This window comes from Spea bombifrons, chromosome 12, assembly GCF_027358695.1.
Source record: "Spea bombifrons isolate aSpeBom1 chromosome 12, aSpeBom1.2.pri, whole genome shotgun sequence".
NCBI lineage: Eukaryota > Metazoa > Chordata > Amphibia > Anura > Pelobatidae > Spea > Spea bombifrons.
The window spans coordinates 29,057,589-29,121,243 of NC_071098.1; the positions used below are offsets into that span (position 1 = coordinate 29,057,589).

The 63,655-nt window shown below is 45.8% G+C and overlaps 4 protein-coding genes across 7 annotated transcripts in view; 1 reads left to right on the plus strand and 3 right to left on the minus strand.

The window, feature by feature from the left end:
- Positions 1–4,401, plus strand: part of AP2A1 (adaptor related protein complex 2 subunit alpha 1) — a 10,737-nt gene extending 6,336 nt beyond the window's left edge. Inside the window, exons 12-24 of one of the 3 annotated variants that reach the window (XM_053452332.1) lie at positions 221–318; positions 497–728; positions 898–1,062; positions 1,231–1,385; positions 1,697–1,759; positions 2,280–2,345; positions 2,557–2,639; positions 2,786–2,874; positions 3,123–3,247; positions 3,342–3,458; positions 3,609–3,678; positions 3,831–3,965; positions 4,106–4,401. In XM_053452332.1, the coding sequence (XP_053308307.1) occupies positions 221–318; positions 497–728; positions 898–1,062; positions 1,231–1,385; positions 1,697–1,759; positions 2,280–2,345; positions 2,557–2,639; positions 2,786–2,874; positions 3,123–3,247; positions 3,342–3,458; positions 3,609–3,678; positions 3,831–3,965; positions 4,106–4,183 (1,476 nt within the window). In that variant the 3' untranslated portion in view covers positions 4,184–4,401. The remainder of the gene's footprint in view (positions 1–220; positions 319–496; positions 729–897; positions 1,063–1,230; positions 1,386–1,696; positions 1,760–2,279; positions 2,346–2,556; positions 2,640–2,785; positions 2,875–3,122; positions 3,248–3,341; positions 3,459–3,608; positions 3,679–3,830; positions 3,966–4,105) is intronic. The other 2 variants (XM_053452333.1, XM_053452334.1) reach the window with 2 other exon arrangements.
- A 4,415-nt stretch (positions 4,402–8,816) lies between these two features.
- LOC128470303 (transcription factor Spi-B-like) lies at positions 8,817–18,315 on the minus strand. Its single transcript, XM_053452168.1, has 6 exons — positions 18,200–18,315; positions 14,562–14,589; positions 14,097–14,184; positions 11,584–11,798; positions 10,282–10,441; positions 8,817–9,410 (listed from the first exon to the last, which is right to left on the minus strand). Exons 1-6 carry the CDS (start codon positions 18,220–18,222, stop codon positions 9,094–9,096), a joined length of 831 nt encoding a protein of 276 aa, XP_053308143.1. The 5' UTR covers positions 18,223–18,315; the 3' UTR covers positions 8,817–9,093.
- A 6,223-nt stretch (positions 18,316–24,538) lies between these two features.
- POLD1 (DNA polymerase delta 1, catalytic subunit) lies at positions 24,539–47,043 on the minus strand. The gene is made up of 27 exons (XM_053451793.1): positions 46,974–47,043; positions 45,584–45,777; positions 45,190–45,303; positions 41,831–41,971; positions 41,307–41,432; positions 41,049–41,217; positions 40,522–40,636; positions 40,304–40,433; positions 40,038–40,204; positions 39,777–39,881; positions 39,399–39,539; positions 39,185–39,295; positions 38,792–38,983; positions 38,600–38,688; positions 38,403–38,519; positions 38,020–38,133; positions 37,636–37,783; positions 34,657–34,752; positions 34,387–34,524; positions 34,110–34,285; positions 33,877–34,029; positions 31,867–31,969; positions 29,936–30,068; positions 29,610–29,723; positions 26,577–26,629; positions 26,329–26,426; positions 24,539–24,668 (listed from the first exon to the last, which is right to left on the minus strand). Exons 2-27 carry the CDS (start codon positions 45,765–45,767, stop codon positions 24,572–24,574), a joined length of 3,324 nt encoding a protein of 1,107 aa, XP_053307768.1. The 5' UTR covers positions 45,768–45,777; positions 46,974–47,043; the 3' UTR covers positions 24,539–24,571.
- Positions 47,044–50,067: 3,024 nt separating this feature from the next.
- NR1H2 (nuclear receptor subfamily 1 group H member 2) lies at positions 50,068–60,740 on the minus strand. 2 transcript variants are annotated; one of them, XM_053452142.1, is made up of 10 exons: positions 60,646–60,740; positions 55,360–55,463; positions 54,856–54,934; positions 54,232–54,396; positions 53,836–54,105; positions 53,025–53,245; positions 52,646–52,825; positions 52,310–52,409; positions 51,875–52,083; positions 50,068–51,299 (listed from the first exon to the last, which is right to left on the minus strand). In XM_053452142.1, the coding sequence occupies exons 3-10, from the start codon at positions 54,893–54,895 to the stop codon at positions 51,153–51,155; spliced, it is 1,332 nt and encodes a 443-aa protein (XP_053308117.1). In that variant the 5' UTR covers positions 54,896–54,934; positions 55,360–55,463; positions 60,646–60,740; the 3' UTR covers positions 50,068–51,152. The 2 variants fall into 2 exon arrangements, with proteins under 2 accessions (XP_053308117.1, XP_053308118.1); XM_053452143.1 differs by lacking the exon at positions 60,646–60,740 and adding an exon at positions 60,583–60,603.
- Positions 60,741–63,655: the final 2,915 nt, after the last annotated feature.

Below are 63,655 nucleotides of genomic sequence, written 5' to 3' on the forward strand. Positions count from 1 at the left end.
GCTTATTCTGTATCCAGAACCCCTGCTGAGAGCCACTCGTTCATCAAACAGAACAGATATTCAGCCGTGGCTTGACGCGCTGTTTGCTGGCGTAATTTATATGCTAAATAATTTCTCCGCCACGCAGGGATAAAGCTAACAACTCTCTCTAAAAGCACGACGTCTGTTAATAACACCTTCTTGTAATTAGCCGCTGACTCAGTCCTGTGCCTCTCTCCAGGCTTTGCAGGCCCCTGCGTGCCACGAAAACATGGTGAAGGTGGGGGGCTACATTTTGGGCGAGTTCGGCAACCTTATCGCAGGAGACCCCAGGTCAAGGTAGGATTCGATAAAAGTCTGCGTCAGCAAATCTAAAAGAAAAAAAAATATATATATCTAGCGTGTTGGCGCTAGTGTCGCTAACCTCGTGAGGATTCCTCTTGCTCGGATAACGTGGCGCGAGGCGTTCTCATTCCGGTAGGTCCCCGGTCTAATAACGGCCCTCTTCTACTTGCAGCCCCTTGGTACAGTTCAACCTGCTTCATTCCAAGTTCCATTTGTGCAGCGTGTCCACCAGGGCGCTCCTCCTCTCGACCTACATCAAGTTCATTAACCTCTTTCCCGAGACCAAGACGACCATCCAAGACGTTCTCCGCTCCGACAGCCAGATCAGGAACGCGGACGTCGAGCTGCAGCAGAGGGCGGTGGAATACCTGAAGCTCAGCTCCATCGCCAGCACGGATGTCCTGGTGAGCGCTTCATGAGCTCATTTGATCCACCGAGGAGCGAGCGAGGATTTCCCATGGAATGAGCCCCACGGAAGCCCCCGAAGAGACGGGTTGTGGGCCGTTTTTTGTCGTAACTCTTTGTTAAGGTGGTGTGTGATTTACAGCCTCTCGTGGGTTTGTCGTTGGGCAGGCTACGGTCCTGGAGGAGATGCCTCCGTTCCCTGAGCGCGAGTCCTCCATCCTGGCCAAGTTGAAGAAGAAGAAGGGACCGGGGGCGGTCAGCGAGCTCGACGACACAAAGAAAGATCAGAACGCTGAAGTCAACGGAGGGGTTGAGCCTACAGCCAGCTCCGCGGTAAGGATACGGCAGCTTTACCTCAGCTTTACCTCGCTGTAACGGCTCTGTGCCGGTCTACGTAGAACATGCAGAGGTTACGGTTAGGAGTGATGAAGGTGTAGGGTGTGCTCATTAGACATACCGGTTAAGGAATATGGACCGTAACCGCTCTTCATATGTTCACAGTCCACACCTTCGCCGTCGGCGGACCTCCTCGGCCTGCGAAGCGCCCCCGTGACCGCGTCCGCCGCGCCCGGTTCCACTAACCTGCTGGTTGATGTATTTGACACCCCGCCTGCTTCCGTGTCTGTAGCCCCCGGTGCCGAGGATCACTTCCTAAGGTAACGTGACAAAGCGCTTTAACCGGGAAGCAAGGTGGAAACGTGTGTGTAAATACTACGAAATACGCGGCTTTTGTGATCGCCGGCCGTATTATTAAGTCGGTGTTATGTTTGTGTTCAGCTCTCTGCGGTGCTTTTGTGTGCGCGTTGCTGTCTTTTTTGTGATTTTTGTGCCAACTGTCTAATTGCATGTAGGTTCTTTGTCTCTCTCGGTCTTTTGTCTTCTGTCTCTTCTACGCTGTCTCGCTGCTCGTGGACTGTCTTGTCTTTGTCTGTCTTGGTGTGCCTACCTGTGATTGGATGGCGCGCAGCGACTTGGACCCGCCCCCTGAGAGTCCTGCTTCTCTATTGGCCGATGCAGCCCAGCCTTCAGAGTAAGGGGCTGACTCCGTCACACTTTTATAGAAGAGGTAGCACGTTGCCTTCTCGTACCCGGTACAATTAGCGAGCGACGCCGGGCCGTTGTTACCTCCCCAACCGGCAGCGAAGCGGTTAATCTATGCATTTGGCTTTTAATATAAATACAGCGCTTTCCTATATCTGCCAGGAAAGATAACTGCACGGAAAGCAACTTATTGGGAAGAGAAAGAGAATAAAATTAATTTTTCTATTAGATTAGATTCCATTTATTTAGAGTACCGGCAGATTCCGTAGCGCTGTTACCTTCGCCCTGCTCTTGTGAGCTTGCAATCTATTAAATATCCCGTTAGGGGCTGTAGGCGTTGCCGCTTCGGATCAGCGTTGCTTGTTGATGTCTGTGTCTGGTGGGCTTCGGATGTCGGCACTAACACCGTTTACCAGCCTAACAGACCCGTTTTTGTGTTTTCTCTCTCTCGCTCCCGTGTTCTGCTCCATTTCCATATCTTTTTTCTCCTGGTCCGCTTCCGCTCTTAGTTCTGGTTCCGCTGTCTCTGAGGATCCTGCTTTGCCGATCGCCGAGGCCGACGAACTCCTAAACAAGTAAGAGAGGCTGCTGTGACCCCGCGCCCTCCTCCTGTCCGTGCCGTGTAAACCCTCTCTGGTTGCTTGCGTGTAGCGCCCGTGTTGTCCGTCAGTTACTGTCCCTCACGACATGTATGATCTCTTGCGTAACATACTTGTCTGAATGTTCTGGAAGTCCACGGATAGATGGGGTTCATGTGAAGACGTTTAATCGTTCCTCTGGATCTAGGTTCGTCTGCAAGAACAACGGAGTCCTGTTTGAGAATCAGCTTTTACAAATCGGCGTCAAGTCAGAATTCCGCCAGAACTTGGGTACGTCGTGAAGCGGGGGCCGTCGTGGCATTTTCTATATTATTAGATATATGTTACTTGGCACCCCTCGGTGTCGGGGGGGGGGTGTCTGAGCTTCCAAGCGTCCGGACTTGTTTTAACGTTGCTAAAAATGACATCTTTTACAGGACGGATGTACTTGTTTTATGGAAACAAAACGTCGGTGCAGTTCCAGAGCTTTACCCCGACTGTCTCCTGTCCGGAGGATCTGCAGAATCATATCCTTTGGGAGCGAGCGATTATGGGGGGCGAGCGCTCATCGGGGGCGAGCTCAGAACCCCTCCTTTGCTTTCAGGGTTTTGCCTTTTATCAATCAAGTCGGGGGGGGGGTGATTACCCCCTTGATCCTGTCCTCTGCGGAGGTCTTAATGCCCAGGGGTGATAATTCTGCCCAGACCAATGTGCCCTTCAGGGGGGTAGCTTCAGACCCATTTGCACGCTTCTGGTCCTTAACCTGCATGCGCACAGCTCAACATCCAGACAAAGCCCGTCACTCCGGTCATAGAAGGAGGTGCTCAGGTCCAGCAAATGCTGAACATTGAATGCTTGGCCGACTTTGACGACTCCCCTCTCATCAACATTAAGTTCAGGTACAGGCAGCTCCGCGATCCGTTCAGAGCGTGATTGGTAAGAGTAAGGAGTGTAAAGCCGTGCGTTTGACTCATTTTCTTGGTCGTCGTTTAGGTACGGAGGGACGTTACAAAATATCACCCTGAAGCTGCCCATCACCATGAACAAGTTCTTCCAGGCCACCGAGATGCCGTCGCAGGACTTCTTCCAGCGCTGGAAGCAGCTCAGTCTGTAGGTTCATTATCTGTAGACGTTTGCCCTCCTGAAAATAAAAAGGGGTTCTTGTGGGTTATTCCCCAACTTATTTGACATGGCAGTTGAGTTGGGAGTGAAATATTTGAATAATTTTGGTAAATTATACTTATGTTTGACTTTTGACAGCCCCCAGCAAGAGGCACAGAAGATCTTCAAAGCCAACCACCCCATGGACTCTGAAGTGACGAAAGCTAAGGTGAGACATGCCTGTGGAATCGTTGCACGCGGTTCCGTGAATCGGCCTGGAGGTTCTAGACCACCGCATGGCTGCCTCTGGTTTAAAGGGAAAGGGAGGACAGTGCGTGGAGCGGGTGTGCGGCTTCACGGTAACCTGTTTGTCTGTTTCAGCTGCTGGGCTTCGGCTCGGCCCTGCTAGACAAGGTGGATCCCAACCCAGATAATTATGTCGGAGCCGGGATCATCCAGACCAAGTCTGTCCAAGTGGGCTGCCTGTTGCGCCTAGAACCAAACATCCAAGCTCAGGTAACTTTACTTAGAAATGCTTCCTCCGTTAACCAAACCTGCCCCTCGCTGCGCGTCCGACCTGCCCCTTACCCAGCGCTTCTCGCACAGACCTCGTTAGATTCCGGGTCGTCTGTAATAATTCTCTTTCTCTGCTTTAGATGTACCGGCTCACCCTGAGAACCAGCAAGGAAGCCGTTTCCAAACACTTGTGCGAGTTGTTATCGATGCAGTTTTAAGCCAACGAGGACGCGTCCGCCGACGGCAGGGAAGCAGCAAAAACACTAAACGGAGGGTTCAGCGTGCGTCGGGCAAACATGCGCCTGCGTGTGTGATGGGGTCCTGCAGATCGTCTTATTGTGTGTGAGTGTGAGTGTGAGTCTGTGTACGTGTTCACTAAAGACCGTGAGACTTTTTGGAAGAGACGGCAAACTATTAATATTCTTATCTTTTAAAAGATGTGTGGTGGTTCTTCTAGGTTTCGTCGTGCTTGCCGTGACTTCTATAAATGACCCGGGAGCGCCTTCTAAAATCCGGGGTGATGGGGGGGTCGCTCCCCAAATTCTGCCCCCCGGGCTGGCCTGTGGATAAGGGAGCACCTTTCTGCGCACGCTAACCCGAACGCGTATCCGTTATCCGTTTCTTACCAACAAAAGCTCTACCGAGGGGGGGGGGTCTTTTAAAGCCGGATACTCTCTGCTGTCGGATTCTAAGCAAACGAGTAGCACGCCGGCAGTCATTCTTCTCGCCCTCTTATCTCCATCTCATCGTGTTCTTCATCGATGGTTCTCGGAGCAGCCGTCGATCACCCCGTTAATCGTTGCATGCCATTTCAGCTTCAAACACGGGCAGGCGGGGGGGGGTCTCTGATGGTTTGAGGCCAAAGCACACGTTTTTAATCATCGGCAATGTTTGCGTATTGATTGATTGTTTCTGGAAGAACATAGTATAAGTCCAGCCTGCGGACGGCAAAGGGTCTATACCGGAGCCGTTTTAACTCGTCTCGGACTCGTATTTTTTTAGGGTGGGAAGAAAAAAAAAAATGACGGGCGTCCCTGGCATGCGGGACACCTTTCGGTCTTTTTATTTTTGCCGGTTTTCTAGTATTTTGGCGTAACTAGTGGTTTTTGGTTCTGGTTGGTCCCAGAGACGTTTGAAGTGGTGATTATTGCTGTATTGGAGGTTCTAGCCGCCTAACGTCTCTCCATCTCCTCCCGGGGAGGTCTTCTCGTGTCAGGGTGACAATGTATCTGTTGTATTTTTATTTTTTTTTGTTCTTTTTGCTTTGTTTTAAGCATTCCATCACTCAATCGTTTTATCCGGTGCTTTATTTGTTTCTTGCACCGGCTTTGTTCATTCCATTTTGTGTATCATCTCCTCCGCTCTCACTGCTTCTCCTCGGGTCATTAGACGGACCGTCTTCTCCTGCATCCATACAAACGATTGTGCCGGTGGGGATTTTCTTTTACCGTACGAGATCCCCGGCCGTTGTGAAGCTTCAGTTCTCGTGAAGTCTTTGGATTGTGGGGATTGTCGTCTATCGCTGCTCTAAAATAGTGTCTGTCACATTCCGGGTCACCTCCAGTCCCAAATCAGAACCCCCTCCCCCATCGCATATCACGTTTTCTTTTTAATGCGTCGTGGATATAAAGATGTCCGTGAAAATCTAATAATTAACCCAAGCGCCGGATGGTTTCCAACCATGGTTTCAAAATATACTTTTTTTATTTTGGATGTGACCGTTCCTCCATGAATTGAGCCCGGTTTCCGGGCTGAAGCAGAGGCTCGTATTACCTCCTTTTTTAGTTTTCTTAACCTGTTTTTTTTTTTTTTTTTTCTATACGGCCTATAGTTGGCCTATTTTTTTTTTCTTACGAAGGGTAGGTGGCGTCACCTGCCTCTGTACATAGGTATATATAAATATATAAGATATTATATAAATGTTAATACATAATCGAGAGGTACATCGATACGTCGCCGTTCCATCCCTTCCAACCGTTTCCCGGAGCGCCGTTGCTCAAAAGGACCTCTCCTACCTAAGCAGCCCCCGCCGCGCATTCGCTCCTATTTACATCTCATTTAACCCTTTGTGGATTCTCCTGCGCTTCTCACTCCCCTCCTCCGGGGGGCAGTAGATCCCTCATTTTGTTTTTCTCCCGCATTGTTTTTTTTTTTTTTTACTTTTTATTCTAAATGACTCTTGTATCCGTAAAAGGAAGTGAAATCTTAACATCTTACAAATGAAGAGCGAACTAAACAGCTTTGTTTTGGTTTTTTTTCTTCTACCTTTTGGCACCCAAAGGGTTAAAGCTACAGAGACAGCCCCTTGATCACAAAGCTTGTTGTTTGTGTGTTTTTTTGGGGGTAATTCTCCACGTTATTAAACATAGGCTTGTGAAGGGGGGTGATTTTAAATTTTTTTTTTTATTTTTATATATATTTTAAAAACTTTTTTATTATTTTTTTTTGTTTGTTCCGGAGCGCAGTCCTCGCCGGTGCCGGTCCTTTATCTCGTGTAGTGTTCCGCTAGAGTCCGTGCGTGAGAGTTTTGCGTGTATAACTGCACATGAATGTACCGCCGCCGCTTCGTAAGTCCTGTATCATATTAGACGCCCATATTTTCTATCCGTGTATTTTATAAACTGTATCATTCCCACCCAAAGCCCTGGAATAAAAGATTGAGCCGTGCGTTCCTTGTTATTGTACGCGCCGCTAACGAGAGTACGACAGCCGGGCGCTTCGAAGAGCGGACATGGCCCGTTCCTGCGCTAAGGTATAGATCAAATGCCATGTATGTGAATAGACTTTCATATGGGTGACCCAAGTGGGTTTGCAGCTTAACAACTTCTATCCCTTGGCTAGCCAGATGATAAAATAATTGCTTCAATCAGCCAATCAGTGATGAGAATCGTTGGACGGCAGAAAAGCGGAGCTGCAGCTTCTCCTAAGGGAAGTAATTTTTTTTTTCCTCCCCACTTTTAATGAATGCTTATTAAGTGTATTCAATGTATTGTCCCTTTTAACAAGCAAAAGACCCTCGGCACCCCACTTAACCGCGCTTCATGTTTCAGCGATAATATTTGCTCTATATAATGTTAACCTTGTGTATAAGCGGTTTCTATGGTTACCGTTTTAGAACTCACCGTTAATATAGATATCTATAGCTATGAGTAAATTTCCATAGGCAGCCATTATTCACTTGCTTTATTTTTGCAAAACAAGGGGAAAAAACATAAATTTACAGCTTTTTATATATATTAACAAACATCTCGCAAACAAACATATTTACAACGAACGGGAGCTCCGCTCGGGCGTCAGCGAGGGAGTCAAACCTTTGGTGCCGGAGGCGGCTCGTTGGGCCGATTAGTCGTATTTAACCGTTTCAGTGTCCATAAAAGATGAAGCAGCGGGATGCCACGCAATGCCTGCGCTATTACCCCTGTGCCGTGGCAGTGATGCAGGTAGGGGGCTATTATATTGCCTAATACACCTTATTTATTTACTGGCTGTATGGTACAGAACGTTGTTCCCTGTGTACGCTAGTGGAGTTCATGCTAAAGCGCTGTGGCCGTCATACTTCTGTTAGTGGGGTAACTTCCAGGAAATCTCACCGATTGAACTATACATTATTTGGGGCCAACTAGCCCTTGTTGCAGGGGTTGGCCCCTTTTAACGCGTATTTCAAGCAAAATCCCAGTCTATTGAATACGCCTCGGGATAAGGAGGTCCCTAGGGTACAGGGAGCACGTTGCCCCCGCTTACTTTGTACACAGCTATCTAAAGGTCCCCCCTTTCTTTGCTCCATGTAGACCTTACATAGATGTCCCAGCATTAAGGCCAAGTCTAGTCATCCCCGCCCAGGATTATTGACGGGGGTCTTCAATCCATCCGGACATTGTTACCCCCCCCATGTTTTGACCCCTTCTCTTGCATTATAACCTTTCTGTGCTCCATGACGCTTATGTCTAAATCCTATTAATCAAGGTAAAATTGGCACATAAGTGATTTCATTTTTTTTCTATTTTATAAACAGTATTTTTTTATAGATATATCGAAAGAATAGGATCATTTACAACGGATGATGTCATAGAAATAATCAAATAAATACAGATAGCGTCGATTGACTTATTTTATATGCATTTTGAGTATTTTGAAAGCTGGAGGAATGCGCTATACGGAATGATTATAAACGATCATTATTTTTCTCTAGAGCAGAAAAAAAAACCAAAGTTTCTTCTTATAAAGAAGGGCCGAGGCTTTGAGCCGCCTCCTATCTCGTAGCCGACATGAGAAAAAGCTCCACTCGTAATCACCGATTTATGCCCCAATCTATCCAATATGGAAGAAAACCAAAACCAAAAAGCAAAATGGTAAAAAGAGTAGAGAGAGATTTAATCTAACAGGCGATACGGTATCTGGAACTTTACGTCACGGTCCATCCTTCCAGAAAAACATCAAAAAAATCAGATTTATCGGACCTTCCTGAGTCCCACCAGCTGGAGAAGACTTTAACCTGGGCATTGGAGAGGATCTCCTTACTCTGAAGTCAACACAGATGGATTTTCTTTTAGACTATGGGTTGAAGTCGCTTAAGGGCTATGATGTTTCTCCCTTCTTCAACCAGGAAGACCTCCTTAAAGGGACCGTAAAGGACACCGGGTTCTGAAAGCTCCCGGTACGTTTCTTCTCCAGGAAGGGGGGAGTTATTGGCCCTCAATTCAATATAATTTTAAGAGATTAAAGCTTTCCCATGGCTACAACTCAACGCGTATTGAACGGCCATGGTCAAGAAATATGACAGCCTAAAATCTTGAGGGAAGCGCGAGGACTTAGTGGAGTTACGGACATTCCCGCAAAAAAAAGTGACCTTAATCCGCTTCCCTTCTCACAGGCTCCTCTCTTATTTCACTTATGAAGGACTAAATGCCACAGGAGTGTGTTGTCCATGTGTAATGGCTACTTGTCTTTGGTCACAATGTCGAAGGTGATTGTCTTCTCTGTGGCATGATTCTTAAGGCATGGCTCTTACCGGTCAAAGAGTCGCCAACATACAACCCCCTCCCTTTCCACAATAGGAATAAGAATAAAAGAAACACCTCGAGAGATTGGAGCATCAACCGCCCATCGTCCATGGCACCCGCAGAATGCTCTAACAGACTGGGTGCAGCGTTGGCTCCATTTTTCCTCCCAACAACACGCTGTCGAACTGGTACGTCAACTTCTTCTTGACTTTTCGGATCTCGCCGGTCTTGCCGTAGTTGCGCAGGGCGCGAGCCATCTTCTGGTAGGTCATCTTCTTGCGGTTCCCTTTCTGTTGACCCCATCGGTGGGCAAGCAACTCTTTATACTTTGATGAGAACTGGAAGGTTCCTCTCTCCCGATCGAGCCACCAGATGCAATCTCTCATGTCCCCGTTCTGCAGAAGCTCCAGGAGGAACTTGTATAGCCGAACCTTTTTCCGCACGCCTTTTAAGAGGAAGAAACATAAATAATGAGAACGCTGGTAAGAAAAGTTCTTATTCCATCCATTCCACCAACGAGAGGAAATCATCTCCTTATTGGTTCTATCAGCGTCCGTTCCTCCACTGCTTTACATCTTAAGACCACCCCACAGATTTTATCTCCTTGGACCACGTTGATGTTTCTATGTTCTACCAAACCATAACAGGCTTCCCTTGTGGACTCCACCTGATAAACTTACTATGCATTTTTTTTTTTATATTTTCTTTAAATAATATATAAAGGAAAAAAAAATCCATTGAGTTTCTCAACATCTCATGGGTAATCTCCCCCGTAACGCAGGGTTGCCAGGCTACAATGTATCATTACAGAGGGTTGTTTGGTGGAACGTCCATGAGATGTATCAGCAGATCCATAAATTGTTTTTCTTTTCTTTATTGCCCATACGAGCAATAAAACATTTTCGATTATAACTTGGACACGCTCAGGCTGGCCTTGTAGAGCTGAACGTCTTTATGGCTCCAATATATAACGCTGATTTATGACCGGTTTTATAATGCGTATTAATCCCTATGATTTATGTCATCATCGTATAAGGATCGCTTTTGCCACTGATGGTTAACGGCTCTGCGGACATTATTTCACGTTAGCCAATCAGTTAAGAATAAAGGCCGTCACCCAAAGTCTTAGTTCCTCTTCTGCCCGGATGTATTAATCCTATAGTATTAATCGTTAAATGAGAGATATTCCTTTCACCCCTTTGCTCTGGTTCTGTAAGTAACTGAAACTTAGGGGTTTTTTTAACTAGAAAAAAAATAAATTAAAGCATTATGTATATCTACCCCAGAGCCGCATCCCTTACTCTTTGAAATAATACCTGGGTCGTAGCCACGGGACTCTCCTTGGGAAAAGTTGTCGTCCGATTCGCTGTCTGACACCTCCAGATCCGGGCTGTGTTCGTTATGGTATTCCTCTTCCTCAGATATAGACGGGCTTGGGACGTTACAGGGCATCGGGTACGTGGGATATTGGGTAAACTGTAAGAAGAAGAGCAGGATGAGTTCTAAAACCAGCTGGCCTGCGAACGTTAAGATAACAAACATCCTGGACCATGGCTTGGATATCCAAGCGTCCACCTGAAGACAAGTTCAAACACTTTGGGCCATAGCCTAGGTATTCAAGAGTCCACCAGACATTGTGGTTCTTTTGTTGTCGAGTATCTGGAACGTTCATGACTTATCTTTTACGTTTTTCTAGTCCTTCTATTACTAGTTATAGGGGAACCCCTGGCGAGTGTCCCCGAAGACCTCTCGCACCTTGGGAAGAGCTGAAGATGACCCATTCATTCCACCATATTTAATGGGACTGCCATCATTGCTACTCAATCTATAGCCTCCTTCCATGGTGCCATCATAAAGGTGACCACCTCAGGTACTTAAGATGTTCCTCAGTGTGGAAACCTTAGAGATGGACCCTACAATCCAGCCTCGGTGGACAGATTTGATACAGCAAAGGACTTGAACTTAAACTAGAAACTAACATGAAAACGAGAAGAAATATATTGCCTCCAATGGTCAAAACTACCAACAAAAAAATGGGACCATCAACGAGAACCCAACAGGAACAATAGCTTTGAAGACAATGCTTGCCTAAGGTGATAGCAACAAAATAAACCCCACGTTGCCTTCATCCCCTGGTTATTTGATGGAACGTCGTTCTAAGCGTTAACCGTCTTTCAAATAGATGGGTCTTGTGCCAAGTTATATAGTTTTCCAAGAATTTTGCTCATGGATATTATGCAAATGTGCCGTAATCAGCCTACCCCGTGGAGCGCGGATACCGCCATCGAAATGACAGCGGCCGAAGGTTATCGTTCAAAAACTAAGAGGGATTGTTAAATGACAAATAATGCAGAAATAATTAGGAAACGGCACAAAAACCAAAAATATGAAATGATGCTGATACAGTTAAGGCGCACGAACGACCAACAATGTATTTATAGAGCCTTTAAAATAATACTCCTGGTTCCATCGCTACTCTGTATTCTAGATTATTAGATAAATTAAAGGATTATTAATAAACTTGCACTTTCTGTAAGGTTGCGCGGTTTGTCCACTCGTGACAAATGACAATTCACATAGAGGACAGCATTGTAGATGCCGCATGGTGGCCTCCTCACCTCCGTCCCGTACATCTCCTCTGGAAGCGGGCACGGTGCGGAGTAGGGGGCTGTGTTGTCCATCGGCTGGATGGTGGTGGCAGTGGCGTCCGGGCAGTAGTTGGAATAGTTTCCCGGCAGGTAGGACACCTGGACGTTCTGAAGAGGCGTTAGCTGCCCGTTTCCATAAACGTCGTAACACGGATCCTGGGGCTCCATCCAATTCCAGTAAAGATCTAAACAGAAAAGAAGCCCAACATTCTGTGAGACAGCTCTGGATTAAGGGAGAAGTGTCTGGAGCCAAAGCGTTAATTAGGAAAATATATCAAAAGGCCATCTTTTAGAAAAATAGGTAATTTAGGCTATTTTATCGCTAAACACACTTTATACATATACACACTATCACTTACTCTATCCTTTTATTTATAATCACAAGAGAGGGGCAGACATAAGAAGGAACGTCTCGGTCTCAGGGGGGTCTTTTTGCCTTCTTCTGGATAAACTAATACGGTTTGCGGAACGGCTGAGCTTGATGAGCTCTATGTCTTTTTTTCAACCTCATTAACTATAGTGGGGTGTAAAGACTGCTCACTTCTACACAGGGACACATGGGAGCTATGCCCTTTTGATCGTAACCTAGAACAAAATGTTAAGCTCGCCCTGCGCATTAACCTTCCCCTGAACCGACACTAAGGCTGGATGACAGAGGAACGAGGATGCGCATGAGCCGACACCACCATGGAGTTACTCGGAGAACAAGAGAGGAGCTGATAACCGGCAGACAATAACCATTTCAGTTACGGATTTCCTAAGCAAAAATGCGACGAGATAACGAGACCCGGGGAGGGCCGAGGAAAGGGTTAAATACGGGGCAGGACACAGAAAGCATTGTGCTGAGCAGGTAGTAGAGACCCGGACCTGCTTTCCATGCGGCCACCTTGCAAATTTCCTGTGAATCATTTGCATGAAATCTAACTGTCCCAACAAGGCCTTTGTGTTCGGGGGCTGCTACTCACAAATCGGAGGCAAAAACAGCTGATTTCTTTTTTTTAATAATAATTATAAATAACATTTTATATCTGAACTTTTTAAATAATAATAAATAAATAAAATTCTGAGCTCTGAGTGTTTTTTTAATTAAATAATAATTTCTGAGCTGTGTTTTTTTTAAATAATAATACAATTACATGTTATTTCTGAGCTCAGTGTTTTGGTTTTTTAAAATAATAAAACAAATAATAAATTGCATTTTGTTTCTGTGCTCTGAGCGTTTAATTATAATTATATATGCATATTATCATACATGTATATTATATTATCATACATGTATATTATATATTCATATTATATATTATATATATATATATATATATACACATATTATCATATATGTATATTATATTATTATACATGTATATTATTATATATGTATATTATATTATATATGTATATTATATCATATATATATATATATCATATATTATATTATTATACATGTATATTATATATTATATTATTATACATGTATATTATATATTATATTATACATATTATATATGTATATTATATTATTATACATATTATATATGTATATTATATTATATATGTATATTATTATATTATTATGTGTATTATATTATATATGTATATTTTTATGTTTATTATTATATGGTCATAAAACCAATTTCAACCGATACTCTAGGAATTTTAACAGTTTTTTCCAGAATTGTTGGTTTTGTTTTTTTACTTAAAACAATAATAAAATTACAAGAAATAAAATTTAAAAGAAAATAGTTGGTAACCTACACCTTAAAGCGAGATTAAGAAAATGTAGCAAAGTTCAGGAGTGAATTAGGAAAGCAAAACAATTCTTTATATCTGTTACCCCATCCCCCACATACACGAGCGATGAGTAACAGTTACATCGTTCTCAGTCACATGCCCGCCGGAGATTCCCACCCCTTCAATTGTGTTCAGTTTCTCATTTTTTGTGTGAAAATCTCCACCGCTGGGCGGCCCCCACAGGGAGCAGTTTTTTAAATTTCCCCCCGAGTAAAGCTGCTGTTCCACCTACTCGTCTAACCTGGGACTGCTGAAGCCCACCTCCTTCCCGGAGATAATTATTAGTTCATGATAAATTTGCTCATACATTTTTCAGGGAATACTTAAATGTCATGTGACACAAAAGCAGGCGCTGATTGGTTGTAGTCATGGAAACTGAAAAAGTGTCTTAAAAACTTTATTTTTATGCTATTAAACTTAATGTTTAAATTCCCTTATTGTATTAGCCTCTACCATTTCCGCTGGGAGGCCATTCCACTTATCTATCACCCTCTCAATAAAGTTTCAGAAAGCACCTTAAAGAGGCGATAGAAAGATTTTAATCCTTCGGTGTACCTCTACTAAACGGCGTACCTCTACAAATACCTCTGCGCAGCAGAAAATAAGAGTTTTTGTTTATAATTTTTTTTTAAAAAATTGTCGTTTTACATTCAGATCGTTCATCGCATCAGATAATGAAGAATAAAAGTTACCTGCGTGAGTTTCGGTCTCATTTGTCGGAGCGAAGCTGTTGGGATGTTTGGCGAAGGAGTCCAAATCCTGGAGCATCGTGTCGGGATACTGCGAGGGTTAAAATGTTTAAAATAAATACAAATAAATACAAATAATTTCAATATTATTTAAAAACAAATATTTCCCCCAAAAAAACCTTTCTAATAATAATAAATAATAATAAAAATCTATATTTTATTTAAATCAGAAGTCATTTATCATACAAATAATTTCAATATTATTTAAAAACAAATATTTCCCCCCAAAAAACCTTGCTACTAATAATAAATAATAATAAAAATCTATATTTTATTTAAATCAGAAGTCATTTATCATACAAATAATTTCATTATTTAAAAACAAATATTTCCCCTAAAAACCTTGCTAATAATAATAATAATAATAACAACAATTTATATATTATTTAAAAAAAAAAGTGTACTCACCGGTAAATTAAATGGTGAATTATCAAACCTGGGGAGGAAAAAAAATATGGATATTAGCGCAGGAACCGTTATTGCATAATACATAGGGTTATTTGCAATGGATTTAGGGATCCTAACCCCAAAAGATAATCAATGCCTCAGAGGTCTCTTCTTCGACCCGTATCCCACCCCCAGCTCCCTACTATTTCAAAGGGGCTCTGCGGGTCGGCACAGAAGTAACCAGACTACTATCAAAAAACGATTCCCATCATCCAGCAGGAATTGTGGCGAGCCAGGGGTCGTCATCCCCAACAAGATTCCACGAGGAAGGCGCCCAGGAGTTAGGTTGCCCTTTACAGCATTCATAGTTTATTCCTCCCCGGGGCGTCCGAAGCTCCAGTTCCACTTTTAGGTTCCTTTTTCTGAGAATTCATAATATTTACAGCTGCAGCCAATCACAGGTCTGCGTTGTGACTTTGGATAGTTCAGTAATAAGGAGACGGGTCACAGGATATAACGCCCCCCCCTCCCCACCGCAGCCAGGGTCACGGGATATAACACCCCCCACCCACGCCAGGTCTGCAGATACCCGGCTCCCGGGGGACCCTCTGTTTGCGTGACACGGAAAATTAAACAGAAAAAGAACCGCAAAGACATTCAACCGACACAGAGCAAAACCACCGGGTGCATGCGCGACGGGGGCCCCCACACTACTAACACCCCATCCAACCACCGGGGCCCCCCACACTACTAACACCCCATCCAATCACCGGAGCCCCCCACACTACTAACACCCCATCCAATCACCGGAGCCCCCCACACTACTAACACCCCATCCAACCACCGGGGACCCCCACACTACTAACACCCCATCCAACCACCGGGGACACACACTACCAACACCCCATCCAACCACCGGGGGCCCCCACACTACTAACACCTCATCCAACCACCGGGGACCCCCACACTACCAACACCCCATCCAACCACTGGGGCCCCCCACACTACTAACACCTCATCCAACCACCGGGGAACCCCACACTACTAACACCCCATCCAACCACCGGGGCCCCCACACTACTAACACCCCATCCAATCACCGGGGCCCCCCACACTACTAACACCCCATCCAACCACTGGGTGCATGCGTAATGGGGGCCCCTACACTACTAACACCCCATCCAACCACCGGGGACCCCCACACTACTAACACCCCATCCAACCACCGGGGAACCCCACACTACTAACACCCCATCCAACCACCGGGGCCCCCACACTACTAACACCCCATCCAATCACCGGGGCCCCCCACACTACTAACACCCCATCCAACCACTGGATGCATGCGTAATGGGGGCCCCTACACTACTAACACCCCATCCAACCACCGGGGACCCCCACACTACTAACACCCCATCCAACCACCGGGGAACCCCACACTACTAACACCCCATCCAACCACCGGGGCCCCCACACTACTAACACCCCATCCAATCACCGGGGCCCCCACACTACTAACACCCCATCCAATCACCGGGGCCCCCCACACTACTAACACCCCATCCAATCACCGGGGCCCCCCACACTACTAACACCCCATCCAATCACCGGGGCCCCCCACACTACTAACACCCCATCCATCCACCACGTGCATGCCCAACTGGGGCCCCCACACTACTAACACCCCATCCAAAAGTGGTAAATTTAGAGAGTTTGCCAAAGAAACCAACAGAAGGCTGACTATTCTAATAAAAAAAATACAGCATTTTAGACCAGACCTGAATCATACATTTTTCAACTTAGACTTGTTACCGTGGGAACCAACAGAACCGTCCAATAAGGTGGAACGTTCAACTGGTTCACCGGTTACAGAACGGAAGGAACCAAGACACGTCAGGGTCTAAAACATTCTGGGGCAAAACATTTGGGGCAAATTACATGAGACGGGGCAGAAGCGATCCTTCCAGTCACCCTTTTGTCCCGCTGAGTGATGAGAGTTTGCAATCTGCCAACATTTAAAGCGTTATCACCAGTTTTCAGTTACAGACAAAAGCCGAGCCTTTCCGGGATCAGATAAACCGAAATAAATAAAAAGAGAAAATCCCTTCTTTGTACCCCAAAATTTTGACTTTGCCCCTCTGAGGGGTAATTAATGCATTTCTCCCGTATCACCCAATCGTCAAAATCTTACGGCCGGAACCACATTTATTTCTCTTATTATTTTAAATAAATCTCATAAAAGGCAATTCTGTTCTGGATGTAAAAAAAAAAAATAATAATTTTACCGTTCTGGTAAAAAAGAAAAAAACGTGTCATACGAACAGACGTGAGAAAGGGGGCTCTGTCTGCTAAATGAGTGTTGCTTAAATTTATTGTTAGTCGAATAAATAAATATAACCCACATAGTTACATACATTTATATATATATACACATCATTCAAAAGTTTGGGGTCACTCAGCTGTTTCCATGGAAAACAAGGACATTTTTGGCTGTAAAATAATCACAAAAGGGTTTTCTAACCATCAATTAGCCTTTTAAACTTAAACTTGGATCAGCGAACTCAACGTGCCATTGGAACACAGGAGTGATGAGAGTGATGGCCATTGGAACACAGGAGTGATGGGAGTGATAAAGGGCCATTGGAACACAGGAGTGATGGGAGTGATAAAGGCCCATTGGAACACAGGAGTGATGGGAGTGATAAAGGGCCATTGGAACACAGGAGTGATGGGAGTGATAAAGGGCCGCTGGAACACAGGAGTGATGGGAGTGAACAGGAGTGATGAACGTCTATGAAGATATTCCATTAAAAATCGTTTCCGGCTACAATAGTCATTTACAGCATTAACCCCGTCTGCGCTGGATTTCTGATCCATTTTAGGTTATTTTAATGGACAAAATCTGCTTTTCTTTCCAAAACAAGGAAATTTCTAAGTGACCCCAAACTATTGAGCAGTAGTGTATTAAATATATGTGTGTGAGAGTGTGTATGCATGATTGTATGTATGAGTGTGTGTGTGTGTATGATTGTATGTATGAGTGTGTGTGTATGTATGATTGTATGTATGAGTGTGTTTGTGTGAGTGTGTATGTATGATTGTATGTGCGAGTGAGTGAGTGAGTGAGTGTGAGTGAATGCATAAATAAATATATAAAGATATATATCAAATCCACAATATGCTTTTTGTGTTGGGATCAATATTTTGGGAATGATTAATGGGCGTCCGAATACTTCTATCATCTCCTGAACCCCAGACCATGCAAAGTCTGATCCGCTTCCCACCGACAGATATTTGAAAATCCGTTCCGGTTAAGTCTTTAAACTACAAAGAATTTTACAGAGAAACCCAGAGCATAACGGCAGATCGGCCCCATCCGGCCCCGGCCTGGTCGCCCTGAACCTTAATCAGTCGCTGGTTCAGGAGACGTATTCCTATCCCATTAAATTCCTTCACTGTATTAACTTCTACCACTTCTGCTGGGAAGCTGTGCCACTTATCTACCACCCTCTGAGTAACGTAAAACTTCCTTGCATTCCATCTAAGCCTCTGACCGTCTGCCTTTTGAAATTGAGGCTAAAAGAAGACATAACGGATGTTTCTAAAAAGTAAAATAAAAGTAAAAAAGTTAAATAAAAATGTATAGAAATAAGACTTACTGTAGCGAGTCCAAGGTGAGCATTTTTTGACCCGTTTGAGACAGCCCCCCAAAAAACAAAAGTGATCGACGCAGCGCTCCGGGGACCGGCTGGATGGGACTCCTCTTAACGACACCAAGTTCTGATACTTGTGATCAATGCTACCAGCTGTCCCGGGGTTTTAAGGTTTTTTAAGGGGCGGAGACTATGAGCTCATTTCAAAATTTCCCTATCCTGCTGCTTGAAGAGAGTTGTGGGGGGGGGGAGAGCGGAGAGATTTCACAACCTTGATGTGAATGCGGGGCACGAACCTGTGCTGCAACCTATACCTGGAGCTTATTCGCAGGGAGCCCCGGGGAGGAAAAACCCATCCTATTCGATATACTCAATTCACGCTCCAGCCAGGAACATGAGAGTGTTAATTTGTGGCCCTATGGGGGCCAGGTATAGGGGGTCAGGTATATGGGGGCTCTATAAGGTCAGGTATATGGGGGCTCTATAAGGTCAGGTATATGGGGGCTCTATAATGTCAGGTATATGGGGGCTCTATAATGTCAGGTATATGGGGGCTCTATAGGGTCAGTTTTTTCCTATTAATATAGTTTTATTACATTCTATTTATTATTATTATTATTATATTTGTCGTCGGGTTGTCGTCGGGACATGTTTTGGTTATCTGGCAGTAGGAGGTAAAAGGATAGAGGATTTCTGGTTGGCTGAGCAATGTGAGAGTTGCAATCCCCAGATGTTACGGCGACAGAAATAGCAACAAATTTTGTTGTCATAAAGAGGTTAAAAAAATGTTGCAATTCCTAGATGATGATGAAAAATGTTGCGTTACTTAAGGATACAAACAAATGGCAAATACAGGGTTAATAACCTCGAAACGGGCCCCGTCCTTTATGCAAAACGGGTTATCATTTAAATTATCCGTCCACATAAAGCATGAATTAACCCTTTATTGTTTTTATTTTTTTCTGCATTTTTGTGTAAGGAAGATTTTGTCAACTTTTATCTTTCTGCAAAAATATATTAATTTATTTGGGGGGGGGGGAATTTCTGCTTCATAGCTGATATTTTCCATTCCTTAATTTTTTTAGTAGCCCTTCTCTGAGGATATATATATTTTTTTTAAATTGCAAATAAAATATTTAATAAATAATTTAAAAAATAGGTAACTTTTTTTTTTTTTTTAACCCTAGAGCCCCTACTCTGGAGACCCCTTTTGAAGTTAAGGTGGGAACGATTAAGGAGAAGACTTGCTGATGTTTTTAGCCCAAAATCTCGATCCTTAATTTGTCCCATTCTAACAAATTTATGACAATTGCATAAATCAAATATTTTGGAAAAGGATATAAAAGTGACCTCCCCCCAAGGGCTCCCTACACGTCATCGCTGGATACCCCATCCATTGGTGCGCTTCCGCAAAATGGCGGAGTTACGTGGACAGCCTCTCCATTGTTCCTCCAATCGGGGAGAGGGTGTGCCCGGACGCTCCACCCATTTGGAGAAGCGCGCCGGGAGGTCTGGCTCATGGAGAGGCGGACGAAGACAGAAGACACGGGAAGAAGACAGAAGACAGGGGAAGAAGACAGAAGACACGGGAAGAAGACAGAAAACAGGGGAAGAAGACAGAAGACAGGGGAAGAAGACAGAAGACACGGGAAGAAGACAGAAGACACGGGAAGAAGAAAGAAGACACGGGAAGAAGAAAGAAGACACGGGAAGAAGAAAGAAGACAGGGGAAGAAGAAAGAAGACAGGGGAAGAAGACACGGGAAGAAGACAGAAGACAGGGGAAGAAGACAGAAGAACAAGAAGGAAAAGACAGGGTAACAGAGAGTGGGGAGACATTGAGGGAGAGTGCGAGAGCGTACAGGAGAGAGTGAGACAGCTGCGAGCGAGAGTAAGAAAAAAAGAACGAAATATAAAAGAAAATTCATCGCTCTTTGCTTCATTTATCATTGGGTCTCTCCTCGTTTTTTGGGCATTTGGGTGAATTTGCAGAGTTTCCGTTAGAATCGGGCCGCGCAGGTCTGTGATAATAAGGTTGGCGTGGAGCTGCTCCCGTGGTACACATAAAACACTGGCTTTCTGACGGAATATGTTGTCACTTTTAGTTCACGGGAGGTTTTTTTGGTGTAATTAATGACGGGCCGCTTTAAATGTCTTCAGAGATACGTTTTTCCACCCCCTGCCTTTCGTAAAAGCGAAGACCCCAATTTCCTGTCTTTGCAGAAACGAATGGCACTTTGTGAAACGTTGTGTAACGCGACTGCAGTAACGGGAGATAAGGGCCGACACATTGCTGCCCCCCCCCCCCGACATCTAAAACATCACTAATCCCATCACTAAACCCCGGGACGCCTCGCTGTGACACAACATACAGGTTACATTTATTTACATTGCACCAGTAGCTGTGACTGAGATGGTGGTAGATAAGTGGCATGGCCTTCCTGATAACGTGGTAACGGTTAATTAAGCTGCAGAATATAAATGAATAATTATAATTTCTATTTGCAGGGAGATCTCGTTAGGTCTGGACCTAATTGTGTGACTCTGAGAATAAGTATCAACTTCTTCTAAACCTAGAGGGTCCGAGGAAGTTTTACTTTACTGAGAGGGTGGTAGATAAGTGGAACAGCCTCCCAGCAGAAGTGGTAGCGAGTTCTCTTGACATGTGGGAACTTGGTAAATGCGCTGATCGTGGGACCTCCTCAAATACAGAAATACTCTGAAGAGAGTGAAGATACCCTCCAGGTGACCCGCGTTTAAACAGAGGTCTCATACAAGCCAGAATTCTAACGACAAAGGGCAGAATTCCTACACAATTACCCCAATCTGCCCCATAATGGTCTTTTGTGCCCCGGTGGGGTCTTGCCCGGGTCCTGCTACGCAGCACCGAGCGCATAACACGGAGGTCTGAGCTCCGAGGGTCCTGCCATCACCAGAGATCAAAGTCAGAGGTTTGGTAGAGCGAGCGAGGCGGCCGTGATTTACAACACATGCTGGAAAAACGTAAATAAATACAAATCCAAGTTTATGACAGAATTATCTCCAGTGTAACCCGGGCCTCTCAACAATGTTTGCTTGGAACAGATTATGGAGCATATGGACACCTGGTCCTAAATACCTCCTGGGGAACTCGTATTTAAAGTGCCATCGTCTACCGCCAGGCGTAGAAAGAGGTTACCCTGCCAGGGAACCGGGATAGAAGAACCTAGAACTCAACCGAGTTTAAACGTGAACCTGCGCTAGAAAACGTATAGGAGACAACCCAGAGGAGGTAGAAGAGGGATGACCCACCAGGACACCACGTCCATGTTCCTTCTCTATATATCGGGGGTCCCAGTTGGCGAGATCCACCACCAACGTCAACCGCTCCATTTGGACGCATCTACAAGGCTACGCACCCTTCTCATGGATCCTAGTCTAGAACGTTACTTGGCAGGAGAAGACTGGTCGCTTTGCCCGCACCAAGGAGCGAGAGAGCAGAAGACAATGGCAGCCGCCGCGGAATCCGACAGAACATTCTTGCAAATTCCGCGCTAGGGGAATGCAAATTCTATTTGCGTTATAACAGTTTTTGGCAAAAATAATCAGTCATTCATTCGCACAAAAGAAAACGCTCATTCAGCTTCATTTACATCCGAGGAAATCATTTGCTTAACAACATTCTCCGAGCACGTTTCTGCAGCTCCGTGGATTCCGACCACGCAGGACCCAAAAATGGCGGCTTTTGGGGTAAACGGCTAACTGGATTTACGTTAAGAGTCTGGTGTGACTACGGGGGGCTAATAGTAGATCTAAGACCCCAAAATAAAGAGGACATTAATTATCGGAGAATATAAGGCACCGATACGCCGCGCGATGGTCTGTTTGTAATAAAGTAATACGTCTTACCTGTTGGCCATTCTGGGCATTGATATAAGACGCCCCCCGTTTCCTGCACCAACTAAAAGGAAGGTCAAAAGGAAGGTCATCTATTTTTGCTTATTCTGAGCATTTTAGACCCCCTTGTTTTAAACATTTTTACTTTTAAACATTTATTAATGCTTTTAGGATACGTTAGAAGTCGGCCCCCCGGAGTATCCCAGGAGCTTTATACAGAGTTTATCCGCTCTTTAGTAAGACGAGACCCTCTGACATTTCAGTGCATTAAGGAAACGGCTCTTAGCGGCCAAAGTGCTTCAAGGAGGCAGAAAGCGCCCAGCGGGCGAGATAACATCTGTAAGGAAACAGATTCAAACTTATCTAACACTTCATACGGAAGACCCCCCTCCTCCCCCCGATCCAAGCAGCCTGACGCAACTCGGGGGGCCGCAACTCCAATGCAATTAAGAAATAGAAGAAAAAAATATTCAAAAATAATTCAAAAAAAATAAATAAAATTATATATATATATACACACCCCCCCCAAATCTGTTTAGTTTAAGTACATGTGCGGGAATGTATATTACACACACCATGGGATTAAACAGATATATATATATTTTATACGTTATACGTGGGAGCCAAATATTACATTAGAATTGCTAGCATTTGAATTAAACATTGAGTTTGTCATAATTATTTTAATGCAAAAGGAGGATTAATGTTTTAACAAGTAAAACAATAAAAAATATATATATATATGTGTATAGAATTAAAAAAAATGAAGTTAATACAGCCTTTGGTTTTAATATATGAATTGTAAAAGTAAAAAAAGCACACACACACACCTGTTCAAAAGTTTGGGGTCACTTAGAAATATGTCTTTTTTTTTTTTTTAAGAAAAGCAGATTTTTTTTTCCGATTAAAAACATGAAAGGGATAAGAAATCCAGCACAGACGGTGTTAATGTAAATGATTATTGTAGCTGGAAACGGCTGATTTTTAATAGGCGCACAGAGGCCCTCTATCACTCCCATCACTCCTGTGTTCCAATGGCCCTTTATCACTCCCATCACTCCTGTGTTCCAATGGCCCTTTATCACTCCCATCACTCCTGTGTTCCAATGGCCCTTTATCACTCCCATCACTCCTGTGTTCCAATGGCCCTTTAATCACTCCCATCACTCCTGTTTTCCAATGGCCCTTTAATCACTCCCATCACTCCTGTGTCCCAATGGCCCTTTATCACTCCCATCACTCCTGTGTCCCAATGGCCCTTTATCACTCCCATCACTCCTATGTCCCAATGGCCCTTTATCACTCCCATCACTCCTGTGTTCCAATGGCCCTTTATCACTCCCATCACTCCTGTGTTCCAATGGCCCTTTATCACTCCCATCACTCCTGTGTTCCAATGGCCCTTTATCACTCCCATCACTCCTGTGTTCCAATGGCCCTTTATCACTCCCATCACTCCTGTGCTCCAATGGCCCTTTATCACTCCCATCACTCCTGTGTTCCAATGGCCCTTTATCACTCCCATCACTCCTGTGTTCCAATGGCCCTTTATCACTCCCATCACTCCTGTGTTCCAATGGCCCTTTATCACTCCCATCACTCCTGTGTTCCAATGGCCCTTTATCACTCCCATCACTCCTGTGTTCCAATGGCCCTTTATCACTCCCATCACTCCTGTGCTCCAATGGCACGTTGCATTCGCTGATCCAAGTTTAAGTTTAAAAGGCTAATTGATGGTTAGAAAACCCTTTTGCGATTATATTACAGCCAGAAATTTCCATGTTTTCCATGAAAACAGCTGAGTGACCCCAAACATTTGTTCGGTGGTGTAAGTATATATATATATATATATATATATATATATATATATATATATATATATATATATATATATATATATATATATACACACACACATACACACACACATATATACACTGTATGTAAGGCATATTAGAGAAATGATTACGCTACCCAAAATGTTTTTTTTTTCCTTTTTATTATGATTCATAAAAAAACATTACAAAAATATCCTGTTGAGCAGAAAAATCTCAACTCCAACGCAGAAGCTATGAAGACATTTACACGGGCGACGGTGGCATCAGGCGAGGAACACCTGAGTACAGGTAACAGCAGACGGGGAAACGCTGAATTTATTTCCTAGAGGTTCCTTTCTTGCAGGATTAACCCCGACGTCCACGTCTGTTACAAACTCTCTTCAGGAGAAGAACTCCAGGTGGCGGTTTTGGGTTTTCCAACGGGGTCTTGAAGGATACGGAAGCCCGAGTTCTAATCTCTTCTTCAAATAATGTGTTATTCATCAAAAGGCCGCTCGATCGGGGTCGTTGAGTCCAATAAGTCCGGGGGTCCGAAGTCCTCATGAAGAGCTGATGCCAAACAGACCCAAAGAAAACGGCCGCCCCAACTCTTCATAAGGAAAACGTCCGGAGAACGTCAGGGTCTTGCTGGTTTTTCCCCCCCCCAGATAAACAAGTAATCGGCGTTACCATACCGGGGGTCCAAAGCGACGGACCAACTTCTCTTGGTCGTCCAGATCTTTCTGGACTTTCTTCCTCATGTAGAATATGGGGCAGTCGCGGCTGTAAGAGCAAGCAGAGGGTTTAACAATCACCAGACGAAAAGAAGACAGGTGGAGGACCCCCTTCAACCGGTATCCCCCCGCTCAACGGATCCGTATTATCACAAGCAGGGCGAACGGCTAACCACGGAACGATGAACAAAACTCCATAATGTTACTTTTAAAAGGAAAAGCAACTCATTTGGAACTTTAATGAATAACGGGCTGGATATATTATGGAACTTCTAAAGCGCGGGGGGCTTTGGACTCGGGAAAGGGGCAGCGGGTAACCCTCCCGCTAGGGTTTAAATGAAAATGATGGACATGGTCTCACGTTGAATTATACATCGTCCTGACCGGGTTACAGTACAGGACGACGCATTCACGTTTGATTCTACTTTGTCTGCCGAAGCTCCGTAACCCGAGAGGTCCGCATTCAGCTTGAGGGGTCTGGACAAGACGCTCGCGTGCAAATAACCCCCCCCCGGCCGATGCCCGACACACGGACGCTCTGACCGAAGACGTAACGGCGAGCGGGCAGCAACTGAAATTCCTCCGCTGCGTTAGAACAAATAAAAAATCCCAACGCCCGGCCCGACTTCTCTCATCTGAATTTATGAATGTTGTAAAAACGAATGCACAAAAAAAAAAAAACCCGGCCATAAAGCATCCCAGCTGTCAGGAGCGTTCTCACGGACCTTTGCCCCCGAAGCGCCCTCGGAAGGGGGGTGTCTCCAAACGGCCGTCTCGATGGAGCACCTGCCTCGCACGGGATGATATGGCTGCCTTACTTTCTATTGCCCCAGCGGTGCAATCGCCGGCAGTGATAAGAGATCTCAGACACGCAGGCACGTGGACGCGGGGAGATTTATCACGCCCCCGGCAGCTGGCGAGCGGCGGCGGCTCGGACGCCTATCTGTTTGCTGGACTTCGTTTGCTTTTCCCTTGGGAACCCTGTCGGAGGCGGCAGATAACGGGGCGATACAGACGGGAACGTATGGCCCGAACGGACTGCTGGATGCAGAACGCCGGTCCAAGCGGGCCGCGCCGTTATCTGCCGGTGACAGACGAGATATACGCGCCTGTTTTTGCACACAAGGTTGACAGCTCCGTAAACGATAAATCACGGGCTTTACTGCTGTAAGTGACCCGCGGGGTGCGGCCGCCGGCGTCTTACACGGGGAGACAAGATCTGCCTGAAGTAGGCAGTGATGTCATAACGCACAATAAAAAGAGGAGAGATTCAGCTATTCTGGGACATCTCCATCAGGGGGCTTCATGTACAGTTGCGGAGCGACAATGGGGCGTTCTTATTAGAGTCGGGGGTCACAATACTACATCATAGAGGCTATGTTACCTATATGCCACAGAAAATAGCAAAAAATGCCCCCCCCAAAAAAAACTTAAAAAGGGCACAATTGGACATGATTTACAAACCCTTAAGGCTGCCTGAACCAATAAACAGCAATCAGTAACTTCACAGGGGAGGGATAACTCAATGGGGGGGGGGGATTACTGGGAATAAGTTAGGATGGGTGCTAAAGTTGGGTTTTTAAGCCATTTATCCATAAATTTCAGACAATCCCAGGGGGGGGGGCATGCTCAGAACTATAGGAATCTTCGACCTCAAGCAGGAATACGCGGCTCCCGGAAACTCCACCAACCGCACCGCATGCCCTCACCTCGTGCATAAGACGTCCTCGTGTAAACTTCCCTGACAGCGCTGGCACTGAGTCCACAGCCGGGAGAACTTTTCCTCCAAGGAGCCGAGATACAAAATCTAGAAAGAAAGAAAAAAAAAGAAAACGTCGGATGGTGAGAAGAACTAGAAAGTCTTAAACGGAAGATTGTGTACCAAACACACACATCTCTATGACTATGCATACAGCTTCCGTGAAGACCCCGCACCCACCCATATAATCGTTCTCACCTCCTTCTGGTGGAGCTCCGATTCCTTCGGCTTACAATAATTACAGACAGCCCCTGTGAAATAAACAAATTTGGATTTAAAATTAAATCGCCATGGCGTCGCCATGGAGATAAAGAAGTTAAAAAAAATAAAAAAGGAGGATTCTATAAACGTTCAGACGCGCTTTTACAAAAAACAACTTTCGATTTCTATAGAAATGGAACTTGAAACCAGCTGCGGGCGACGTTTGTCTCCGTTATCCACTTCGGACGCTATGGATCAAACCATGCTCCAGGGGGGGGGGTAACCTCTTAACTGCACATCGTTCTCAAAATTAAAAAAAAAAACACATAGCTGCGTAACATTACACTTTTCTACGTGTTACTTTTCTTGCTGAATGGAGATTTTTGTGTTTCTATACGCTGCCCAAAGTATTGAAGAAGAGCAGACTTGCTGGACTAAGACCCCTTATGTATGGCGGACGAAGCCCCCGGGTTTGGTGCCCGAAGCCCCCCCAGACAGAAGACGGGGGATGTCAGTAACAGATCTCTGAACACGAAGCACGGCGGGCTGTCTCTTTCCATAGCTCCGCGCTGCTTTTAGTTCTGCTTTGTTGGGTAATTGTGAAACCGGGGGCTAAATTAGCCATTTTCACACTCAGCGTTTTCCTGGATTGGGGTCCTAACCATGAACTCTATGGTTTCCTGACTTTTTGCAGATGCAACCGTTAGCAGGACAGCCTCGGTTAGCTTACTGTAAATATAAACAGAATACGGCCCTTCTGTCTTACGGCGAGCCCAGGAAACACAAGGCGGGGGCCGACGGCAACATTTAAATACCCCGTGTTACTTTATCTAGTGTGTAAAGGGACACTCCGGCCGTTATATGCACTGTAATGCATACGATAGCCATGCGGCCCCTTTAAACTCTCATGGTGTCCCCTTCAGGCAGCCAATCAGTGGCAACCGATGTCGGGCAGTTGCAGCAGCAGGGCTGCAGCTTCTAGATCAGAGAAGTGCTTTATTTTTTATGTTGAAAAAAGTCCTATTAAGGTATTCAGAGGGTTGGGGTAACTCAGAGGACTTCTCTAGGGGGGGGGTGTTGGAGACATTAGAGGGTCCCTTTAAACAACATCTGAAAAAGCCGGCAGCGAAACGCTTTGTACAAGAAAAAGAATTGCGTTCCAGATATTTGTGTTGGGGGGGGGCTCACAAGCTGAAAATCTAAAGTGTTCTGCATGGGGGGGGCGTTATTTGCATGTCAATAAATAATAAGGAAGTTCAGAAATCGCTGGAGTTTGTTTTACGTTCGCGGCAACAATTTGTCTTTCACCAAAAATACAAAAGGGATTTAGTAAAACAAGAGGAAGTAGCCTCAGAAATCTCGGAACGGCGGGCAGGATTTAGGAAGAAGTTACAGCGCGCCAGCTGAATCAAAGCGATCTTACCAGATATCGGAAATATAAAAACCTATGTTACTTTTTTTTTTTTAAAAGCCATTTTTAATGCAATTTTAAAAAAAATGTGGGCTGGCGGGTTTGGGAGCAAAAGAAAAAAAAAAAATATATATATAATTTTGGTTTTCTTAATATAAAAATAAAAAGTGAAAACTTTCTCCTAATAATGCTGCAAATGGGGGCAACGCGTTCTCCTCCATCAGACAGGATATGATCAGGGGTTTAAAGGAAATGCCCGCAATATTTACTCAAAATAATAAAATTATAATAATAATAATGTCCGTAGCTTTGACTGTTTTTTAGATGTCCTCTCCTGTAACCAACGCACCGAACGGAGGGATCAGCGTCTGTCTATCTAATCGTTTCACTTCCATATAACTAGAGAGGATCTTGTGATTGGCTGTTGCCAAATAACCTAAAAAGGCTCCTGAACCAATCAGTGACTTAACCAGTGGGGAGGAATAATTGTGCAGATAAAGTTATGGTATTTTGTGCCTGGGATCGTGCGCTAAATGGTTAAAATGTAATATTATGACGGCTCTGTGTGCAGGCAGGACGTGATTATTTATGCGTACGCCGATCGCCAAACCGCGTTACAAAGTACAACGGCGCAATAAATCATACTCTGGACATCGAGAATTCCTGCCAATAAATCTTAATTAAGGCATTGCGGGGTCTGAATCTACACCCCGACATCACACCAACGTAGGGGACCCCCCACCACGACACGGCCCCCCAACGTGCGCACCACTGCTCTCCCTTATCATACGAAGCTGCAGCTACGACGCTAGGCTGCAAAGTGAAACTCGGGATCTTTTTTCATGGCTGGATTTTCGGGCGTTACATCAGCTGCTAAACGTTGCATTTCTTCCTCTGGTCAGCAAAATGGTTGAGTAAAAAAAAAAAAAAAAAAAAAAAAGGAACTTGCATTTGGCAAGAAATGGCGATGGATTCCGGTAACGAACGCCCACGCTCGCCATTTAAGGCGCGACGCAAGAAATTATTTTTATTAATGAATTAATTCATTTTTAAGAGGTCCTATTTATTTTTATTATTCTAGAATTTATGTTTATGTTATAAAAAAAATAAATAAAAACTTTAAAGAGAACTAAAAAGGATTCCCCCCCGAAAGACACACAAGCCGTGGGTACCGGGCGATGCGACAGGGAACCCATCTAACTCCCAGGGCGCTAAGGCCGAAATCTAGAACGTGCCAGACGGCCCTCATTGTTCTAACTCGTTTGACGGACGTAACCTCGCCCCAGGTACAAAATTCATAAAAATACCGTTTTTGGCTGTGTGAAGGTCACGTGGGTCACCGAGCTGGCATGAAACGCCGCGGCCCGGTCTCGCGCCTCATCGCAGCTCAATGAATGGCGGAGGGCAGAGAAGTCCCGGGCTCGTTCCCGGACAGGCGGTCTGTGAAGGTCACCTCTGCGATTTCATCATTTTCGGGAACGGTTAAATTTCTTCACGGGGGCCGCGGCGTCCGGACCCACGCTCGGTGCAGTCAGTGACTCCTGAGCTCTTGGCATAAGTGACAATCACAGAGCGAACGCGGGGGGGGGGGTTAGAAAGGCAACCTGCCCCGGACTTACCGTCGTGAGTCAGCATGGCCTTGCAGCCGATGCAGGTGCTGCGCTTCTTGGCGAACGCCATCAGGCCCCCGACCTTTGCGGTTAGCACGGTCTTGCACCGCGTGTGTTCTCCCTCTGAAACAAAACAGTCGGTTCTTTCCATTAAAAGCATTTAATCCCCGGGACGTCTGTTTTTTTATTAAGTTCTCCCCAATTTCTTTTGTGTCTCTTCCTCGATATTCAGTCCCACTTTTCTATTTTACCGGCGCAGCGAAGGCTAAACAGAAAAGAGTCTATTATATGAAAAAGCCTTCCCGGGTACATGCTATGAACAGGCCGGTACTCACTCAGAAGCACGCTCTCCGCCTTGGTCTCCCCCAAAATGGGTTCGAAGATCCTCAGAAGAGGTTTCGCCAGCTGCTGCTCCAAATAATACTGAGTGTCGATCGGGATGTTGTTTTCAAGAACGTAGATTGGATCCTACAAAAAAAACAACAACGATGGGGTTAACGTTCTCAACCCGGTGGAAACTCATCGATGATCCAAGGAGATCAGAAAACATTGACTTAGGGAGATGAGGACATCCAAAAACATCTGAAGGAATGCATCCACCTAACACACAAGCGTCCTTAGCTGCGATACTCCATGTTGGTCAAGCGGTCCATTTTAGGGCCAGGTTGACGGGAGCAGCAGCTGAAGGACATCGTTGCTTTCCATGGGTACGGTACCGGAGGAACGTCACACCATGTCGGCGTAACATGCCAGAAGGTGACAGTCCAGTCTGAGGTGAGACAACCAGGACAAGCGAGTCCACCAACCCAGCGTATAGGCAAGAAGCCCTACGGAACGCCGGCAGACTTCCAACCCTGTCTTATTCCACCATCGGCAGAAACTGTCACCTTTTGGCCACGCGAGGGTTCAGAGAATGGAGGTCACATGACAAGAAACCCCCCCCCCTCGGAAAACACTGAAAATGTGGATTTCGCCCCAACAGGGTCAATTGGATTTCCATTCACCGAGGCATCAAAGGAGGTATTGAAATAATAAACCTTATCTTATGGTTATTGACCAAAGCAATGAATACGATTATATTCGTTAAAACGCCTTTGTTATACGGTTCAGTAACAAAGACGTCTATTTAAAGAGAATCGAGAAGAGCCGGCCAGGGGCTCCGTGCTTCCTCCGCGCCATCGAACGGGTGGAATCGCACACAATACCTAAAGATTAACGAGCAGGCAGATTGCAGAAGTTGGATGAGCGAGAGGTGAGAGGGAAGCACTTTCATTGCCAGAGCATCATCTGAAAGGGAATTAATAATAGACCAACAAAAGCAGAAGTGCAACCTGTCTCCAAAACACACACTTTCACCCAAGGTGTATGAAATCTGCGCTTCACCAGTCGGCTTCACTTCTTATTCGGAAGACACTGGCCGTGTTTTCACGTGGCTCCCCGTATGGGGTTAATCGTCTCGTAGCTTTAATTATTATTATCCGGGCTTTTTTAAAATTGAATTTATTTTATTCTAGAGCAGCAGCGATGGGACCAACGCATAGATGTTTAATTTATGATCTCTTTGGAGACCGCATGCAAATGAACGAAGAGCATCTGGCGGGTGGCGGGGGAGATTAAAGCTTCAGAGTCTTATGATCGGCGGCTGAATATTCTGCTCAAATCTGGAAGCTCCGAGTCGGGATTCCAATCGGAATTTATATACAGTTTGGTTTCTGGAGCGACAAAGACATCGGCGAAATCAGAACGGCTTACCTGCGGATCGCGAAAAAACACGGATCCAGAAAGAACGGGCCCTTTAGAACCCCGTAGGATCTCGTTACGGGGCCCCGACATATTCACGAGAGACCCCAGACGCCCCGAAAGCCGTTACTCTACGGATACGTCTGCCGCTAAAAGAGATCGCTGCTGGAATGCGTTAAAAACACACACCGAGTGCTACTGCCGGGCTACCTCCCTCTGAATCGTACTTAAAAAAGGTTAAAGAATAAAAGGATAGTGCGAGTAATTAACCCTGCGAGATCCAACGCATAGAAAAAAACAGTTACAATGTATTTATATTGAACACCCCTCATTTCTCAAAGGGTTAAACGATGGTCACAAGGAGTCCCTGAACATCCGCAGGTACTGCTAGGTGTAATTAGGTCCCGTTACCCCTCACTTATCGCTAGATCTCATAGCACCCCCCTGGCCCGCAGCTTGCCGAGGGTGGCAAGAGATCCATTAACCAGAAGGGGGGGGGCGCTGCCGACCCGCACCGGTCACTCACCTCGGATTTCATATACGCCGCTACTCCCTTGGCAGCGCCAATGATCACGTAGGGAACCCGGTCACCTAAATTGGGGGCACTGCCCGGGTCCCTCTTCCTCATTCTGCGCAAAGAAACAAAAGGCACAGAATGTTAAAAAACAAAAACACTCATTCCTGCGCTCACCGTTACTTCATTACAGGGAGACGTCCCAAGACCCTTCGCCACGTTAACTAAATTCGCACCGGGTTCCGAGAATCCGCTACGAGGTCAATTTACCAAGTCAGCACTAAGGAAAGTATTTTCACCTAATGTCACAGCGAATGATTAACGTATAACAAAAAAAAGGTTTTATTTTTTAATTTTTTTTTATAGAATATACAATTCCTTTAAAATATTACAAAAAATAGATAAAAAAAAAATAAAAAAAACACTTATTAGAAGTTGAGATGTTTCTTTATTTAATTATTAGGAGATTTGGAATCGGCCAACGCTCCGGCTTTCTTCCATTCACTAAATTCGTTCTAAAGCCGGCGAACCTACAGTAACCTATGGCAACCGTTACAACGAATTCAGGAGTTTGGCGATACATTTGGGATGTAGAAGAATACCCGTGGCCCTACGTGGGGTTAGTACAGGGCCACCCTGGAACGTTACATCCCCTCCGGCGTGTCGGTAGATGCTCGGTTTTGCTTTTCTAGCTTTGGAAGAAATTCTATTAAAAAGAGCTAAAAAATAAATTGAAAAGAAAAAAAACAAACACTTTTTTGTGGCCTGTACAGCATCGACGATACCCAGGGGAATCCGCAAACGCAAAGCCAGCAGCGCGGAACGTCAGTCCTGCCCGGCCCCCCACCCACACGAAAAAACCGAGGGGGGCGGAAAGCAAAGGTGCGCAAGGTGCTGATCCCACCGCAGAAGGGAGGGGGGAATCGGGGCAGAAACACCTGGTCCGACCAGCAACGTGTAAAGGAATAAATAACGACGCTGCGACCCCCGATATAATAAATATCGTGATCATCCACCCCGGTATTTGCAGAAGGAGGGGGAAAAATGCTTATTCACTCTTATTCACAACAAGACTTATTTCAAATACAGGTTACAAGACCCTCCAGCCGAGATTTAAGATCGGGACCCGCCGTCAGGGCACACGCTGGACAGATCTGTTCTGGGGCCACCTTAATATTCAGACTGTGAACGTGTCTCAAAGATGCCGGCGGCGGAGTTATAGGATAACATAACGTAGCAGATAAGACCCAAAGAGTCCTACCATGGATATGACCTAAAAAAAAGGGGGCAAACAGAAAATGACCCCCCCCCAAAGGGGACGGAGACTTTGAAAAGGTCCCGTCTGGTTTTACGTATTTTGGTTTTAGCTTTTTACCCCCAGCTCTCAGATTTCCCTGGAGCCAAAAAATGCAGAATAAATTTTATTAAAAAAAAAAAAAAAAAAAAATTACGAGCAAAAAATAAATAAAAAAAGAATATATATTTGAAGAAGTGCAATATAAATGAGGTGACTAAGCATTAAGCAATGCTAGGCGGCCTTTATTTGTTACAGGAAGCCGATGCAATTTTATCTCCGGCCCTGCTGTGTTTTTTTTTTCCACATTGTTCTATCCCCCCCCACCTTCTTCTTCCAAAACAAGACGGTTACAGACACAGCTGCGGCCCCTGGGTGGGACGAGCTACCTCTGCGTTTCCCCTCGGTCACACACCGCTGCTCGCAGGCCCTGCCGAGGTTACGCATTGCCTGCTGCATAGCGGGGTGAAAAAAAATATAAAAAAATAAAAATTAAAAATTAAAAAAAGGGTGCTAAACCCATGATGCGTTTCACCCGCCTCGCCAAAATTCTCCAACAAGGGGTTAATATTTCAGTAGCTGAAATTATGAAGCAGTAATTATGAAAATATATTGGTGATATTGAGCCGGACCACAATACCGGACTTAAGATTCATAAAAATTGCATATATATATTTTTTTTTTAATTGAAGAACTTTACAAAAGCGGCCGCCACCGTCCCAACCTACCGCTCGGCGAGCTCGACGTGTGCCTGCTTCCCCGCGTACTCGTCGGCCGTCCGCGTCAGCTCCTTGGTAATCACCAGCTGGGAGATATCTATCCTGTTACACAGCAGGTCGGATATGACGTCCTTCGCGTGTTCCACGGCACCCACGGGGTCTCTTCGAGGGAAGAAGAAAAAGTTTAGAAAGAGAAAAATAAATCTGTTCGTAAATAAAATATAAAAATATGTCTCCCCTACCTGTCGATGAGGATCTTCTGCAGGCAGGTGTTGATGAGATTGACCACTAGGGGGCAGTTGTCCCTGCGCACCGTCTCGATCCCCTTGCAGTCCATTTTGTCGTGGGTGTCGGGACTGGAGGAGAAGTAGAGGCCGGCGTATCTCTTCTTATTGATCAGCAGGTAGGGGTAATACACCTACGACACGGGGGGGGGGGAGACAACGATTAGATCCGAAAGCCAAGCCGAAGACCCCGGCCAAGAGTTTACGGGGAAAATAGTGATCCCGAGTTACAGACCTTTTCGAACTCCAGCTTTATGGGGGGTGTGAAGTGACCGGACACCCACTCTGCCGCCTCCCTGCCGATCTCCATCGCTTCGGACACCGTCTGCACTCCCAGCTTGCACATGACAGAGTCCGTGTCACCGTAGACGACCTGCCAGACGACACGCGGGGGTTAACGGGAGATGACACGCGGGGGGGGTTAGTTAACGGGGGTGTTAAGGGGGGAGACGGCACGCGGCGCATGGTTCCCGGGGCCTGGAAAATGAAGCGGCTCGCCTTTCACCTTTGCGTCCCCCTTGTATCCGTTGGCCATCGTGTACTTGGACTCCACCAGCTGCTTGGTTTTCTCGATCATTTGCCTTCCAAAGCCTGTAACGCTCTGCAAAACGAGTAGGGGATATAACTATTATCACACAGAAACTCACATCGGCCCCATTCAGCCCCCGTCTAGTTGCCCGTTTCTCCTGCTGTAAAGACTCAAACCTTAATCAGTCGTTGGTCTCGTCTTAGATTCAGGAGCCGTATGTCTATCCCATGCATGTTTAATACCCTCGCTGTATTACCCTCTACCGCTTCTACTGGGAGGCTGCTCCACTTATCTACCACCCTCTTGATAATGTAAGAAACGTACTTTACGAGGGAGATTTTACTTCCACTGACAATGGGTCAACCAAATCATTTCTTTAAATGCTCTCAGAGCGCATCTTATTAGATACCACCTAAGGGGCGCGTGATTTTATATTAAATATGAATGAAAATAAATAAATACATGAAAGGGTTCCTCGCGTCTCCCATAAAGAGAACGTAAAGCGATATCACGTCGCCGCCGAGCGCCTTTGTTAGAAGATAAACAAAATTATGCAAAATGGGTGATAATCCCCTTAAAAGTAACGCAGACTCCAAACGAACGGCGGCTCGCACTTTGCATACGCAAACAGCCCAGCGGAGCTGGTAACTGGTGGGACTGGGTACTTGCTGGGCAATAACCGACAAACAGGCGAGGGATCGGGGAGGAACAAAAACATCTCTCTTTATTCTTACAATAAAAATAAATAAAGTACTCGCTGATTCCAAGCCTTGTCATTATTTATGCAGAATCTTCGGGGGCTACGCAGGAGGTATTCAGCGCATGCGCTATCGGGGCCATCTGTGGCCCTTTAATAGTGTTACAGAAACATGTACAGAGCCTCAGCCAGCTTACTAGGCTACCGCCAATGACTCAGGGGGTCCGGCTGATGCCGTTATGTCTTCGTCTGTCGGTTACGTTGTTTGCATTCATTTTGTAAACATTTCTACCATTAAATGTCCATTATTTTGGACGCCGAAGGAAATTGCATTTTTATTTGTTTTGAGCTGTCCGATGACTAATAAGATGCGTTATGACATCACTGCACCAGACGGGTGGTTTGTGTCACTGGCATGTGATGGGCTCTTAACACAACAGGTCAAGTGACACAACCCTCCCCGACACGGGGGAATCCTCACTTCTTTACACGTAGTGACCCCCGAGACCCCGATACGATAACGTAAAGTAAGAGAAAAGGGGTGCTTACTCTAGAACAGATAGAGGGGGGAGAGAGAGGGGGGGGAGAAAACCCACAAGAAAGGAAGCAGGTTATTTAGACAGAGGTACAGAATCAAACGTTCTCGTGGCATTTCTCTCGTGACTGTCTGTCTCTGAGCAATCGAGACGCGGGGAGATCTCTGCCTACTCTGTCTGCGCTGCCCAAACTTTTTATTTTTATTTCTTTAACCCATAAAATGCCAGACGACGCGAGTAAAGCATCGACGGTCATGCAAACGGTTTAACGGGTCAGAACCCGCGTTCTCTAATGAGATGGAAACGAGACGAGGGATGCAGAAGGTGCAACGAACGAACAGGTGGGCAATTCTTGCGGGTCGCGTTAAGCAAGACAGAAAGGCCTAAACCCCCCCAAGCCCGGGTTCCTGTCCCCTCGACACATGTGCTCGAACGAGATAAGCCGACTTAAAACGCAGCCCCCACGGCAAGAACGGGAATGTGGAAAGAAAGGTTCCGTGTCCTTCCTTGCGACACCCGGGGAGGATATGGGCTAAATGTGTCTGGTTTTCCTTCACATGTTATGAAAGTGTGGTTTTCGAGTTTCACCGGCTGCACATCTGCGCGTCGACCAAAAAAAAGAAAAAAAGAAATAAATATATATATATATATATATATATATATATATATCGCGATGCACAAAAAAATAAAAATAAAAAGCCAAATTATAACACAAAGGAAAAAAAAATGGGGTTCAGTGAATTTTGGAGCGAATAAAAAAAAAATAAAATAAAAAAAATAAAACAATTTTTCTAAAAGAATTTGGATGTCATTTTTCCTTCGCTCACTAATTCTCCCAAATGGATGTCCCTTTAATGCCAAAAGACACCTGGTTATGGGGGGGGGGAGGCAAAAGCGATCGATGATGTAAGGGAACTCTACATATTTCATCATTTGCCAACATTACATATTTTCAGAAAAAAAAAAAGAGAAGTTATCTTCAAAATACCAGGAAAATCAGACATTTCTAATTATGGATTCTAATGACTGTACGTGGGAACTTTCTAAATAAGCCGGGGACCCGGAGGCTGTACCGATTAACCCTTTAACAGTCCACCTCGAAAACTCTAGATCAGAGGTGACCAACCTGAGGCACAAAACATGAATTCCTGCGTTCACTCCCCCCAAAAAAAATGTCTAAGAGTTTGCATGAACAACGTGCTGAGCCAACCAGGTGAGGGCCGGTGTGCCCGGGAATTAAGGGAATTCCCACCCGGTGGCAATTAACCCCCCCACCCACCTGTCGAAATAGAAATCCAGACAACTGGTAAAGGGGGCGGTTAGACAAAAGTAGATCTGGCACCTAGAATCTGATGCGTGCCATAAGAATAAAAAAAATCCTGATGAGTCCTAAAAATCTACATCTCCTACGTCTGAAGATACAGAAATATTTTGTACGACGTGGGGGTTAATCGAAGGTTAACTAAAGTTTTCTCACCCCAACTCCTCTTACGAGCAGGAGACGCTTTGGGGAAAGAGGAAGATATATTCGGCTGCGCTGCAGAAACGACTGGGTTGAGTTTTGGGTAGAAGCAGTAAATATATATTTTTAGAGCACTTTCCCTGAATGCGATTGGCACGTATTGAATAATCAAAGAAGGGATTTTACCCTCCCCAATCTCATAGGCTGGGGTAATATATATGGAGCGAACATACCACGGGCTCTCGGCAGCCCTCTCTCACCTGTGAGATCTCCAGGCAGGGCAGTTTGCCGACCTGCGCGCCCGTGAATCCGTACACAGAGTTGGCGCTCACTTTCAGCGCCAGCTGACGGCCGTCCAGCACTTTCTGTTTAAACGGATCCGTCTCCTTCTTCAGTTCTGTCTTCGCCCTGCATGCCAGACACGGAATAGTTAAAACAAAGTCCGAGGGTCCGACGTCGCGTCCCAACGCCTCCAAAGCCTTAAAACATCTCAAGGGCAACTTTTAAATCATCGCTTTACAAAAGAACGCGTTCACTTGGTACCCGCTACCCACGTGGGTCTCGCAGGATCCCTTAAATACAGAACCTCAACTCAAAATAAAGTTAGCTGGCGTCCTAACCCATCGGATCATAACAAAAATTACCTTTTTCGGGCAGATAGCAAGTTTTCCAGGATTTCAGGCAGCAGGCCCTTCCGGACGCTTGTCTTCACAAAGTGATCGCCCGTTGGGGTCTTGATAAAGTCATCCGGACTGAGGCTGAACAATTAAAGGCAACAACATAACGATTATCCCAAGCTACAGAATAAGTGTCTTTCAGCCAATTTGCGTAAAGAAGTAGGAACGAGGGACAGCGTGACACTGAAATAATCATCAGACATGCAAAGAACCTTCCTGCGATGCCACCTTACTATACGGACTTTGAGATGCCAAGTGCACGATAAGTAGGAGTTATTACACGCGTTTAAACGTCTAAACTACCGGCATCTCAATCTATCCTCCGCTAGATAAATGAACCACACGCTCACCCGTATTTCTCGATGGCGCCGGGCTGCAGCAGCGTGGTGTAGCAGAGGTTATGAGCCATCATAATAGACGGGTACAGCGATGAGAAATCCAGCGTGGCAATCGGTACCGAGTAATACCTGGAAGGGAGATGGGACTTAGCGAATACGCCCCCTTTCGTGAAGCCTCTCCGGTAGGTTTTTGCATGCGCCGCACTTACCCCTTCACGGGTTCTATGACCGTTGCCCCGGTGTAATCCTCACCGCCCTCCGTCTTCACCACCGGCATCACCAATTCCTGTTTCATCGCCTAATTTTTAAACATAGTTTTTTTTTTTGTTTGTATATAGATAGATATATAATATATATAAAAGGTATTAGCTTCATTCTTCTGCTGACTTGCGAGCACGAACCTGTCTTAGTAGCTGGGACACCACTTTAATCTGCTGCCCCCGGGATAACAGATAGCTGAGGGGCACGCCAGTCACACGCGCCATCTCCATGTAGTTGATGACACACATGAGCTTCTCCAGGAGACGGAGCGGAAGGTACGCGTCCTTCAGACAATACACGGCCAATCTTCTGCGGGTTTGGTCATTGCCGTTCTGAGAAGAAAAAGAAAAAAAAAATATTTCAGGTCAGAATTTATGGCCACAATTGTCCGAAAATCAAATTCATGCCGTCCACCATGTCTAACCATCTATATGCAATGGCAACAAAGACTTCTAACCAATCCGTGTGCTTTCCCTGAGTCATCTGAAGCGATCACAGATATAGAACGTCTGTATTTGAAGGGGTTTCAGTACCTGGAGGTCGGTGATGATTGAGTGTTGAACGTCCTCCTTCTGTTCTTGCAAGAAGTGATAACTCACAGCGTTCAGAGTATAGGAACGGAGTTTATAATCTCTCAGCAAAACCTTCAAAAGCAGAATAAAAGGATCATAGTGGTTTGTGCCAAACCTATACCTCCCTGCGGACCTTCCATAATCACCACAGCTATACATAGGCACACGCCGTTACCTGAAGCAAGTCAAACTGGACCCGGCCCTCTGTGTTAATAACTTTGTTCTCTCGCCGTCCCATCTGCTTGGACTGGAAAGAGGAGTCTTTGATAACAGACTTCATGGTGGGGATCCTCCCCAGGTAAGGAAACGTAGACACCTTGGAGCATCGGAAAACACGCAGCATGACAACAAAACCGGGACATGTAACAGACCCATCAACACTCGCAAAATCCACCATAAAGTCCCAAACTAGATCTTTTTAATGGACATCGCAGTTCATCTTGTATGGACTCTAGTGCATTTTACACAATGAATACTGGTCCATGCGCTGGTCCAGGTGCTACAAAAGAACGCGAGTATAAGAATAATAATCACCAAAAGCGTGGAGTGTTACCTTCAGGGCCTGCGCTCTGTTGATCAGGTACGGCATGTCGAAGTTCTGAATGTTGTAGCCGGTGATGATATCGGGATCGATGATGCGCACAAACTCTGCCCAAGCCTGTATGATGGAGGAAAAAAATAAAAAGATGTTGCAGCATGGAGGCAAGTCAGGAGACATCCCCCGGAAATAAAATCCCTAGCTTTACACTAGCTTAGTATCTGCAATTCCCCAGAGTTCTATATGTGGCCTCTGCTCTCGTCAGAGTAGTCTCACCTTAAGAAGATCGTGTTCCTTTTCGAAGCAGAGTACTTGAGAGCCCACGATGCTCGCGCATTTCCCGAGGGTGAAGACGTTGCGTATGAAAGGGTCCTTCTCTCCTTGGCGCAGGACCATGTTGGCTATCTGGATCACGGGGTCTTTGTCCGGCTCCGGAAAAATACCTGGAGATTGCGACACGGAAGAAAAAGTGACCTATTGAACCAGCTGTGGTCAGGCGAAGACACACAGAAAACCGGGGGCTTAAAGATCTCGGGGGTCACCTTTTCGCCCGGCGCATTCAATGTCAAAGCTCAGGACACGGAGCGGCGCTATCTTCTGCCATTCGCCCTCCGCAGGGTGACTGATGAGATCGGCCGAATTGACGTCCACCTCCAGCTGCACGAGGGACACCTGCCGAGAAGACACAGGCGGTCTAAATAAAAACCCCTTTTTTCCCGCTCCCGCTGGGGCGTCCGCCAGGGCCGTCGCAGCCGCTCACCTTGCCGGGATTGTCTTTAGAAGAGACGCCATCCGAAGACGGCTTCCGTATTCTATATTTCCCTGCCGGAAGCTCGATCCAGTTACACCCGACAACGTCGTTGTCCACCATAAACCTATAAGAAGAAACAGCGGGAGAACGATTTGACTTAAAATAAAAAAATAGTTTCCCATAATTGCCTTTTAATTTAATCACACAAAATAATATATAAAAATAATAAAAATCGCCCGTTTCTCCTGCTTAATCAGTCGTTGGTCTCGCCTTAGATTCAGGAGCCGTATGTCGATCCCATGCATATTTAAATCCCCTCACTGTATTACCCTCTACCACTTCTTGCTGGGAGGCTGTTCCACTTATCCACCACCCTCTCTGTAAAGTAAAACATCTTCACAACGCTAAAAACATTTCTGAAGCCGTCATGACCACAAAAAGCGCCCTTTGAGTATTTTGCGTGTGATCTGAACTGTAACAGAAGGCAAAGAAAATCCGATAGAAACAACCGGCTCACGGGAAAAAAAAAACGATACCTTATTTCAAAGTCAATATTGGCTTCGTAGGCCTGGTAGCAATGGTGGGGAAAGGACCCAAACCGCAAGCCTTGCTCCAGGAGCCGCTTGGCGGGCGCAATGAGACGCGGCAACGCCATGGTAACTTTCAGAAAAGGAATAATTCTCTTCCCGTGGTATCCGTACATATCTACAAAAACAAGGCGTGATCGGACCGTTCAGAAGTTTATCAGAACACAGGGACTACGGGCTAGCGCGGCAGCAGAAGCCGATACTCACTCTCTTTCATGCAGATGTCCACGGCCAGGACCGCCTGGGATATGCTGTCTTTGTTAGAGCGCATGTCTTTAATGACGGCGCTGTTTAACTCTTTCTTGAAGTCGTTCAGGTGCTCTTGTTTAAACCCTAAAAACGAGAAAAGCTGGAATTTATTTCTAAACCAAACTCAACATACAAAAAAAAAAAAATTAAAAAAAAAAAAAAAAAAAAAAAAAAAAAATCAGTCTTATAGTAGCAATGTATTTTTTTTTATGTATTTATCCTTCATCCCATCTCCCTAATTAATAGGAGCAGAACCTTCACCTGTTCCGCTATTAAAAACAAACCCTTTTTAAAATACGGTCAATGTGAACTTAAATTATTATTTTAAATACATTCAGCCCCAGGTGCTTTTACAATAACGTTCACAGCGTACGTGACAGGTGCAGCTATGAAAACAGAAATTTAAATTCCAGCCGCGATACATAAAATAAATTGCTCTGCACCCCATCGCACCCCCTGCATAGGTCCCTGCAGTTCTGTACCGGGTTGGCAGGGCACGTAGAAGTAAGGCGCGAATCCATGGATGTGACAGCAGACGCTGTTCCCCTCGGAAGTGATTCCAAACATACGGATGATGGGGGCAGGTCCGTGGATGGCTCCGTGCATCCCGGAAACGTGTGACCCTGAAAAACATTACAAGTAAGCCAGCGGAAAACAACGCGCATAAGCATTGGGGGTCTAAACAGATACTCAACCGCAGCGCCCCCCGAGCCACCCATTAGACTTGTGCATTCGTAATCAGGGCGAACATGAAAAAAGAACACGAAGGGAGCATTTTCGTTGTTCACGCAGAATATGCAAGAAAGGAGCATGGCGGCAGCAAAACGTACACCAGACGCACAACACAAAGATTCTTCGTGTTCGTCTTCGTTAATATCCCTTAACTAATGTCTCTGGTCCCTTCCCCCTCTAGCCTACCTTGTCTACGCAGCATCGCAGAGGTTAACAGGAGCGGGAATCCGTAGGCTCTCGCAAGGAGTTAAAAGGTCCCTGCAAGGGACTCTATTGGCAGGGGCCTCCTGTGGCATCAACCAATAAAGGGCAGCCATTGGTGCCGGAGGAGCTCCCTGTCGGCGACCAATAGAGCCACTTGCACGGACCTTTAACTCCTGGAACCTCCCCAGACCAAGTTTCGCCGACAGGAGTTAAAGGTCTGTACGAGCGCCTCTATTGAACTCCTGACGGCAAAACTTGGTCCGGGGAGGATCTAGGAGTTAAAGGTCCATGCGAGCGCCTCTATTGGTCGCCGACAGGGAGCTCCTCTGGCACCAATGGCTGCCCTTTATTGGTTGATGCCAGAGGAGGCCCCTGCCGGAGACCAATAGAGTCCCTCGCAGGGACCTTTAACTCCTTGCGAAAGGATTCGCGGATCCCCGCTCCCGTTAACCCCTGCGATGCTGCAATGGTTTCCCCAGGCCTGGTGTCAGCGGCAGGATTTTAAAAGTCTGTATAAGCGACTCGTCGCGGGCTCGTCTGACATCAACCAGTGAAAAGCAGCTGCCCTTCATTGGTTGATGGCAGAGGAGGCCATCAAAGAGCTCGTACGGCCCTTTGAAATCCTGGCGCCAAAGCTGCTGTGTACCGTTACCGCAGCAAAAAACGAAAACTAACACGAAGAACGTACACGAATATTCACCCGAACCGAACACAGGAACGGGCAAATATTCGTGGAATACGAAGACGAACACTTGGCCGGTGCCCAAGTCCAGTAACCACATGCTTTACACTGGAGGAGAGTTAACCAGGAAACATTGAACGGCGGGTGAATAATGATAGAATGCAGCCAGCCGTTGACTAATTGACTTTTAAAGATATCGGACCAGTCCACCTCCTCAAACAAACAGATCGAGTTCCTCTCCGTGCCCTGCGAAATGAAAATGCAGGGGTAACAGAGACCAGGGGAATTCCTCCGCCGGGCAACAACATCAACATTGTCCTTCTTTGTGTGCAATCACACTTCACGTGGACAGAAGCCAACGGGTAGAGATTGAGCAAGATACAAAAATAATGCAGCTTCCCTATGATCTTAATAACAATCAGTATAATCCGTTCACCTGCTTTATTTCCTTCTTTATCGAGGACAAAGCAGCCACTGAACACTCCCGGCCCCAGGCCTTCCACCCCTTCATAACGTAACCCTGCGATCACCGGCCTACCGTTAATCTATAACCTCTTGGCTGCTTTTATTTTCTTAATGGAATCAGAGAATTTGCCCCTTTGGTCCATCTAGTCGCCCGTTTCTCCTGCTGTAAAGACTCAGACCTTCACCAGTCGTCGGTCTCGTCTTAGATTCAGGAGCCGTATGTCTATCCCATGCATGTTTAATCCCCTCGCTGTATTACCCTCTACCACTTCTGCCAGGAGCCTGTTGCACTTACCTACCTCCCTCCTTATATTGCATCTAAGCCTCTGACCATCTAGTTTTGGAGATAGATACACTTAGTGTGGCAGTGGCAGCCTGTGACAGAGCCGGTATTATTCCGTCTTAAGTCCTCTCCCTTCCCCTCACAAAGGCTGCCTGACCCAATTAACAACAATAAGCAACTTAACACGAGGGAGATGAAGTAATGTGGCGTATGAATCACGCAGACCCTAGCAGAGGCTGTTTCCATGGTAACCACATAAGGTGGGTTTTTAGGTCCCTAGGGAAGCAGAGACTGATTTAAGGCTGACTCCATTTCCCCATCGTCTGCATAATGTTTCCCTTGGGGGTGGAAATCTCCCTCCATATAGAAACTTGAATTTTTAAAATAATATACACAAAAACTCAACACACCGACCCATCTACGGTGACGGCATCCTTCTCGTCCAGGAGTATCTACAACGACCTGGTGCCATATTCAGTTTAAAAAAAACTAGGGTGACCTTTACTTTTATTCCCCCCCCGGCTATTCTGTTCAAGCGCTACGTCCTCATACGGATCGGTAACGCCTTTCCGACAGATACAGTTTTATTTGCTTGAGGTTCTAAAATTCTGCACCATCGGAACTCTACGAGCGACCCTCAGAAAACACAGGCAAGGATACGGATCAAGGGTCGTATCGCAGAATTATATATATATATAGTAGAGTAGAGGTTGTAGCCGTATTAGTCCAGCGGTGTCAATATCAAATAACAGATGGAATAAGTATCTTGTGATAATACCTTTTTTATTGGACTAACAGAATTTTAGAATGACAAGCTTTCGGGAGCTCTTCTCCCTTTCTCAAGTCTAAAGCATATCTGAGCAAAACGACACATAGAATTCAATGTAGTGTGGCAGGAGAGGGGGGGGGTGCTTACTACCCAGATCTGATAAGGGAGGGTGAGATGTTGTAAAAGTATGTGTCCCTCCAGAGGGTCATAAATGTTCTGAGTAGGGAATTTGGAGGGGGGGTTTTAGCACTGCTGAAGATAAATTAACAAAAAAAAAAAAAAAAAAAAACCATAAGATGGTAGTGCTCACATATAGGGAATAGGAATGCAGTGATGAATATAAGAATGGGATGGGAATGTATATGTGTACACATGTTGTCATATATACGGTCCGCACGATGCGCTTAGACAACCTCCCGTGCCGGTACTCCCCCCCGTGGGAAGTGCTGGCAGGGGAGGCTGTCTGAGCGTTTTGGGGAGTAGGATGCAGATCCCCTGCACCGCTGCGGGGGATCTGTATCCTAACCCCGCTGCCTGCCCGGCGCCCGGGACTGCATGTCCCGGGCGTCGGGCGCTAGACCCCGAATATAGGCCGCACCCCTACTTTAAAGACTTAAAGTGGGGGAAAAAGTGCGGCCTATATTCGAGCCAATACGGTATAGGTATATATATACACACACACAGGTCCTCCGCTAAAAGCACTTACCCACATAGTAATCCAGCTCAACCTGCTGGAAGCACAGAGGATGCACTTTGGGATCGACCTCTGGAAGTTCCGGCCGCAGCCACTTCGGGTTAATGTTTCCGGAGATAAGTTTACCTAAGAAGAGCGACATGAAGGGAAAAACATTAAGAAAGTGTCAGGAGTGGGAGAGCAGAAGGGAAAGAGAAGAGGCAATAATAATGGAAACGAGGAACGGCAAACTTTATTTCTGTCTGTATTAAAGTTCATTCGTTGTAAGAATGCGTTATTCTCGCCCCAGAACTTGCCCAACTTGGACTGGATTATCTTTTTTTTTCTCTTTTCATATTTGTGGTTGTGACATCACATTGCAGGCAACTCATCATCGAGTGATGTCAAATCAGACAAAGTTCCTCACCGACAGGCAGGACATCAGCAACGGGCATCTCTTCGCTCAGTTCCATCGCCATGTCGGCTTCCACTTCGTCCAGAAAGGCCAGTTCCTCCTCAAACTGCGAAGGGCCGACATCGTCCCAGTCTCCCCGCTTCCTCTTAGACTGAGAAGAAGTCGTAGGGCCCCCGTTTTTACGCTTGAAATCCATCTCGACGTTCCTGAGAAGATTGATTTAGAGCGAGAAATTAGTTTTAAAAATGAAATTTATGCTAGCAACCAGTCCGTGAGGGCCAGGAATTCTGTGTCTTTGCCCAAACACAATTGACATGTCTGCATTCAAGCAGAGTGGCCCTTCTGCGGCCCTTGAGGACTGGAGTTGGGGACGCCACAGTTAGCTCATCTTCCAAGCCGTTGCTGAACTATATTTGACTTACAGACATTCAATATACTCAAGGCCGCGGAAATGACAGTTACCCAGCCGGGCAACAAAAACACCCCAACAGGACGTATTTAACTAGGGGGGGTCAGCAGGACCCCCCAAAAAATTTCCTAGGGCGTTAAGAAGCCCACCAGCCTATAGGCAAAATTAATACAGACCCGCAGAAACTCAAGAGAGCCCCAGGGGCCCGCTAGGTACCTGCCGAGTATCCCATGGCTGGTCCAGGACTACGCTACACCACGGCAAGACAATTTTTATTTATTTTGGGTTTTTTTTTATGTGTTTTATAAACTTTTCCTGTAAACATAAAAGGAGTATCTGTGAGTATATACTGTATATGTTATACATATATATATATTATATATCAGTTCTAAACCTGGGCATGGCTGATTGACATATACAGATTAACTACCTTCTATCATATTAAAAAGACCTGGCGTTTATTATTATTATAGCTATTATAAATATTTTTATTACACTTTTATCTTTGTAACGCCAACATATTATGATAAAAGCCGGTAACATATAAACACATTAAATATTTAGCCGTTCGGAGATGAATATTTCCGTTCCTGAACCACGTAATAAGCTTCACGACCAACACATCTTATAGAAAATATAATGGCGGAATAATACGAAAGCCTGTGACTTTATTATTAAAGAGTTAGCACTTCTATAAATTATTATACTATCAAAGGACCTGATATTACTATAAATCAAGTTGTCATATAAAAGAACAGGTCACCATGACAACAATGATCATTATAATATTACAAGATATACGGTAACATGCACCACCATTGAGGTGTAAATACGGTGGCTCGTGCTATCTAGGATGCAGGTAGCCAGGACCAGCGGCTCTGACACAACCTGCTGCCCCAAAGCACAGCCACCACTGCCATTACCCTCAGACACTGTAGCCCACATCCTGTGCTGACTTATAAACTGCTGCAGCCCTGCAGGCGCCACACTTACTTCCCGTCGCAGCAAAGAACTTCCACTCTCCCGCCAAACACCCTTCTTCCTGCTAAATTTCCCGCCCCTGCCTGCCAGTGTTGCCACGGAAACGGGACGCTGATAGGCCCCCTTCTCTTCGATCAGGCGTTACTTTTGACAGCAGGATGGCGACTTCTAGTGACGTCCCCGCGTCGGAGCGCACAGGCGCGCCATGTTGCGTGTGGCGGAAGTTGACGCACGAGAGGAAGAAAGCGTAGAGTTTCGCGGCGAATTTAGTTGACAGTATTTTATTATACTGTAGGACAGTTGTCATGGAAACCAGCTAACTGCATTTAGGCTTTTGCGGCAGAAATGGCCAATGCTTGCCAAAATGAAACCCAGTCATGCAATCCCATATGACAATAAAGACTGGACTGATGGAGTTTGGCTCATCTGCAGATAACTTTGAAATTTAGTGTAAATTGATTATGTGCCAAGAGTTGGACCGTCACCGACGTAACCCTTAAAATCCAAAAAAACAGCAAATAAAGGAGTTACTGAAATTATAGAAATGTTTTAATTTAATACTTTATTTAATATTTTAAAAGAATAGATCCCGTGGCCTGCTTGCCGAATTTTTGCTCTTTTTTTGTCTCGCTCGACCAAGGCCAGAATTTCGATACCGAAACGACAGTCAGAGGTCTCTTTTTGCAAAGATCATCTCTCACCACATTAGAAATACACCCTGAAAAAGCAGAAAAGCAATATTTTGGGGTTTATCGCCTAAGTGTAGAGTTGGATTTGCTATGGAACGCATCTTAGAAACATAGAACCTTCCGGCAGATCGGCCCCGTTCGGCCCGTCTAGTCTGCCCGTTTCTCCTGCTGTAAAGACTCAAACCTTAATCAGTCGTTGGTCTCGGCTAAGATTCAGGAGCCGTATGTCTATCCCATGCATGTTTAATCCCCACGCTGTATTACCCTCTACCACTTCTGCTGGGAGGCTGCTCCTTTATATGGCCCTTAAGACTAATAGCATTCAAAACAGCTTGTAAACACAGCTACTTACTTACCCTTCACCATTCTTGTATAAATAATAGTACGCAGGTATGCACCCTATGTAAAACTTATGAATTTACTACCTTACAGGTGCGAGCTCCAAGGCAATCTAACTATTCTCTTAGGAACGCAGCATTTTGGCGAGTCTGTCGGAGCCGAATCCCTATCCGACTTCTTCGGAGTCAAAGTTCCGCATCTAGGAAGAACTCAAGAACACAACAAAAGAGAAAAAGCCGTTGTACCGCTCCACCCCTGCGCAGGCGCTTTAAACCGAGGAACCCTCAGCATGTAACGAGGCGTTTGAGATAAGCATCTCCGCTGATTTGGTAAATGACCGACTAAAGCCTACTCTTCCCAACCATTCGAAAGAATCTGGAACCTGTACGCCAGAACACCGATTAACGGACAATCAGGACCCATTGTAACTTTAATTTGCATATTTAATGCATTTCTCCTTTTTCGTTCCACTCACAATAAATTATTATCCAAGATAGCCGTTTATTGTCGGACAAACAAGGATCTGGACGGTTGGGGATTTCTGTCTCAGATTTTTTTTTTTGGATTTCCCCTCATTTAACGGTCCAAATATCAAAGCAAGATTGTCCTTTGCCAATAAAGCTCTTGTCTTTATTGGCAAAGGAGCTTACAGGGGTTTAAAAACAAAAAAACCCCTACGTAGTCTGTTGGTTTGGGGGTCTCGGCCCAGGGGGACCCTCAGAAAGGGAATGAGAAAACCAATTTATAACCTTTTGGCAGGAGGTTGCAAGCTGGCTTCATCTGGACCCCAGGGGCTATCTGGCATGCCTGAGCACAGTTAAGGTCACAGGGGCCCTTTGCGATCTGATACGAGTGTTTGGTTGGGTATCTGTGACGGTACTATGGACCAAACTGGTTTTACTGGTTATTTTCAGCATTTGCATCCTCTTGTAACACAGCGATGAATAAAAAGTGCATTGTTTTCATTTTGTGTTCCAACAAAGGATTCTATTTTATATTTGTATTTATTAGATTGTTACAAAAAATAAACATCTGTAACGAGCGTTAGCTCTGAAGCCAAATGCTGCCCTCTGCAGGCTTCCTTAGGTATTACACAGTACATCTGTTGGCGTCATCACACAGGACTCGACTCGATTAAGGGGCCGTTTGTAGGACATGAAATCCCCGTTATCATTATACATTATAAAGCGCAAACCCCGACGAGCTTCTCCGGCGAGGCAGGCTGAACCGGCCCCGTGTAATTAATATATCAGAGAGGAGCATTCTAACGAATCTCCCGCATTGCTTATCCGTTGTGTAGAGCCAACTCGGCCCTTCTGGCAGGGGAAGCTCGCCAGGGTTATCCCTGCAAAATGCATAGCGATATCGGGGAGCTGAAAGGTTTAATTCTCCACAGAACCATTTAGTGAGTAGAGCCCTAAAGTCTTTACATTTTTACGCTTGGTACATTTTTTTACCAAAAAAGAAACTTCAAGCTGGAAAGAAAACACGGTTAACAAAAAAAAAATAGCTTCCAAAGTTTAAACTTTTGTGAATATAATTTGAGAAACTTAACATTTATCGATGCACCCAATTCCTCCATCACAATTTAACATTAAAAAACAATGAATTGTGAGCCCGTACGTGTACGGGCTTTGTCATGAAGGGGTTAAATAATTAAATCAACGTTCTACTTTAGGCTCAGATGATTACAGAATAAATACATCGATACAAATTTATCGCACATAAGTCTTTTCCGCCTCTGACTTTTTCATTGCATTGATACACAAAGTTTTTGGATGCCAGACGGGATCATTATAACTTTATTTTTTATATATATATATTTTTTATTTTTTTACAATGTTGTGGGCATTACTGGCGTTATTTTTTTTTTTTTTAATTTTTTCCCTTTTCAGCTCCCAGTAAGAATCCACGCGTTCCGTGACGCACATCGTGAGTGCTGGATCAGGTGTCTGGCAAAGGGTTAAGACAAAGAGTAAGGAGCCCGGGGCAGCAGGGGCAGCAGGGGCTTTACGAAAACGGCACGTTCCTCCTGGTTTGCCTATACTACATTCAATCATTGCACGGTACGCGACGGCTTATAATTTCAACCGGGGATTGTCAGGTTTATTACACAGGGGGACGCCAAAGCAGACCACCCAAGTTGCTAATAGGCAGGAACAAATTTAAGTATTTTTTTTTTTTATCAAATCATAGAGGATTTGACACAGGAGTTATTCTGGGATTTAAGCAACATCTACCGCTCCAGGTAAGTGCCAAAAATAGTAATCCTCCCCAAGCCAAAATTTGAAAAAACAAGTGCATATTAGGATGAGGGGGGGGGGGATCCAAATAAGCTGGGGGTAAAAAGTACAAATAAGTGCGAAATTCAATAAGGGGATAGAAATCAATGGCTACGGGAAAGCAGAAAGTACTCAAAAAGTCTTTGATGACGGAAGAAAAATGCTCTTCAAATTAGTGCTATAGAAAAAAGGATAGAAGGATCAGTGACTTTTTTGGGGGGGAGGGGGGGATAGGTAGCTCCCCCCCGATACACAACGCTTAAATCAGTCTCACATTTCTTTTCTTTTTTCTTGTAAAAAGAAAAAAACTCTAAACCAGCAGGAAAAATGACAAGTCCAGTGTGTAGGATGAGTCGATATCTTGTGCACAAAGCTGTCGGGTTCTGGGACATTTGCAGCCAACGCATGCCTAGGGTCCGAGTTACCGATCTCCGTAAGGGACTGTTAGTTTGCCAACGCTATTCCGTACAAAAAGAAGCTTGGGGGGTATGAACCGTATTAACCGTTTCTTTCTTCCCTAACTCACTACTCCGGACAAAAAACAGGACTCTGATGCACTAGGTCTTGCGCGAGACACAACACGTGGCTGACACCTGCTTTTATCGGAAGAACCGGGCTGATACTATGTACCTAAGGTCAGCTATATAAAATATGAACATTTTGGGACCGAACTACCCCCCCAAGCTGTTTTTTCTGTTTTTCATTGCCAAAAACAACTTCACCGTTCTAATGAAATCGTCTCCTCCTCTCGTATAGACACGGCCAGAGAGGTCTTCAGCCCACGGCTGACGGGAGTCCGTTTCCGGCTCTCTGCGTCGGGTAGAGCGGATCGCTGAGTGAGATGCAACGTTCGGTCTGAGGTCCGTGCCGCGCGTCTTCCGTTACTCGTGAACGTCCCAGATCTCCGACAGCAAAGGTGGCAGCTTCTTGTCCTGAAGGCGGAGAGCAAAGACTTGCTCCGAGTGCACGCTGCTTAGTGTCCGGAGGCTGACCAGCTTCATCAGCATTCGAGGAAACATCAGATGGTCCTACGGTAGATAACAGACCAGAGGCATATCAGCTACAGAAACAGACAATCCAAAGGAGTTACGAACGACCCAATAAAGAGAAGCCTTTCCCGACGGCATCTGGAATATTAACTCTAATAGAGAAACAAAGGAGAAGTCTTTGGCGAAGCACGGTGTCTTATTAACAGGGTATCTATGTATCTTTACGCAGCGGTGCCAAAGGATAACATGGCATGTGGTTAAAATCAGCTTTATTAGGAAATTAAAGTGCCAACTGAGAATGACGTGCCTAAAAGGCAACTACATTGTAATGCTCAAGCCAACGAGGGGGCAGCCTGTTAGGAACAGATAAATGCTTAAATTATAGCCTCCCCATAATTTCAGAATACAAGAAAAAAGTTGGGAATTGAATCCCATCTACGAGGCGGTTTTCTTGACTCCTATGTCTATGGAATTTGTATATACGGCTAATGTACAAAAGGGGCGCTCTATAGCCTATACAGGCAAACCATACCTGCTTATTCCGTTCTTAATACCCGACAGGCTCTCTCTGTAGGGTCTCTGCGTATCGAGCACTTCTACCCGCTGTGTTTTACCTGAGGTCGCTTTATGCGAGTGTAGGAGTGCAGCGCCTCGACGTACGGCAGCTGCAGGTTCTCCACCAGCTGATGATTCTGGACGTTCGGCCGGTCCGCGGAGAAGATGTTGATCGCTATGAGAAGGGCGTACTCTGCGTCGTCCAGCTGCATCTGCCTCATGCCTCGAGAAAACTCGAAAATGGGGTTTATAAACTCTACCTGCAAACCTGTAGACAGAAATAAATGAAATTTAACTAAATACACGAAGCGACCCCACGTTCCGGTATGAAGGACCAAGCCTGGCGGCTTTCTACTGCAAGAAGGACCAAAAACGGAGATATTTGAAATTATATTAAAGCGTTGGGTGAATACATTTTCTTAGAATTCAATGTTATTGTCCGGTCCCCTGTATAGAGGAGGGATCCTGTTAAGATGAACGGCCATCTTTCTCACCTGCTCTATGGAAATCATCCTTGCTGTAGGTGAAGTCCTTGAGGAAGGTTATACATTCGGTTTCGTGATTGTAGCGCCTGGCCGTCTCGAGCAGCATGATCTGTAAAAGATATAAATACCAAATGTTACCAAAAGCGTAGCAAAGAAAATCAAATTACATCTATCCGATTTTCATTCACAAATCTGCATCAATCTCACGTGAATACAAATTAAAATCCGTTGCGTATTCACATAAATCGGGGGTTATTTATAAGATAACCCCAAATAATTTTCCTTTAAATTTCTAAATAAGCTGGCCGGGAAACAAACAGGTAAAGTGGAAGCGACGGGGTTCACCTCTATAGTGGAGGCTTTTAGCAGAGCTATCTGGTCCTCCCTGGACAGCTCCAGGAAGCCGGGGACTTGTTTGGCAAAATCCACAATTTCCTGCACCGAAATGATGGCGAGCTCGGTAAAATGAGCGAAGCGCTGTTGGCGGGCTTCTCTGCTGTTCGGGTCGCTGCCGAGGGGCCACGGCTAATTTTAAAAAGAAAGGGGAAAAAAAAGTAAATTGAAAACGAACAGAAGCGTTAGGAATATCCAAAATTCTTATACTTTAAAGCGATAGTAAAAGAAAAAAGTGACATTTTCTATCTGACCAATCTTTAGGGTCTTGCAGTGGAAGAATGATCATTCTGCCTGTGTCTTTTGGTGGCCCAGGCTTGCGGGTACACACCGTTACTTTGGGCTGATCGCTAAAGGACCTCTTATTGCATTGTTGCTGCGCCGACACCAGCTGTTGGATCATCTCTTCCTGTTGCGGAGTGAGCTGGACAATGTCCGGGGTCAGCATGCAAGGACTCGGCGGGACCAACACCGCCGACGAGCGGACCACATCCTCATCCTGCTGCTGCTTCCTGATTTTCTTGCTGCGGATCTGTTCTTCCGAAAGAACGCCTAAGTGAAAAAATAAAATATTGGTATACATACATACAGATATATATACACACACACACACACACCAGACCAGAAATCCAGCGGACAGGGTTAATGTTATAGCTGATTTTGAATGGCGCAGAGGCCCTTTATCACTCCCATCACTCCTGTGTTCCAATGGCCCTTTATCACTCCCATCACTCCTGTGTTCCAATGGCCCTTTATCACTCCCATCACTCCTGTGTTCCAATGGTCCTTTATCACTCCCATTACTACTGTGTCCCAATGGCCCTTCATCACTCCCATCACTCCTGTGTTCCAATGGCCCTTTATCACTCCCATGCTCCAATGGCCCTCCCATGGCAGACTAGGTTTCCGAACACATTAACGTGTTACCTGGCCTAAACGGTTAGTTGCAATTGTTCCTTTAAAAACTGTGTTAATTCCCGCAAAACATGCAAATCCCTCACTTACACATCAAACGCAAGAACGCCGTCTAACAAGAGAGAGGATCGGTGCATTTTCGTGATCTAGGACCTGCGTGTTGGTTATCACCCCGTCTCTTCCCGGCCCTAAGACACGGATAAAGCGTTCGCCCGTCGCTTACTCACACTGTTCCCGCATGCCTGCCTCCCGGCATTTCCGCAGCCGGCACTCCTGGCACTTTCGCCGCATGTACATGTCCATCTGGCACTTGCCGTTGTTTTTGCAGGTGTACTTTGCATTTTTGATGACGCTCCTCCGGAAGAAGCCTTTACAGCCCTCGCAGCTCAGCACGTTATAGTGAAATCCAGAGGCCTTGTCCCCGCACACGCTGCAGACTTCATTCCCCAGCATCTTCGGCGCGGGACCCTTCTTTCTTTTCCGCTCCGGCTCCTCTGCTGCCGAAAGTAAGAAAGTTACGTTGTATCTGAAGCAAACTCACCTTCCGGATGTCTTTACCGCCGCCAGCCCACCGCCCTACAGAGCCCCACTTCCAGCTACCGACAAGGGGCAGATCTACTTACCGGCGCTGTGGGTGGAGCCTTCGCCATCCGTCCCCAGGGTCTCATTTTCATTGGGTACCGAAGAACTCCCTCGAGAATCAGATCTCTCCTCTTTTATAAGCAGCTTTGCGTTGGTGGTGGTGGCGTCCAACAGAATTGTGTCCACAGAGTGGAAAGACTCACTGTCTGTAAAGCACACATAATAACGTTTTTTGCGGGCAGTAAATACACATTTCTGCCAAGTGTAGGACGCAGCCAATTACGGGTGTGAATCAACACAAATAAATAAACAGCTTTCTCCCCCATGCCCAATCAGCACGGACATTAACTAAGAGCCGATACATTACTGGATTCAGCCTACTTCGCTTCCCTTTAAACCTTCGTATTGCCATCATCCTCATCCTCACCATCCTCCTACAGACGGGATTTTTATTATTGTACCAATGGTGGGACGGATCGTATGCCCTTCCTGGTAGAAATCCCCTATTTCACAGGTTTTTAACCCATTATTTTTATTATATTACGCATTTCTATTGTAACGCTCCACTTCAGTTCCTGATTGAATGAAAAACTTTGCTGATGCGAATGAATAAGCACTCAAATTATGAATTGCTCCCACATTCTCTACATGGTCCCACAATTTACCAAGTGAAACATCAGAGCCATTGACAGCCGCTGCTGACATATTGGGTCAAGCGTCTCCAGACATCTTCAAGGCCAAACACTGCGTCGAAAGTGAAAAAAAAACAGCATTAACAAGATTGCAAAAACAACCATATTGAATTTGCGGTGAAAATCATTCTTTAATTCTCATCAACTTTACCTGGTATTTAAATACAAAAAGAGGGCTTAAACAACGTACATGAGGGAAGTTTGTTTCAAAGGAGGTGAAATATTACAACAAATGTTCATAATCTAAGAGGGTGGTAGCATAGTGGAGCAGCCTCCCAGCAGAAGTGGTAGAGGGTAACACAATAAGGGAATGTAAACATACATGGGATAAGCATAAAGCTTCCTTACAGCAGGGGAAATGGGCAGACTAGACAGGGGCCGAATGGGGCCGATCTGCCGGCGTACATGTCAAGAACGGGACTGCTAACCCAGAACTGTTTAGGTCACCAGTAGAGCCTGCAGGTACTATTTACTTACCACAATGTTTAGCATGGCAGACTCTGGGGGGGGGAAATGCCAGCGGGGGTCTTAATTCTTCATAGTAATTCAGGGATAATCCCTGGTTTTGCTTGCATTTACCTCTGTGGACGAGAAAAGAAAAAAAAAAAAAAGATTAAAAAAGGCACAGCAAAAAGACGCGTGTAATACTTTCCTTTTACCAAATACTGTTTATTTTACATCGAAACAGGAGTGGCAAAAAAAAACACGTACTGATTTTATGTGTGTGTATATATAGCATAAACCATGATATAGGATATATAAGAGACATAAGTCCCTTTTCACATAGGAGTAAGAATAACGTTTGCTACCCACATCTAACACTAAATCCCATTTCACCGAGCCAGCCACTCGTCGCTCCAACTAGTAAGCGTTCCGTTATCTAAAGAGAACACAAGCTTCCGTTCTCAGCGAAGCCCAAACCTTGAGACAACTCGTTCCGGCACTCGGTGTCCTTGAAGAAGAGAACAAAAAAAGTGCTGCCTCGTATGTGAACCAAGACCAAAAAAAAAAAAAGACGCACACAGAAATTAGAGAAAAAAAAAAAGATTTTTGGTTCAGCTTTAAGGTCTGACAGTTTTAGCATTTATCGCTAATTTGTAACGATAAAGCCAATCAATTGACTTATTAATTTTAGTTCCAATCTAATTAAGAGGAAAGCAACATAAAACTGCATCCTATGTCATCCCTGCAGACTGCCTACGGAACAGAATACCATCAGAGCAACGGCCCCCGCAGAGGGGAGAAAATAATTACATTATATATACACACTACTGTTCAAAAGTTTGGGGTCACTCAGCTGTCTCCATGGAAAACAAGGACATTTCTGGCTGCAACATGAAAGGGTTTTCTAACCATCAATTAGCCTTTTAAACTTAAACTTGGATCAGCGAACACAACGTGCCATTGGAACACAGGAGTGATGGGAGTGATAACGTGCCATTGGAACACAGGAGTGATGGGAGGGATAAAGGGACATTGGAACACAGGAGTGATGGGAGTGATAAAGGGCCATTAGAACACAGGAGTGATGGGAGTGATAAAGGGCCATTGGAACACAGGAGTGATGGGAGTGATAAAGGACCATTGGAACACAGGAGTGTGATATTTGTCCTTTTGCTGCTCGGCCGCCTGGGTCACCTTTGTTTGCCACAATAATGGGAAGAGAAGCGCCGCGTTTCGGAACCTTACGTACCATCTGACGTTCTAAGCAAAATCACGGCCAAAGTTCTTTACAAAGTGTGTTGATGACCTGTGGTAACCTCCGCGAACTTCCTCAAATTAACTTAACTGCGAGCAGACAGCGTTCCGGGGAAAACGCCGTCCTCCCCCCATCCGACCATGATCCAGAATATGTGTCGGGCAGCGGACAAAGTCCGTAAGAAACGAGGGGCAGGCTTTAGATCGGCGTCAGCTGGGAGGAGCAGAGCTCAATTACAACACATGAATGGCGACGGCAGGCCGAGCTTTACATGAAAGGGTTAAACAGGAGAAACGCCGTATCTAGGGTTATCTGACGAAGAAGATACACAAGTCCAACAGTGACATACAAGTCACAGGCAGAAGCACAAAGAACACGTTATATATATATATGTATACACACACACACGCTACCGTTCAAAGGTTTGGGGTCATGTAGAAATGTCCTTATTTTTTAAGGAAAATCACATTTTGTCCTTTAAAATAACAGGAAATGGATCAGAAATCCAGCGCAGAGGGGGTTAATGTTGTAACTATTGTAGCTGGAAAAGGCTGATTTTTCATGGAATCTCTTCATAGGCGTACAGAGGCCCTTTATCACTCCCATCACTCCTGTGTTCCAATGGCCCTTTATCACTCCCATCACTCCTGTGTTCCAATGGCCCTTTATCACTCCCATCACTCCTGTGTCCCAATGGCCCTTTATCACTCCCATCACTCCTGTGTTCCAATGGCCCTTTATCACTCCCATCACTCCTGTGTTCCAATGGCCCTTTATCACTCCCATCACTCCTGTGTTCCAATGGCCCTTTATCTCTCCCATCACTCCTGTGTTCCAATGACCCTTTATCACTCCCATCACTCCTGTGTTCCAATGGCACGTTGTGTTCGCTCATCCAAGTTTAAGGATCTTTGGAAAACTCTTTTGCAATTTTGTTACAGCCAGAAATTTAAAATTTGTGTCTCAATCTTTATTTTTGCTGGGAAACCTCAATGGTAATGTTACCATAGCAACCGAAAAGGCTTCCTATTAGATTTGTCCATGGCAGGCAGAGGGTTAAAGTTTCCAAGACATGGCTTTATCATGTCATGGTGGGGGCAGTATTTACGTGTTACATATGGATGCAAAGTTGCCATTTCGGCCCCCCAAGCGGGTATTTGGCAGACCAGTATCCGCTGCAGATCATCGCATATCGACTCACCCTCCTGTATAGAAGTGAAGAGCGTGTACTTAGACCCAAAGCACACGCGTGGTGAATGGAAAGGACCTGCGATTGCAACATCGGGCCACAGAAGCGAGACGGAGGAAACGAGACACGAGGGCCGAGAAGTGCGGAAAACATGAGACGCGGCTGAAGGGGCCGAGTGACTGAGTCATGTTTTCAGTTTGCTGCCCAAATCAGCTTAACTCAGCAAACATGGATAAAGAGCTATTGTGTTCAAAATTCTTCATTTCAACCACGTCTCAGTCCGAGCTCAGCGCTGCCCCCCCCCCCGAGAACGCCTCCCTCCGCGCAGCCCCCCCCTGAGAAAGCCTCCCTTCGCGCAGCCCCCCCCACCCGAGAAATCCTCCCTCCGCGCAGCCCCCCTCCAAGAACGCCTCACTCCGCGCAGCCCCCCCGAGAACGCCTTCCTCCGCGCAGCCCCCCCCGAGAAGGCCTCCCTCAGCGCAGCCCCCCCCCGAGAAGGCCTCCCTCAGCGCAGCCCCCCCCCGAGAACGCCTCCCTCAGCGCAGCCCCCCCCCGAGAACGCCTTCCTCCGCGCAGCCCCCCCGAGAATGCCTCCCTCAGCGCAGCCCCCCCCCGAGAACGCCTTCCTCCGCGCAGCCCCCCCCCCCGAGAACGCCTCCCTCAGCGCAGCCCCCCCCCGAGAACGCCTTCCTCCGCGCAGCCCCCCCCGAGAACGCCTCCCTCAGCGCAGCCCCCAACGAGAACGCCTCCCTCCGCGCAGCCCCCCTCCGCCTCCTTGGGACACACAGGTAAAATAAAGGCATGTGTGTCGGCTGGAGCTGTGTGACTGCCGGTCCCTGTGAGTGCCAGGCACCCGGGCAACGGCACTTTGTAAAAAAGTTCATTCACATATGCCACACGGCAGCCAGACCCTCGACACCCTGACAGGGGGGAGGGGCCTGTGCCCCACGACACACTGCCAGGCGGGGGGGGCTGCGCCCCACGACACACTGCCAGGCGGGGGGGGGGCTGCGCCCCACGACACACTGCCAGGCGGGGGGGGGGCTGCGCCCCACGACACACTGCCAGGCGGGGGGGCATGCCCAGCAACACCTGTCAGATGGGGAAAGTTATTTAAGATATTTTCTGCAACAATGCCGATACTATCTTGATACTCTGATACTCATTTTGAATAATGTTTCCAATTCCAGGACATTTAACAACCGGAGTCATCAACCCCCAAAACCCCCCCTCACGAGAACAAGAGACAAGCTATATGCACTGAAACGTAAGGTGACAGGAGGGCGCGTACTGCGGCAACACGCCAACAGCAGCCACAAAGGTCACTAACCGAGTGCAGTCTCATCCAACGCCTGCATCCACGCTGCCACCTCATCCCATCACTTCAGCCACATCCCACCGCTCCAGCCACATCCCACCGCTCCAGCCACGCTCCAGCCACATCCCACCGCTCCAGCCACGCTCCAGTCACATCCCACCGCTCCAGCCACATCTCACGGCTCCAGCCACATCTCACGGCTCCAGCCACATCTCACGGCTCCAGCCACATCTCACGGCTCCAGCCACATCTCACGGCTCCAGCCACATCTCACGGCTCCAGCCACATCCCACCACTTCAGCCACATCCCACCACTCCAGCCGCGCTCCGCCACATCCCACCGCTCCAGCCACATCCCACCGCTCCAGCCGCGCTCCGCCACATTATAAATCTTTTTCCAGCTTTTTGGGTGGGTTTGGAATGGAAAATACATGCAGTTCTGGGGTCTTATATTAACTACAGTAATCAGTCCTGTTTCCAGGTTCCTCCCGTGACCCATGTATGTGCAGGACATGCTCTCTACTCTCTACCCTCTAGTCCACTATACATCTTTTGTTCAACTCCTGGTGTCATCCTCTTGTAGATGACTTAAACGGTACCTCTCTCTCTTATCACTATATGTTATCACAGGCCAGTCCGTACAACCCCCCCATACACATACACTCATTCATACACGCACGCACACTCATACATACACGCACGCACACTCATACATACATACACACACACACACACACACCTTCCTTACATTCTTCTCTCTTGTCACCCTTTTGTACACCCAGAGACAGACGGTTCACACATTACACAGGATTTAAAACCCAGGAACACCAGCAGCTTCTGACAACAAAACTTCACAAAATATTATCTCCCCAACCCCTAATATTTATTTAACGCGCTCCAGCATATAGCTGCTGCCATCGCCGTCACACAGAAACATAGAACTTGCCAGCAGACCGGACCCTTTCATTTTTCACTGCTGTAGACTCCTTAATGAGTCGTTGGACTCGTCTTAAATTCAGGAGCCATATGCCTACCCCATCCATGTTTAAATCCCCTCATTGTATTAACCTCTACCACTTCCGCTGGGAGGCTATTCCACTTATCTACCTCCCTCCCAGTAAAGTAAAACTTCCTTACATCCCATCTATGCCTCTGTTTTAGATCATACCCTCTTTTCCTAACATTTCTTCCTCTTTTGATAAACTCCCCTCCTGTACTTTATTAAGCCTCTCTATGTCCTGTACTTTATTAAGCCTCTCTATGTCCTGTACTTTATTAATCCTTTCCATTCTGTCCCCTCTCTTCTCCAGGCTGTTCAGAACTACTGACCAGGAGGTTGGCTGCTTCCAGCCCTGACCACGTATTACCTGCCCCAGCCCAGCCAGCTCTCCCTAAAGCCCTCCCTCCAGACCCCGGGCTTCCCTGGTCTCTCGAACTGTCAACACAGAGGCCTGTTTCTACCCCCCACACCGTCACCCTGCATTCCGTGCCTACCAGCCACGTTTTACCCCTCGCTCCTGCCCTGACACCATCCTCAGACGCCCAACCCGGTAGTACCTGTCCTCAGTGCCCGTCGCATCCTCCTCTCCCAAACTCTTCTACAACAACTTCGACCTCTCTTCCGCGAAACAGCGCCACACTTCCGCCGCAAGCCCCGCCCACAGGCACGAGGCACCAACTTTCCCAGGCCCTCTCGGCAGCCAATCAGAAAATAGCAGGGCATTGACCCCGCTGAAGAAAGAAGAGGCGTATTCGACAGGCGTGTCCCGGACGGTGACTGACAGGCGTATCAGCCAATCCGTACACAAGCTTGCCTGTCTGTCTAGCAGAGATTGTGAAGTGCGTCAGTATTATTTGGCCTCAGATGTGGGAGGGACCTGTGTTTATTATCTGTTTTATTCTATCATAGATATAGGGCAAGTGTCAACCTGGGTGTTATTAGACTTCTGACATCATCACAGCCTGGTGATAATAAAAAGCACTAGATAATAGTGGAAAATCCCTATTTTATTTACATCTTTTTCCTTATTTATCATTATTATAGAGGGTAGAGTAACCATTACACCCCCCTATAATAAAAAGCAAGTGTGGACAATTATTATGTCTGAAAGTGAAACATAAAATATAATTAAAAATTCAAAAAATATAGAATAATAATAATAAATACATAAAAGTATAATAATAAAAATAATCAAATCAAAAATATTGATAATAATACATTAAAAATTAACTTATTTTTTGGAATTATTGGAGAGTAGTTTTCTTGCTTCCCTCTTACTTAATAAAAAGTAACGGATTATTGTAAGTGATACATTTAGAGTTTTTGGTGTAATAATAATAATAATAATAAATAAATAATTGAATTTTTTGGAACAGTATATTCAGTAAAAATAGTTTTGGAGGTATTTACTTTTAAAGTCACAAAAGCTGAAATTACAAAGATTGCCAGAGCGAATCGGCCTCCACCAATCAGGAAGAGAACGTGAGCAAAAGTGGAGGGTTGATATACAGGAGGTTAAGACGGCTGTTTCCATGGTGAACACATACGTTTGTTTTTCTTAATGAATAAATATTGTACATATATATATTTTAATTTGTATGCTAACAAATGTTGCTGTTCTGTTAAGTAATTGCACGTGATGGCTGTGATTGGTGATCGCAGAAATCACATGACTCTGAACAGCTCCCATTGGCTTCTGCCTGAGTGCTGAGTGTGTGAAACGTGTCGTGTCAACTCTTTGTGGTTCTGTTCGTTTCCTCTGAACAATAAAGTTGATTCATTATGATGATTTTAAGTTTTGGACATGAGAAAAGTTTCAATTTTGAAATAAAAGTTCATGGAAACCAGACTGGGGCTGCTGAGAGGGCAAACTCCACGCCCCGCGTCATACCCCAGACAGATGTGATGAAAGCGGCAGATGTGGAGACCTCGTTTGCTTCTTTTAATACAAATTCTGTTATCTAAACACACAGCGTAGAACATACTGCTGGCCTCTCTGTCTGGCTTCTCCTTATCGGTGCCAAAAATAACAATTATGAGACAATACCCTTAAAGGGGAAATCTGATGGATTTTTTTCTCCTTTAACATAACCCTCTGCGCTGTATACAGTAATATAACCCTCAGCGCTGTATACAGTAATATAACCCCCAGCGCTGTATACAGTAATATAACCCCCCAGTGCTGTGTACAGTAATATAACCCCCAGCGCTGTATACAGTAATATAACCCCCAGCGCTGTATACAGTAATATAACCCCCCAGTGCTGTGTACAGTAATATAACCCCCAGCGCTGTATACAGTAATATAATCCCCAACGCTGTATACAGTAATATAACCCCCAACGCTGTATACAATCAGGGCCGGCCTACAATGGAGCCGAGTGGGACAATAGCAGAGGAGAGAGAGGGGCGCCGAGTGGTTTTCATTTACCCGCTCGGCACCACTCTCTCTCCTCTGCGAGCCCTCTAGCTCGGTCTCGGTGGCGGATTGTAATGCTGTTTTTAAGGAAATTTCTGGCGGTAATATAATCGCAAAAAGGTTTCTAACCATCAATTAGCCTTTTAATCTTAAACTTGGATCAGAGAACACAACGTGCCATTGGAACACAGGAGTGATGGGAGTGATAAAGGGCCATTGGAACACAGGAGTGATGGGAGTGATAAAGGGCCATTGGAACACAGGAGTGATGGGAGTGATAAAGGGCCATTGGAACACAGGAGTGATGGGAGTGATAAAGGGCCATTGGGACACAGGAGTGATGGGAGTGATAAAGGGCCATTGGAACACAGGAGTGATGGGAGTGATAAAGGGCCATTGGGACACGGGAGTGATGGGAGTGATAAAGGGTAATTGGAACACAGGAGTGATGGGAGTGATAAAGGGCCACTCTATGAAGAGATTCCATTAAAAAACAGCCGTTTCCAGCTACAATAGTCATTTACAACATTAACCCCGTCTGCTCTGGATTTCTGATCCATTTCATGTTATCTTAATAGTCAAAATCTGCTTTTTTAAATAAAAACAAGGTAACTTCTAAACGGTAGTTTGTTCTCCGGAGCCGTGGAGTGGGGTGGTCGCGTGTTTCCTTCTGTAGTATAAATATTTACACAAAAAAGAGGAGCGATTGCTGTGTGTTTATAATTACGTAGAGACGGCTCGCTCTGGGATGGGTTACGACATGACAGTAATAATGAAATGTCTTCTCCTGGTCTCCAGCAGCCTTTACGTATCGTCGACATCATCTGCAAAGAAAGACAGCCTCGCTTTTGTCGTCGTGGTGAGTCATTCTGAGGATGTTTGTTCTGACGGATGGTTTGTGCCTCAAAAAGCCAGGACTTTACAGTTCGGAGCAGGAATGATGGACGGTGTATGGCGTTACCCTCTTCTGGGTTAAAGCTGCCACCTGACTTAATCCCATTTCTTGTACTTCTTCTTAGCAACGGAGTCTGACGCAATATTACAGAAGTTCAAAGAGGGAAAAAGGGAAACTCTTTATTGAGAGGGCGGTAGATAAGTGGAACGGCCTCCTAGCAGAGGTGGTAGAGGGTAATACAGTGAGGGTATTA

Coding starts and splice junctions, on each gene's coding strand:
- LOC128470303 (XM_053452168.1), bottom strand. CDS start 18,222: ATGCTCACCTTGGACTCGCTACA. Junction 14,185..14,561: donor ATTCACCATTTAATTTACCG/GTGAGTACACTT, acceptor TAACCCTCGCAG/TATCCCGACACGATGCTCCA. Junction 10,442..11,583: donor AGGAGATGTACGGGACGGAG/GTGAGGAGGCCA, acceptor TTCTTCTTACAG/TTTACCCAATATCCCACGTA.
- POLD1 (XM_053451793.1), bottom strand. CDS start 45,767: ATGGATTTCAAGCGTAAAAACGGGGGCCCTACGACTTCTTCTCAGTCT. Junction 40,637..41,048: donor AATATTGACTTTGAAATAAG/GTATCGTTTTTT, acceptor TTCTTCTTATAG/GTTTATGGTGGACAACGACG. Junction 39,296..39,398: donor TCCAGTTTGACTTGCTTCAG/GTAACGGCGTGT, acceptor CTGCTTTTGAAG/GTTTTGCTGAGAGATTATAA.
- NR1H2 (XM_053452142.1), bottom strand. CDS start 54,895: ATGTCAGCAGCGGCTGTCAATGGCTCTGATGTTTCACTTG. Junction 54,106..54,231: donor AGGCTCCACCCACAGCGCCG/GTAAGTAGATCT, acceptor TACTTTCGGCAG/CAGAGGAGCCGGAGCGGAAA. Junction 52,410..52,645: donor TAAAAGCCTCCACTATAGAG/GTGAACCCCGTC, acceptor TATCTTTTACAG/ATCATGCTGCTCGAGACGGC.